The following is a 72,089-nucleotide window of genomic DNA, read 5'->3' as shown; positions in this document are numbered from 1 at the left end:
CTACTTCGAGGTCTGGGAAAGGTAGCTCTAGAAGTGTCTCTTGACACACAGTTTTTGAATGGGTATCTATAAAAGTCTCAACTTAGGTCCGCGGTCTGCAATGTTTAGTTTTAGCAACCATCTCCTTGGACCCGACTGTTGGTGTCACGGGTGAATAAGTCTTTCACCATTCTTGTTTCTAGAAGGATCATTTTATGAATCGTCTGCCTAAGTCTAGTTTAAGAAGTTGTTAGAACTAGGCTTGTATTCCTGATCTGTATGTTGTCGTACCATTTGTAGAATCTGTATAGGGGTTGGTTGTTGCAGTATTAGCTTTATGATTGTCTTCTTAGGACCAGGTCTTTCTGGATTAACTTAATGGTGTCTCCCCTGGGCCCGTTACTACAAGGGTCGGCTGTAAAGGTGTCACTCTAGGGCCGGTTCTGGAAGGAGTGTCTTCCTTGGATCAATTCTAGAAGAGGTATCTTAATAATGTTCCAGTTGTATTGCCTTGAAATTTCCTATCGGTGGCATGGATGGTGAGCGTTGTATTGACCCACCTTGAGGGAGCCTGACCATCTCAGGCACAAATAGTCACTTGCTCCTCAAACACGCAATTTTACAATATACACGATACAATAAATTATATAGTTATCAGGTTATACATTCGAGGTGGTTTAGAAAGCTGCAACAAAGAGTTTGAGGGACAAATATTTTAAAAATAAAATTTGAGGAAATAAAACTGAACCTGTGAAAACATCTCAAACTCCTTCCTACTTAGGGCCAGATCTGAAGGGCTTCAAGTCAATGTCTCTTAAGGTAAGCCTTGCGTGCCCACATGCACAATATGTATGTGAACATATGTGCATGTCTCTGACTATTTGATGTGTGTCTTTCTAAAATGTGTCAATCCAGTCGTGATCCTCTCACACACGTGCACAGATTGAAGTCTGGAGTTTTCTGCCTGTAAAACCTCCTTATCCGTGAGTACAGCTCACACAACATACAAAGATCTTTGGGAATGCCACACATGTTCCTTGTGTACCCAGCCTGCACTGCGTGTGAGTGTCTGTGTGAGTGTCTGTGGGTAAGCTTTTCGTTACACTGTCTACTACGTTTGTGTTGAAGGAATTTACCTGTTCTGGCTATGTGCACATCCGACACATGACGTGAGAATCTCTGTGGTTGCAAGTCCAATGCACGCACTGTGAGCACAACCTACACAGTTTCTGTGGGCCTATGTGTAAATCGGTGTATTACATTTTATGCACAGCCCTCTAAATTGTTGATGGTGCCCATGCCTAGCCTACTGAATAAGCAAGATTGTTCGTGCCTAGCCTACTGAATGAGTGAGAGTGAGAGTGCATAGCGCTCTGAATGAGAAAGTGTCTGTGCATAGCTCTCTAAGTGGGTTAGGTTGCAACATAGAACCCCCAACTCCGTTTGTATAACATTTCTAATATGTTAGGGCTTCACATATTTCTTCCAAACACTGTGTCCACATCCATTTTACGAGTATAGCTATGCCTCACACACTGCGTGCAGAGCTTGCTCAGTATCTGAATGTTTGTGTGTACAAGCTCTCCATAGAGCTTGTATGCAGCCTGCATAGTTGGTGAGTAAATGTAAAAACCTACTCGCTGTGTGCACCAATTCCCAGTTATGTGAGTGACTCAGGTTCAGATTTGCTAATGCTTTGCACCGGGTTTGTATCACTTTTGTGTTACGGCGGGATTTATCATGCAACACAAATCAGGATTTGTTCCGGATGGTTTCTCAAAGAAACTCAAACTTCCATTATGCGCTGCTTTGCGGTACTTTAGGATGGCGGGCGGATTGCCCCCGCCAGGCTGACGGTAGCCACCGCCAGCCTGGCGGGGGCAACCCGCCCGCCATCCTCTCCTGAATCCCCCTCCCCCGCCATATTAGTATGGCGGGGGGGACCACGGCGGAAGGAAAGACCGTCTGCCGCTTTTACGCCCCGGTCACCTTGCGGCCGGGGTGGAAAAGGTTTAATATGGTGGCGGTGTCTATTAGACACTGCCAACCATATTACGATGGGCCAGGACAGATGCCTTTCCGTGGCGGCATGCGGTCTTCACTTTGGGGGGCCCCTGCGGGCCCCCAAAGTGAAGGAGGGGTGCACTCGGGGGGTACCTGGGGTACCCCCCTGCATTTGCATATACAATGCGGTAGGCACAACGCGGTGCCTGCCGCTTTGTGTATGCAAATGCATACATGCATTTATAGCATTGTGGCGGGCGGTGCAGAGAGCACCGCCTGCCACAATGTTATTAATGCAAGATGCACCCACCACTGTGGCGGGCGCATCCTAATACCCCCCACGGGACCCCCCGCCCTTATGGCGGGCAGTCCCGAATTCCGATAGGATGGTGGGCGGACTAAGTCCGCCTGTCATCCTAATGACCCCCTTTGTGTCAAGGGGTGTTCCATGGGTGGTGCATGGGCGTTCCCATGCAAAGGCTCATTGGTTTTGATGCATATCACTATTTATAAACTTTGATCGACACAGGATTTTGCGGCAGAATCTTTTGCCTCCTCAAGGCAGACGTAACAAGGAGACATTTTTCATTTATTCCTATTTTTCTGACTTTCCATGTGTGTTGCATTGTACACCAGACATATAACGTCTAAAAAAACTTAAACATAGTTATTGCACTGGAACGGACCATTGTCAGTAGTAAACTTAAGCTACAGAGTACACTAACACCCTTGCACTGTGGCTTAAGGGTGTGTGCATTGACACATGGCTGCCAGAAGTGCACCGGCGCATGGTGAGAGAACACATGCACTATTCTTGGTAAACTTCAAGCATTTGATCTCTCTTACCCTTTGACAGAAGCACAGCAACCTTGGTGCAGCATTGCCATGCACAAACAATAGTAAATCTGAGTCTAAGGTGTTCTTATCCACCCATGCTGTGTGGGTGCATAGCATGTATATTATGGGAGTGTGTCTATCATTGTGTTCTTGTGCCCCCACGCTGTAAACATGGCCTTCATGCTGTATGTCTTTGTACATGTACCCCACACTTTGTGTGCAAAGACTGTATGTTTTGTCTAGTTCCGCTCCACATATCAGTGGTGCTTTTTGAGTTTATCTTTGGTGTTTATGCCTGCACAGCAATTTTGTGACTAGTTTAAGGCACCCTTCCCACCAACCTGCACAGTTTGTTTCTGTGTTTAAGCTTCCCCACTGTATGCACAGATAGTACAATGTAGTGTGATGTGTGATTGTCTTCATGCCCCCCCATACACACTGTAAGCACAGTCTGGAGTGTATGTGTCTGTGCGGTCGGTCCACAGCTAAACCCTCCCCCACACACAGGGCCAGATTTATCAACACTTGTGCCAGTGTAAAGTCACCAAAAGTGACACAAATCAGTGCAAAGTGTTGAATTGGAATTTTCTTTACAGCGCAATACATTCTTTCCCCCTTTTGTGTTTTTCACTCTTTCGCTCTGGATCAAAGTTGAGGAAATATAAGTACCAGTCTTCAAAAAATAAGTGCTAGTGGGCCTCACCTGCAACTACTTGCTCTGGCTTAACAGCTAGAGTGGCCGAATTTGAAGCTAAGGAACCAGGGGCCATATGTATAATTGAAATTCGCATTCGCAAAGGCCGAAATTCGCAGAATTTCGGCCTTTGCGAATGTGAATTCGCAAAATGATATGTATGAAGGAAATCCCGATGCAAAATAAGGAAGTGCAAAATTTGAGATTCCTTATTTTGCGATTGCATTTAAGGAATCGCAAATTTTGCTATTCCTTAAATGCAATGTATGAAGTTTTAAAAAAATCACAAAATTTCCCTAAGGAATCGCAAATTACCACCAACTTCAAGTTGGTGGTAATTTGCGAATTTCTTTAAAAATGCCAATTTTTGCATTTTTCTAAGTGCCATGTGACGCACATACATGCCCTTAGGGCATGTATGTGCACCACATGTGCACCTATGCTAATTTCAGGGGTGCAACAGGGTGTCCTTTGGACACCCCTGCACCCTTGAAATTATTCTCAATTTGCGATTAGCAAATTGCGAATCGCAAATTGAGAAAAAATTCCCATTTCTTGCGAATTCGCAATTTGCGAATTCGCAATTAAGGAATATCAAGAAATCGCAAAAAAATGTGTTTTTCTTGATACATACCATTTTGCGATTCTGAAATAGCGATTTCTTAAAAATCGCTATTACAGAATCGCAAAATGGTTCCTTGATACATATGGCCCCAGGTTCGAGTCTGGTGGGAGGCGCAAACATCCTGTGATTCTGGGCAAATCACTTATACCCCCGTGCATAAAAATGAACGAGTCAATCTGTAATGCAACTGGTGCACCTGTAAAACGCGCTGATACCTTCAGGTCGAGTTCGCTATATAAAACTGAAAAAGTGACCTGAAATTGTATCATAAATTCAAAGCTGTTCCGATCAGGGGCACCCAAAATATGTTTGGCCCAGGGCCCCCAAAATCCTTAAGATGTCCCTGGCCTGAAGCAGAGTTTATGGAAGGACAGGAGGCGGCTCAGATCAGGCGCATGGTTTCCCAGCACTAATAGAGGCCTTCTTAACACACCGTGCTCTTTGAAGCCTTTGGTGACATTCCTTGGCCTGAGGGGACTCAAATCACAGAGTATGCGATTACCAGCTGTGGACAGCCATGTTTAGTCAAATAAAGAGACACCATTTTTTTTTCTTTAAAGGCTGCATCATTCACTCCAATGAGCAGCATTCTTAGCAGCTGATCTAGTACGTAAGTGCACGCGCTGTCGCTGTATGTTTGTACACCCACAGTACAGTACTGTGCACGAGGGACCGTGTGTGAGCCCAGCCACTCAGCAAGCTCAGTCTGCACGTCCAGGGCGTCTCAGTCCTGTGCCCATGTGCACAACCTGCGCAGTATATGCCAATGCACCTTACTTAGTCACAGGGGCTCTTCCAGGCCTCTGTCAGGCTTTGCAAGGGTGCACTGCCTTCACCGTGTGCTTCTATGCCATGGATGCCCCTCGGTTAGCCCCTGCATTGCTGCACTGCCCGCACAACATCTTCTATGCCATGGGTGACTCTCTGACAGGCTCTGAAAAGGTGCACGGCCTGCACAATGCTTCTATGCCATGGGTGACTCTCTGACAGGCTCTGCAAAGGTGCACGGCTTGCACAGTGCTTCTATGCCCTTGGCTCCCTTCTGCCAGGCTCTGCAATGATGCACTACCTGCACAAAATGCTTCTATGCCATGGGTGACTCTCTGACAGGCTCTGCAAAGGTGCACGGCTTGCACAATGCTTCTATGCTCTTGGTTCCCTTCTGCCAGGCTCTGCAATGGCGCACTGCCTGCACAGAATGCTTCTATGCCATGGGTGATTCTCTGCTAACCTCTGCAGGGGTGCACTGCATGCACAGAATGCTTATATGCCCTTGACTCTCCTCTCTCAGCGTTTGCAAGGGTGCACTGCCTGCATAGTGTGCTTCTATGCCATTGACTCCCCTGTGCCAGGCTCTGCAAGGGTGCATTGCTTGCGCTAAGTGCTTCTATGCAATTGACGCCCCTCTTCCAGGCTCTGTAAGGGTGAACTACCTGCAAGTGTGCTTCTATGCCCCTGTCTCCCCTCTGCCAGCCTTTGCAAGGGTGCACTGCCAGCATAGTCTGCTTCTAATTAATTGACTCCCCTATGCCAGGCTCTGCAAGGGTGAACTACCTGCACAGTGTGCTTCTATGCTGCGGACACCCCTTTGCCAACCTCTGCAGGGGTGCACTGCCTGCACAGTGTTCTTCTATGCCCTTGACTCCCCTCTGCCAGCCTTTGAAATGGTGCACTGCCAGCATAGTCTGTTTCTATGTCACTGACTCCCCTGAGCCAGGCTCTGCAAGGGTGCACTGCCTGCAGAGCGTGCTTCTATGCTGCGGGCACCCTTTTGCCAACCTCTGCAGGGGTGCACTGCCAGCATAGTGTGCTTCTATGCCCTTGACTCTCTGCCAGCCTTTGCAAGGGTGCACTGCTTGCATAGTCTGCTTCTATGTAATTGACGCCCCTATGCCAGGCCCTGCAAGGGTGCACTATCTGCACAGTGTGCTCTATGCCGCAGTCACCCCTCTGCCAACCTCTGCACTGCCTTCACAGGGTGCTTCAGACAGAGACAACCACTCCGCCAATCCCTGCAAGGGTGCATTGTCTGCTCAATGTGCTTCCATGCCACTGACGCCCCTCTGCCAGGTTCTGTGCTTCTATGCCATTGACTTCCCTCTGTCTGCCTTTACAAGTGTGTATTGCCTGCTCAGTGTTCTTCTATGCACAGGCGCCCCTCCGCCAGGCTCTGTGAGAGTTAACTGCTTGCACACTGTGTTTCTATGCCACTGACTCCACTCTGCCAGGCTCTTCAAGGGTGCACTAAATGCACAGAGTGCTTCTGTGCTGCGGACGAACCTCTGCCAGGCTCTGCAAGGGTGCACTAAATGCATAGTGTGCTGCGGACGAACCTCTGCCAGGCTCTGCAAGGGTGCACTAAATACACAGTGTGCTGCGGACGAACCTCTGCCAGGCTCTGCAAGGGTGCACTAAATGCACAGTGTGCTTCTGTGCTGCGGACGAACCTCTGCTAGGCTCTGCAAGGGTGCACTAAATGCATAGTGTGCTTCTGAGCCACGTACATACATCCTGCAGGCTCTGCAAGGGTGCACTGAATGCACAGTTTGCATCTATATCACGGACGCCCCTCTGCCAGCTTCTGCAAGGATGCATTGACTGCACAATGTGCTTCTATGCACAGGCGCCCCTCCGCCAGGCTCTGTGAGAGTTAACTGCTTGCACACTGTGTTTCTATGCCACTGACTCCACTCTGCCAGGCTCTTCAAGGGTGCACTAAATGCACAGAGTGCTTCTGTGCTGCGGACGAACCTCTGCCAGGCTCTGCAAGGGTGCACTAAATGCATAGTGTGCTGCGGACGAACCTCTGCCAGGCTCTGCAAGGGTGCACTAAATACACAGTGTGCTGCGGACGAACCTCTGCCAGGCTCTGCAAGGGTGCACTAAATGCATAGTGTGCTTCTGAGCCACGTACATACATCCTGCAGGCTCTGCAAGGGTGCACTGAATGCACAGTTTGCATCTATATCACGGACGCCCCTCTGCCAGCTTCTGCAAGGATGCATTGACTGCACAATGTGCTTCTATGCACAGGCGCCACTCCACCAGGCTCTGTGAGAGTTAACTGCTTGCACACTGTGTTTCTATGCCACTGACTCCACTCTGCCAGGCTCTTCAAGGGTGCACTAAATGCACAGAGTGCTTCTGTGCTGCGGACGAACCTCTGCCAGGCTCTGCAAGGGTGCACTAAATGCACAGTGTGCTGCGGACGAACCTCTGCCAGGCTCTGCAAGGGTGCACTAAATGCACAGTGTGCTGCAGACGAACCTCTGCCAGGCTCTGCAAGGGTGCACTAAATGCACAGTGTGCTTCTGTGCTGCGGACGAACCTCTGCTAGGCTCTGCAAGGGTGCACTAAATGCATAGTGTGCTTCTGAGCCACGTACGTACATCCTCCAGGCTCTGCAAGGGTGCACTGAATGCACAGTTTGCATCTATATCACGGACGCTCCTCTGCCAGCTTCTGCAAGGATGCATTGACTGCACAATGTGCTTCTATGCACAGGCGCCACTCCACCAGGCTCTGTGAGAGTTAACTGCTTGCACACTGTGTTTCTATGCCACTGACTCCACTCTGCCAGGCTCTTCAAGGGTGCACTAAATGCACAGAGTGCTTCTGTGCTGCGGACGAACCTCTGCCAGGCTCTGCAAGGGTGCACTAAATGCACAGTGTGCTGCGGACGAACCTCTGCCAGGCTCTGCAAGGGTGCACTAAATGCACAGTGTGCTGCAGACGAACCTCTGCCAGGCTCTGCAAGGGTGCACTAAATGCACAGTGTGCTTCTGTGCTGCGGACGAACCTCTGCTAGGCTCTGCAAGGGTGCACTAAATGCATAGTGTGCTTCTGAGCCACGTACGTACATCCTCCAGGCTCTGCAAGGGTGCACTGAATGCACAGTTTGCATCTATATCACGGACGCTCCTCTGCCAGCTTCTGCAAGGATGCATTGACTGCACAATGTGCTTCTATGCACAGGCGCCCCTCCGCCAGGCTCTGTGAGAGTTAACTGCTTGCACACTGTGTTTCTATGCCACTGACTCCACTCTGCCAGGCTCTTCAAGGGTGCACTAAATGCACAGAGTGCTTCTGTGCTGCAGACGAACCTCTGCCAGGCTCTGCAAGGGTGCACTAAATGCACAGTGTGCTGCGGACGAACCTCTGCTAGGCTCTGCAAGGGTGCACTAAATGCACAGTGTGCTGCGGACGAACCTCTGCCAGGCTCTGCAAGGGTGCACTAAATGCACAGTGTGCTTCTGTGCTGCGGACGAACCTCTGCTAGGCTCTGCAAGGGTGCACTAAATGCATAGTGTGCTTCTGAGCCACGTACGTACATCCTCCAGGCTCTGCAAGAGTGCACTAAATGCACACTGTGCTATCTATGCTGAGGACGAAACTCTGTCAGGCGCTACAACGGTGCAATAAATGTAAAGTGTGCTTCTGAGCCACGGACGTATGTCCTCCAGGCTCTGCAAGGATGCACAGAATGCACAGTTTGCATCTATATCACGGACGCCCCTCTGCTAGCTTCTGCAAGGATGCATTGACTGCACAATGTGCTTCTATGCCTTAGATGTGCCACTCCCATACCCTGCAAGGGTGAACTGTCGGCACAGTGTGCTTCTGTGCCACAGACGTCCCACTCACAATCCTGTGTAATGACTGCACAGGGTGCTACTATGCCACAGAGTCCCCTCTGCCATCCTCTGCAAGGTGCACTGCTTGCACACTCGGACATAACCCAGCTCATCCTCTCGCTATCCAAAGACCCATCCTCCACCAGGGCCAACTTCTGCAGTCTTACGTCGCTGACTGGATGAAAGACAAATGCCTCAAACTCAACACAGACAAGACAGAAGGGAACAACGCCTCGTTATGGAGCGACACCTGGTGGGTTTCCGAAGGTGGACGCTTGCCGACGTCATCTGACAATGCCGGGAACACTGGCATCATCCTTGACAGCAGCTCACCATGAAAAACCAAATCAATGCAGTCTCCGTCTCCTGTTACCGCACCCTGCACATGCTAAGTTGGATCTTCAAATGGCTCCCAATCGAAACTAGAAGAACCGTCAGTCAAGCCCTAGTCACCAGCCGGCTCGAGCATGGCAATGCACTTTACGTAGGCATCACCGCACACCTCCTGAAAAGGCTGCAGACCATACGGAACTCAGTGGCCCGACTCAACCTCAACCTCCCCAGATGAACACACATCACCCCCCACCTTAGGAAACTCCACTGGCTGCCCATCCAAAAGAGATGCCAATTCAAGGGGCTAATCCACAAAGCCCTTCACAGCCAAGAATACGCGGCGAAGGCCTGGAACAACCCCCTTCACCTCCGAACATCCTCCTCTCTGCCGGCATTCAGAAAAGGACTCAAGACTTGGCTGTTCAACTAAACCCCCACCACCGCAGGGTTCATAGCAACTGGAGACCCTTACGGGTGATTAGCCCCGCTCTACAAAAACTATCTGATCTGACAGTGTGCTCCTATGGCACTGGAACACCTCTGCCAGCCCATGAGGGTGCACTGCCTGCATAGTGTGCTTCTATGGCACTGGCACACGTCGGCCAGCCCCTGCAAGAGTGCACTGCCTCCACAGTGTGCTTCTGTGCCTCGGGTGACCCGCTGCCAGGCCCGTCAAGGATGCACTGCCTGTATAGTGTTCTCCTATGCCACGGGCGCCCCTCTGGCAAGCTCTGAAAGGGTACACTGCCTGCACCGTGTGTTTCTATGACTCAGACGCCCCTCTGTCAGCCCCTGCAAAGGTGCACAGTGTGGTTCTATGCCATGGGGGCCGCTCCACCAGCCCCTGCAAGGGTGCACACTCTGCACAGTTTGCTTCTATGACTCAGATGCCCCTCTGCCAGCCTTTTCAAGGGTGTACTGCCTGCATCGTGCTTCTATGCCACGGGCGGCGCTTTGCCAGCCCCTGCAATGGTGCACAGTGTGGTTCTATGCCATGTGGGCCGCTCCACCTGTCTCTGCAAGCCTTTTCAAGGGTGCACTGCCTTCATCGTGCACTTCTATGCCACGTTGGGGGATGTATGGCGTTACAACGCATACTTTTACCACGCATGCTGTTACAACGCAGTTTTTACAACGCATACCATTACAACGCATAGCGCTTTGGGGTGCTGGATAGTGAATAGTTTCATTTACTATTCCAACTCCAGTCCCCGTGGACACTAGGGAAGGTGTTGGATAGTAAATTAAATCGATTCCCTATCCTAGAGCGCCCCCCAGCGCAATGCGTTGTAATGGTTTTTGTTGTAAAACCTGCGTTGTAATAGCACTGCGTGGTAAAAGTTGCGTTGTAAAGGATGTTTCCTCACGTTGGGTCTCTCTCAGCCCCTGCAGAGGTGCACAGCGTGGTTCTATGCCATGGGGGCCGCTCCACCAGCCCCTGCAAGGGTGCCCTCTCTGCACAGTGTGCTTCTATGCCACGTTGGGCCTCTCTCAGCCCCTGCAGAGGTGCACAGTGTGGTTCTATGCCATGGGGGCCGCTCCACCAGCCCATTCAAGGATGCACTCTCTGCACAGTGCGTTTCTGTATGCTGTTGAGGCACCCACTGACCGCCCCACCCTCAAAACGCGCAGTTGGGGCACACCCTGTACAATTGTATTGCTTCTATGCTTTGGAGCCCTACTCGCCCCCTCGGTCGCCCACAGCCAGGGTGCACCAGCCCCGCTCCTGGAGGGGTGCACACCTCTAGAGGATGCTTCTGTGCTCTGGAAAGCCCCCTGTGCACCGCGCAGCCTGCACTCCGACGTGCACACCGCAGGCAGCTGCTTCGAGCTCAGACTTGCCGCCAGGCCCCGGCTGCAGATGTCATGTCTCACCTGAGCCTGGCTGAGGCAACAAAGGGCCCTGGAGAAAAAAAGCCTCGTTATCCAACCTGGCCCCGCCCTCAGCCCGGCTTCTCACATCCGACACCTGCCCCGGCCCCGACATTCCTGGCAGAGCAGTCTCACCTTCCCTGCCCCCAGCCTCACCTCGCCGGGTCCCTGAATCCCACCGAGGGGCTGACAGCACAGGTGACCGATCACCCGTACTATGCTCATGCTCCCCTGTCCCTGCTAGTCACCGCGAGCGCCACTGCTGAAGGCCTAAAATGCAGCCCCCCCTGGGGAGGAAAGGTCGACAGTGATTATTACCCAATTTAGGATTCACAATAGAGGAGACATGCTCTCGATTCAAATTTAGGAACAGATGTGAAAGGTCTGGGTTCGAATCCTGGCTTCCCCGCTTGACCCAACATTGTGATCTTGGTTGAATAATTTGCTTCACCTATTGGTACAACTAGTACCCCCTTGACTTTATTCGTTTGTTTCTTTCCTTTCCTTCTGACTCTTTTTTGTGCTTAACCTACTATTCTTTTGTATAATTCTACGAAGGTAGGAGTTATTTGGTATAACCAATTGTAACTTGCATAAAAGAATTCGAGGTATCAATATTGCTTGGTCTATCGACTATTTCACATAACTCTATCTTACATGTTAACAAGGATCTTGAGAAAAACATTGTAAGGTTAAATCACTCCTGTCCTATCAATGTATGTCATGTGTAAGACCTGACTACCATGTATCATCCTTCTACCTGTACTGATGAACACACAACGTTACTGTGTCTTTTCTTTCCTCCTGTACTTTCTTGTTAAAATCCAATAAAATGATTTGAAATTAATATATATATATATGTATATCTTGGTGTGCATCGGTTCAATCCGTGTTTGCACATAGGGAGGTGATTCAGTCTGCAGAATGTACCGGATAAAACAAACACCGGGAAAGGCAGTAGGTCTCCCACTATACCTGCAAATGTAGACCCATTGACTGTGTTTATACTTTTTGTAGATTATCAGATTCTGGAAAGAATGGGCAGAAAAAGAAAAAAACTCCATCAATGACGTGTACACACTGTGTCATGACGATGCTACGGTGGCCATGTGTGATTACACAGATGCCATATTTTTATTTACCATCCCAAGATGGTGGAGCCGTTCTTTGAGTCATAACAAATAAATAAATTGATTAATGTTCAACAAAGTGCCTTTTGTAAACGGAGTTGTACGTAATAATCTGCAACTTTCTTGCCCTCCAGAAAAGTATATATATATTTTAAAGAATGGTATTGGGCAAGGGGAGCAACAGATTAACGGTGGAGTGGGTGGGGGGGGGGGGATCAAAGAGGGGGTGCAACCGAGGAGCCTGAGTGGGGGAATTAAATAACAAAATATAAGCAGAGTGATAAAGCAATGGACGAGTTAAGGAGAGGAAGGAGCAACATGGATCATGTGAGGGTGGATATTTTAGAAAGGGATACAACATGACCAAAGGCAAAAGAAAAATGCAGCTCCTTGAATGTAAGCAGTGGAAGGATACAAGTCATCCAATCAAAAGGGTCAAAAAAAGCTATGCCCCAAGGGAAGGACAAACACAAGAGGAAGGAAAGGCATTGAATATGACGCGAGCAAATGAGAGTGACAAAAAGCTAGGGTACGGAAGTATTTGTATTGTCCACAATAGTTCATTTACAACAGACAGCAAAGCGTGCAAAAGTAGAATAAATTTTTTTCACATAACTTGATTTTATGAGAAGACAAACTTTCAAGATTCTGGAGATGGCTCTTCTACCCTTCACCTGCTACACGAGAGGTTGTGGGAGAGGCTGAGAAAAGGTCTTCTTTTTAGGGTCTGGCCTTTAAGGCAGCTTTAGTAGTGTCTGCAATCTATGGCTCTCCAAAAAGTCATACACAATATACATACATATCAGGGCCTTTGGTCAGCGGCTTCAGCCATTGGTCTACTAATTCTCATTTGCATGTTGCTTTCACCCCCCAGAGCAAATCTCATGGGGTAGTGGTAATGGAAGTAGGGCTGCTGGGAGTACTGCAGCACCCCCCATAAATCCTTGGATTTCTGATGTAAAACTAACACGAAGAGACCTTTATTTATTAGACCTGAATAATTTATTGTGCATTCAAATACAAACAGTATCTTGACAGGCAAGTTAGTTTTGTTAACTATTTGAAAATGGAGATCTGTGTTTACTATTCCTTTCTCTGACATGTTTAAGATATTTTGTAATTGTAGGTAGTGGCACACTTGGTGGGCTACAGCGGAAAGGAAAATGCCACAGTATCCCAAAAGTCTTCTAACACATACATCAAGACGTGTACTTGCTTAACAAAGTACACATATTTTAAGGAACTAAAGCAAGGTGATGTCGATGGCCTGCACACCCAATGCTGCATTTTGATTTGCTATGGGGAGCCCGGGCTCTTCCTGTTTCTACAGAAGAAGCCAGGAAGAGGATGGAGGAGAAGCTGCGGCGGCTGGCCAGCCTGCAGGTAAGTGATTTTTTTTCTTCATTTGAACCCTCCTCCCCCTCTTCCCCCTCCCTGCCCCCACTGCCCCACTGCTGCTTCCCTGGAGCGGTCCCAACTGCACACCAGTGTTTATAAAAATACTGTAGTATTTATTTACGCAGCAATAATAACTAACTTGGTATATCTCCTATCAGGAGATATCAAATACATACAGGAAATACTTTAAAAATGGGTAAGTAGCCTAGAAAAACACCTGGGGCCCTATAGGGGGACCAAACCATACACTAAGAAAGTGATATAGGAGGTAAGTACGAAAACAAGACTGTTACCCAAGGATGGAGAAGCAAGGAATCACCAAAGTTGAAGTAGCTAGGGAACCCAAGGCGGCCGGGTGCAGAGTGGCTGCACCGGGTCAAACGTCCATAGGATAACACGGGGTAAGTCGCAGTTGGTATTTTCTGGTTTTAGGACCCTTCCAAAGGACTCCGAAGACACCAATCGGATCAAGGGACGTTGGAGAGTCACCCCATCCATGGATACCCAGGGAACGAGGATACCTACACCAGGGAACCAGGGTGCATGGTACACAGACAAAATATCGAAAATAAAATATCGGAAAGACAAAATATCGAAGTTTAAATATCGAGATACAAAAATATCGAAGGTAAGTAATATCGACAGTCTAAATATCGATATTGGCATGATATCAGTAATATCGAAGTTGTAAATATCGATGTTAATAATATCGAAATTAATAACTTTGATGTTACTAATATCAAGTTTTAAATAAATTTAGTGTATATTATATTGTATTTATTATGTTTTATTATTTATTTTTAATGTTATTTTATTAAATATTGTCTTTTACTACTGTAGCGGGTTGTGGGTTTATAGGGGAATAGGGTGGGAAGTAATTTAATTATGTTAAATTAATTATTAATTAGTAGGAATTATTAATTAATTAATTGAGAATTAATTTTTAATTATTTTTAATTAATTTATTAATAGATAAATATGTTCTGTAGCGGGTTATGGGTTTATAGGGGAATAGGGTGGGAAGTAATTTAATAATAATTAATTAATTGATATATGTTTGTACATATTTTAATTAATAATTAATTGGTCATTATTTCTATTAATTAGTTAATTAATTATTATAATTTTTACATATTTATAATTATTAATTAGTTGGTAATTAATTATTATTAATTATTTAATTACATTAATTATAGTAATTTTTTTATATATAATTTATTGTTATTCTTAATTAATTAATTGTGCAAAATAATATTAATTATTAAATTAAATTAATTACAGCAAATGTGCTAATATATTTACTTTATTGTTATTGTTAATTAATAATTAATTGGTAATTAAATAATATTAATTAATTTTGGGTACAGGGGTATTTTTAGGGTTCAGGGTCAGTTTTCAGTTCATGGGTACAGGGGTATTTTTAGGGTTCAGGGTCAGTTTTCAGTTCATGGGTAAAGGGGTATTTTTAGGGTTCAGGGTCAGTTTTCAGTTCATGGGTAAAGGGGTATTTTTAGGGTTCAGGGTCAGTTTTCAGTTTTTGGGTAAAGGGGTATTTTTAGGGTTCAGGGTCAGTTTTCAGTTTTTGGGTAAAGGGGTATTTTTAGGGTTCTGGGTCAGTTTTCAGTTCATGGGTAAAGGGGTATTTTTAGGGTTCAGGGTCAGTTTTCAGTTTTCGGGTAAAGGTGTATTTTTAGGGTTTAGGGTCAGTTTTCAGTTTTTGGGTAAAGGGGTATTTTTAGGGTTCAGGGTCAGTTTTCAGTTCATGGGTAAAGGGGTATTTTTAGGGTTCAGGGTCAGTTTTCAGTTTTTGGGTAAAGGTGTATTTTTAGGGTTTAGGGTCAGTTTTCAGTTTTTGGGTAAAGGGGTATTTTTAGGGTTCAGGGTCAGTTTTCAGTTTTTGGGTAAAGGGGTATTTTTAGGGTTATGGGTCAGTTTTCAGTTCATGGGTAAAGGGGTATTTTTAGGGTTCAGGGTCAGTTTTCAGTTTTTGGGTAAAGGGGTATTTTTAGGGTTCTGGGTCAGTTTTCAGTTCATGGGTAAAGGGGTATTTTTAGGGTTCAGGGTCAGTTTTCAGTTCATGGGTGAAGGGGTATTTTTAGGGTTCAGGGTCAGTTTTGGGTTTTTGGGTAAAGGGGTATTTTTAGGGTTCAGGGTCAGTTTTGGGTTTTTGGGGTACAGTCGTACAGGGTAAAAATAAAATTAATTTAAATTAAATCAATTAAATGAAATTAAAAAATATAAAATTACATTACATTATTAAGTTTTTAATTTATTTTAAATGTATATGTATTAGTTTTAAATTTTTAATTATGTTTTAATATTTTTATTTAATATTTGTAACATTATATGTATTTTATAATTATTTTTACATTATTATTAATACATTTAAAAAAACGATATTTTTAAATACGATATTTTTGTACTACGATATTATTTTTTCGATATTTTTGTACTTACCTTGTTAGGGATAGGATTCCTATATTTTTGACTTCGATATTTTTGTCCCGATATTTTTGTATTTCGATATTTTTGATTTCGATATTTTGTCAGACATTCAGGGTGCATAGGTGTGAAGTGGTGTCAGCGCCACCCTTTGGAGGCAATGGAGGATCTTGGAGGCTACAGTGACTTATGGACCAGGACGGTGGAACCCAAACATGGATTCTGGACAAGAGGCACCTGAAAGCAGAGGAGACACATTCCAAACCACCCAAAGGTAACCGGGAGGAGCACAATGCAACTCCTTGTCAGAGGTACTTGCTGAAGCAGGACAGCCTTGTTGAATCAGCTGTGGAGCTTAAGCTATGATGTAGGATCACAGGAGCCGTCCATAAGCTTCCCCTCGAAAGATGAAGAGTGCAAGAAGGACAGTGGCTGGCAGGACCAACCCTCAGCACGCAGGAGAGCCTGCAGGAAATTTGGAGCCCCTTCAAGGAGCCTCTGGCAGCAGGCACAGGGAGTCACAGGTAAGCCTCAGCAGCCCACAGAAGATGGACAGGATGAAGGCAGGATGTTGTTCTAGGAGCTTGTCGATGCTAGAGGCTGGAGCAACTTGGTGCTTGAAGATCTTCCATGAAGAGAGTCAACAAGCCTTGGCAATGACAGACAGATGCGTTGCACAGGGAGGCAGTTCAAGTTGGCTAGAGAGGGTTTACAGTTGCTCAAATTGCAGGGAAGACTGGTCAGTCCTCATCTGGGAAGCCAACAAACCACCACCTGTGTTGCAGAGCTGGGAGATGTCCGTGGGACAGCAGGATCAGTAAACCGTTTGTCGATGTTGAGGTGCCTGCGGATGCAGGGAGGTGACTCGTTTACTCCAAGGGAGATTCCTTCTTGCTTAGATGCATGCAGAGCCCTTTCTGACTTGGAGGATTCATGGCAACAGAATTGCAGAAACCTGAAGAGCATTGAGACAAAGTTGCAGCAGGAGTCTTCCCGCCAAGAGCAGACTTGTCTTTGGTCCTGGCTTGAAGAAGCAGCAGAATTCAAGTGTCCACCAGAAGACGGAAGTCCTCATCCTGGGACCATCACCCTCCGCCTGGGACGAATCCTGGTGGCCCCCAGCCCTGGGCACCGCCCCCAAGCCTACAGACCACGCACGCAACCTGGGCTTCATCCTGGACTCCTCCCTCTCGATGACCAGACAAGTCAACGCCGTCTCCTCTTCATGCTTTCACACCCTCCGCATGCTCCGCAAGATCTTCGATGGATCCCGACCGAAACCAGGAAGACAGTCACCCAGGCCCTCGTCACCAGCCGCCTGGCCTACGGAAACACCCTCTACGCCGGAACCACAGCCAAGCTACAGAAAAGACTCCAACGCATCCAGAACGCCTCCGCCCAACTCATCCTGGACATCCCCCGACGCAACCACATCTCCGGCCACCTGAGGGACCTGCACTGGCTCCCCGTCAGCAAGAGGATCACGTTCAGGCTCCTCACCCACGCACACAAGTCTCTCCACGACCAGGGCCCCAAGTACCTCAACGACCGCCTGACCTTCTACGCTCCCACCCGCCAGCTACGATCGACCAACCACGCCCTCGCCGCCTTTCCACGCATCCGAAGAGCCACCGCCGGAGGCAGATCCTTCTCCTACCTGGCGGCCAAGACATGGAACTCCCTCCCCATCCACCTTCGACTGACCCAGGACCACCTCTCCTTCAGGAAGCAACTGAAGACCTGGCTGTTCGAGCAGTAGCGGACCCCCCCCCCCCCCAAGCGCCTTGAGACCCTCCCGGGTGAGTAGCGCGCTATATAAATGTCATGATTGATTGATTGAGAAGAAGAGTCTTTAGATGACCATGGGAAGACAGGCAGTCTGTCCTTGAAGATGTTGTACTCACAAATCTAAGGACCCACCCTCAGGGGAGCCCTTACGCAGCCCTAAAAGGGGAAGGACCTCTTCTGCAGTGACCCACCTATCGAGGGCGTCAGGGACACTACTCAGCTGACTAGCCCATCAGATGCTCCCAGGGGCCAAGATTCAACATGGCAGAATAAAGTGGCCACCTAGAGGAGCTCTGGGCACCTCCCTAGGGAGGAGCTGGCAGTGGGTGGGCACTCCCTTGTCCTTTGTGTAGTTTTGCACCAGTCCAAGGGCTCTTGAACTGAGCCAAACAGGTTTATGCAAGGAAGGCACCAAATGTGCCCTTCAATACAGTCTGGTGGTGCTCGGAAGCACCCCACCCTACCTAATTCTAAAGGAAAGATGGTCACACCTTTTCTTCGCAGGAAATCCTTCGTACAGCTTCCCCGCCTGAGTTAGGCTCATCAGTAGGTGGCAGAGCAGTGTCTGAGGCCGGCAGCAGCGCGGGCTGGAAGGGAAACATTGTAAGGCTACACATGTTGGCATTGGGGGTTCTCTAAGGAGCTCCCCAATACTTGGCATCATGCAACTATCACTGGTATCTGTGTAGTTGCATGATTGTAACATGCTTGATACCAAACATGACCATGTTCGGGGCAGCCATTATGTATTGGGACACCTCGCCTTTTCATTGTCCACTACTTAACTTAAAATGGCTGCCCCATGCTTAGAAAGCCCATAGAATGGAGTTTGGGGTTTGTAGGGGTATCTCTGCTCATGCGGGGGTACCCACTGTGAGAAGTTGGCCTGATGTATGATGCTCACTAGTTCTAGTGATCACCTTGTATCAGTCCAAACAACCCTTATGGTGATTGGTTGTAAGTCAACCTTATAGACCAGCTATCCTAATGGTAGCATGGACAAAGCAGTCTTTAGGCTAAACTCTTTTGGCATGTGAAGCCAGCTGTTTTACCACAATATAACCCCTTGAATACCAGATGAAAGGACACCACACAGGTTGTTATTAAAATAAACAGTATATTTATTAATAACAACACCTCTGAACTCTTTATGAGGTCAGAGGGCTAAGCACATGACAAACTCTTAGGAAAAATACGTTTAAGTTGCACGAATTACAATGGTGCCCTAGGGGCACGACAAACCATATACTAAGTAAGTGGAATGTGAAAGTCAATAGAAGGAATGGAGCTGTCCAGAGGCTGTAGGATCGATGGGACCACGCTACCCTAACACTAGGTAAGTAATAGGAGGCCCACGGAACGCGTGTGCAGAGTGTGAACTCACACGCGAGATGCGTAACAACGTCTATGGACAGTACAGTTCAAGTTAAAGGTGAGTACGGACAATCCTGACTAGATAGGACTAAAACGACTGTGGAACTAGACCCTAGGACAGTTAAACTACCCTGGTGCACCGAAGTGCCCTTGTTATCTCACCCACGGGCCGCGGGTGCATAGGTGTTAAAGTGCGTCGGGTTCTCGCGTTGAAGTCAATGGAGCCTGAAAGAAAAGATGCTGCAGGCGACCAGGAGGAAGATGTCCGGTGCAATCCAAGGGTGGATTGGTGAAGAAGAGGACCTGAAAGCAGAGGGGACAATGTTCACAGTCACTAGCCAGTGACTGGAGTGGAACCAGGAAGGAACCAGATGTCGTCGTCGCGATCAGGTGAAGAGTGGACGCTTGACTCTGCAGCCACGTGGACCAGATGGTGTCTTCGACGACCAGGATGGAGGCACGAGCTGTCCCACGCAGGCTCTCGCTGTCGGTGGTGTTGGATCCGGAATCGGCGTCAACAGGCCTTGGCAAAGGCAACCCACGCGGTGAGTGGAGAAAGCGTCTGGTGCGGACTAGGAGAGTCCGGGGTGCCCCTCTTTTGGAAGGGAGCAAGGGCCAGTCTGGAGCAACCAGACCAGCAGCAAAGATTCAAAGGTTCGTCCTCGGGGAGGCTGTGGAAAATGACAATGTATATGTACATAAGCGGCGTTCATTTGTGTTCACCATACCCCTCGCTGTAAGCAGAACGAATACCGCGAAGCATTGACCGCATCATCCCACCAGCATAGGCCCATGCACGCACGTACACGACAACCATTTTAGGCACTAAGGCCTCTCTGCCCGTTTGTTAAATCCCCAGCACGTCCCCTGGTGTTGAAAATCTAGTTTGTGAACTGAACATCATCTGCGCCATCTTGTCCATTTCCTCAGACTCACTCACAAATATGCACGGCAGCCATTTTAGGTGCCATGGCCTCTCTGCCCACTGCCGATAGCCAGCGCGTCTCTCCCCCTCACTCCCCGGCCTCGCAAGCATTCCCCCCGCGCCCTGACAGCCCCCGGTCTCTCCTGCTTGGGCCCTAAACGCACCTCCAGCGCGACCCTGCCTCCGAGCCACATCCCGTGCTGAACCCCCACACTCTTTCATCTCATTCATAAAACAGGCCCTTTTGATAACCTCTTCCTCCTTGCCCGATTGTCCGGCCTGACCCCAGGCCATCACCTAGCCCAACAGATGCAGTTTATTGCCCCTACAGTAGGACCTCGCCTCACATCAAAGGAGCGGGGATTAATCAAATGCCCTCACACCCCTAGATCCGACCGATCGCCCGCATTTCTGTTCCCAGCGGAATGTCCAGCTGCGCGATAGCCATCATGCTGAGATTGGGGTGGGGACTCCTACTGTAGATATGTTGGGAACGGGCCTGAACCGGGGATTCCAAAGATGCCTTTTCCGTACTTCAAAGCAATACCACGGATGTCATAAATGTAATAAAGCCATAAAACTGTGTATAAGAGGCCAGGCCTCAGAGATGCGGTTAGAGCACCTCTTGAAGACATTGTGCGCGTGTCCGAAATGACAGGCTCTCCTCATGAGAAATAAAAATCTGTTCTTGCATTCCCGCTTCCAGCGCCCGTCTCTTTATTTGGTAACTGACCAAAATGGGAACTAAGAGGCGTCTTGTGCCAGCAGCCTGGGCATCGGTTGTAATTTGGGCTGTTTTTCCTCAATTGGCGTCCCAACGCGGGGCCCATCAGCGACATAAGGTCCGGTAAGAGAGGTCCAGACAATGGGGTGAACATCTGAACGATTGGAGTATACCTGCCTTGAGAGGGCCCTCGTCCGGCTGCCGATTGAATGAACTTCACCGATTCCGAACGGACCTCTCTCAAGCGACCTACTGCCCTGACTGGAATCCCACAGGAATGCTGCGGTAAAAACATGGAGTAAGAGAACGATCGGGCGCTGGAAAGGGAAGGCGAAGAACTGTCCACACAGTCCGGTCCGGGTAAGGTTAAGTAGGACGTCTTTACGTCTGATTGATAGGATGGCTTTATCCATCTGATTGATTGATTGATTGTTTATAATGGAATCGGTATTTAAATACTGGTATTGTTCATTGATTGGTTCATTTAGCCTTGGTTGCTACTTGAAGTATTGGTTCTCTTTGAGACATTCTCTGTTTGCAAACAGCGACGAATAGGAACGTTCCTCTCTCTTTGCAAATAGTGAAGGATAGGTAATGCGGACTTTTGTCCCCCGTTGTAATCCGTCATGCCTATTTTTCTCCCCACTGATTGATTGGTTGCTCTGTTGCTCTGTTGCTCTTAGAGACATTCGCTGTCTACAAACGGGGAAGAATAGGAATATTCTGTCTCCCTTTGCAGATAGTGAAGGGTAGGTAATGCAGACTTTTGTCCCCCATTGTAATCCGTCATGCCTATCTTTCTCCCCACTGATTGTTTGTTATCGATTTTTATCGATTATCGCTCTTTTGAGATATTCCCTGTCTACAAACAGAGAAGAATAGGAATATTCTGTCTCCCTTTGCAGATAGCGAAGGATAGGTAATGCAGACTTTTGTCCCCCGTTGTAATCCGTCATGCCTGTTTTTCTCCCCACTGATTGATTGATTGTCTGGACATTTATTGTTCAAGGAATAGTTCTTTTGAGGTATTCTCTGTTTGCAAATAACGTGGAATCGAAATATTCTGTCTAGTCTTTGCAAGTAGTGAAGGGTAGGTAATGCGGACCTTTGTCCCCCGTTGTAATCTGTCATGCCTATCTACTCCCCACTGATTGGTAAACTAGTTCCACCCGGACCATTTATTAGAGGTAGATCATCTGGCTCAACCAGAGGGCGCCCCTAATAAAAAGGACATATGTAAAATACGAAGTAATCACCGTATCCTGTTAACAGAAACTTTAGCACGAAACACACTAGAAAAGGAAGGAAAAAGAAATCGAGCAAAATCAGTAGGCCACTGATGAGTTTTTTTTTACTTCGCTAGAAATAAGAAACGTTAGAAATAGCCCGCAATAAGAAACATGAAAGTGGTGAGAGAAGCCAAGCTTGACATCACGGCAGCCACGAGGTAGCTAGGCTCCGCCGCCCCTCACTGCTCCAAACATGTCTGTCCCACTGCCCGCCACGCCCAATAACGGTAACATAAGATAGATAGAAGTCAGCAGATACCTACCCCCATTCCGGAAGCTCCCGAAGTGCAACAGGTCCACGGTTACGCCCATCCGGAAGACGAGGCCTCGACACGTGCAGGGCGGGGCCCGGCTGGCCGCCATCGGCCGGAGAGGTCGTGGGGTGGATGGCCCGGAATGTACTGGTCCTCCCATCCTCTTCTTCTGGCGCCTTGCAGGCCACGGGGGGGGGATGTCTTGCTTATGCCTCCGACCCCCCCTCTCTCATCGCCTGGTCCGGCCATCACGAATGTCAGCGCCAGGAGACGGCGTGGGGTGCACCGGGAGGGAGAGGCGGCGCGGACGAGCCTCTCCCACCTCCCCAGGTGGAGGCCCCTCAGCTGCACCCCCAACGCTCCACTCACCCGACAAGGGTTCGTCCACTCTTGCGGTGCAGCGACGCTCCACTCACCCGACAAGGGTTCGTCCACTCTTGCGGTGCAGCGACGCTCCACTCACCCAGCGGGGTCTCGTCCACTGTTGCGATACAACGGCGCTTCGCCCGAACCAGCTGAGTTTCTCCCACTCTTGGGACACAGCGCTGCACCCCTGCGCCTCACTCACCAAGATGAAGTTGCGTCCGCTCCTGCGGTACAGTCACCCAGCTGAGTACCGCCCACCCCTCTTGCGGTGCAACGCCACGCCCGACAGGCTGGAGTCCGTCTGCTCTTGCGATCCAGCGACTGCCGGTTGCCGCGGAACTCATAAAATGGCGGTCGACTCTGCAGGATTGGGCCTGGCGTGCAAAGATGGCCTGGTCGCTTGTCAGCTAGAAAATGAGTCCCCCGTCCAGAAGCGTTCTCCTCAGCTTTGAAGATTCTACGAGAACTGCAGGGGCCCCCGACCCCCGCCGACCCCCCCCGATGGGGAATGACTGCCATGATTGCCCACGGAACGACCAAGACGTAGCCACGAGACGTTGGCGCTCTCATGCTGGCGCCAGCCTCAGTTTGAATGACCAAAATCCTGCAGACTACCAATTTGATCCGTTCCGGTGGAACACCAGTATGACCTGGTAGGAAAGATTGTTGCCTCCCTTCCCCCCTTTGACTGATGGTTCATATTGCCGGTCCGTTCTGTTGCCCTTTAACGAAACTTTTGGACTGCCGAAAGAGGCTCTGGTCCAACCACGAGTTGGTGGAGACATTTTGACTATACTTGGACCTGCCTGACCTCACCCAAAATGGCGCCGGTACAAACGAAACTCGTAACTCCCTGTTGTGTTCCGGTTGCTCAGCCTTGATATCATGAGATATGTATGCAGTTTTTGAAGCGCATGGCGGGAGGGGATGGGTACTGATTGAACATTCGGACAATGAATTGATATTAAGTTCTGACGCGTCATTGATTACCGTATTATTGAAAGTTCGAATTTTCGACACTTATGGTACTTGCCCACAATGAATTTTCGATATGATTTTATTGCACTTGTCGCACCTTTATGAAATCAACGACCACCGACTCCGTTACGTTTTCCTCAAATAAATATCCCCTCATGTACAGTTCCAGTCTGCTCCGTTGCCGGCCCACGTGGTTGTAGGCCCGTATTTGTGCGCCAACATTTTTAAATAAAGGTTTTTTTGAAAAGCAAACATAGTTGTAGCGCTTAGATTGGTAAGTTTCGAATAAATGGCCACTGTTTCCGATATAAGTAAAATACAGGTGAAATTAAGCAACTCGATTACTTAAAGGTTAAAAAGCAAAGTACACAGAAATATTGCAAATGTGAATGGTCCAGGTTTGTTGTGTGTGTTTTTTATTTTTATTTTTGTGCAACATAAAGCAATCGATAAAGGTCCCGGTATTTAGCCTTTACTTTATATGCCACATGTATCAGGGAAGTTGTTTCAGATGCCCCTAAGCCACTCCGAAGGAATGTCACCTAGCCCCTCTAGTTTCCGTGCCTGATGAACAAAAACGACCCTGTACCACTGTAAACCATCCCTCCTCCTCGAAGGAGAGCACGAGTTCACCCCCCACTTTACACTGACTGCCCTTTGTTTTGACCCTTCCCTACACACGATCCGTAATACCACACTTGGGCGATCTATGCAATACACAGTCCATCAATGATTATCTCTCCCGCACTACCGGTCCCTGTGGGCTTAAACGCAGAGATGAAAGGGACTGCATCCCGCGGAGATAGGTCGAGTATGTGGTAAGTAAAAGCATTTTCGGGTTTATGCGCGCTGATGTGTTTTAAAACACTGCCCCCACCCCTTCTTTTATGTATGCCCTGATGTGTATAGCTCGACTGAATACACGTTGCACACGTTTGGATGGATAAGAGAAATGTTTTATGTATGACTTAAGTGATGATCGAACGGCCGATGGAATGGGGAAAAGGGGTCTGAACATGGTGCCTATACACGACGAACAAACAAAGATATAGCACTCCCTTACTTAGAAACGACTGTCTCTCTCTCTGAACCCAGCGACTGGAAGGGTGGCCTGAAGCAGAAACTCGGCGGGTTATTGCAGTATGACAAAATATGACTCCAACCGGCACCCCAAATAATGCAACCAAGAATGACGTGCACCCATGAGTAAATTCATACGGTAACTAAATAGGGAAATGTTCAGGAATATTCCGGGGTGAGGTTTACCCAAGTACCCTCCTCCTGGAAGACTAGGAATATTGTCAATGTTTAAGATTTACCACCTCCTTCTTGCACCCTCATAGACATGAAACTCAAAGCTGCCCCATTGTTCTCCCGACTGACACCCTCCGTTGCCTCAGCCTGGATACCCATTCGCTAAAAATGATTCGAAGATCCCACCGTGAGTATTAGCCCGACCAGGTTAGTTCCCGAACAATTGACAAAGGTGTAAGTATTTGCAACCGAGGTCACCAGCAAAGGCAGCCAGATGAATTAAGTAGGATACTAAGGATGCGCAGCATGCAGGAAGAAATCTTTTTGGCCAAGTACTGTTCTATGTTTTGTCTTGGATTTTTGTATATAATACATGTACTATTCCCCCCCGCCTGAATTCATGTGTACGTAATGTATGGATCTACGTCGTCCCTCAGCCTGTGTTTCTATATAACTTGATCCCTGCTGTTCTGTGTTGTGTGCGCACTAAATGGCCTATTATTGTACACGTTTCTCTCTCTCTTTCTCTCTCTCTCCATGTCGTACGTGTACCGAATAGTTCATTTAAAATGCGGATGACTCTCTCTCTGAGGGTCCCCCTGTTCCCTCTTCCTTTGTGTGGTAACGTTGTGCCCCGCCGGCACAAGCCTAATTGGTTTTTGAACACAAAGGTGTTCAGCAAAATTGACAGAAACTAAAACAATTGTAATTTGCCATATTACTACCTCTCTTTCTGTAAAATGATGGAACTTGAATTGGCTAAGAAGGAAAGGACAGGTAAGACGACTGATGTCCCCAAATCTGGCCTTTTAATAGGGGGACTATATGTCAGTGGCCTTCTGTTCTCAGTTTGTTAGAAACACAATCCCCAATGCCCAGATTGCCCCACCTCTCTGCACCCAAGTACGGATGTCCAAAGCGTCCTCGTTTCTCCCGATTGACCCCAGCTCCATATCCCGAAGTATAACTGATGACCCTGATTAACCGTTGCTCCCCGAGAAAAAAGGTGTTTAGCCTCTGTCCCTCTCTCATGATGATAGAAGACTGCCAGGGCTCGGGTTAGAAAGACGAGTCTCTACCGAAGGATCCGATTTCGAGTTCGATGGAATACGCAGTTGATAGGAGTCTGACTTCTCTCCATATACGTCATGAATGAACGCCAAATAGACTTAGTACAAACTCAGTAGAAATGCCCGCATACATACTCCGTAGTGATAACTTCTGACCGTGACCGATGAACGTATCCCCAACTACTTAAGATTGGGGGCGGAATTGAAATGTATAAATGTCTTCTCCTGCCAGTTCTCTAAAGCTTGTTTTGTACCCATTCAAAGATACACAATCACCGGAGGAGAGGGGCCAGACGTGACGCACAGCCTGGCCGCAGATCATGAAGCACATGTGACCTCGACCAAAGGTGGAGCCGCAGAGCAACGAGACGCGGGACGAGGCACCACTCTCAAACGCGGAAAATGAAAGGATGGAGGGGTGCCTTGAAGCCCTCTGCTTGCTGACCCACCCGTTCCAGAAGTCCCCGCCCCTTTGAGCCCGATTGATGGGCCTGCCTGCTCGTTATCCTTTGCTCCCTTGGTTTGTCTCAAAGATCTGATCCCACTCCGCCCTCTCTTCCCTCGATTATCCGACAACCCCCCCCCCCTTTTTTTTTCACATGGATTTTGACTCAGAGAAGAAGAACAGCATTTAGGTAGAATAGGGTTTGCCACGGAAGGAGAAAGAAATGCAGGTGCCCAGCATTAGGCACCCTTAAAAAGATTAGTTAGGAAACAGGACTGTGGTCTAACAGCAGAGGACAGATCGCACCCTGCGACGTGTAAGGATGGATCCGAGCTGGACCTATAGCTCCACCGCCGGTGCTCAACAGCGCCAACGGAAGAAAACGAACTACTAGAGCCTACCAGTGATGGCTCGCTGCTAAAAAGACACTGTGGCGAAGACCCCCCCCCCCTTTTTCTGAACTTTCTACCCCCCCCTGACTAATTGCTTGTATTGAACTGAATTCCTCCCTCAACCACTTTGTATTGCTTTCAAAATGTTTCATCGGTCACTTTTAACTGTACATTGATACCGCCGGAGAGAGAGTCAGAACATGGTTCCATAATGTGTCGGGACATTTCCTTGATTGACCCCGACTGAGTAGTATACCGATCTCTAGACTCGTATATATAACACGACAACTGTAAATTCATATGTATTGCACCTCGTCTATCGCATCGACTGCACATGGTTATATGCAATCCGCCAGTATTGACAAACGCTATTTTCATTGACCACACATGGCTATATGTACACCCCGTCAGTTATGATAAACACGGAAATGAACTAACTTATGTTAAAAAGCGGCGACTGTGGAAAATGACAATGTATATGTACATAAGCGGCGTTCATTTGTGTTCACCATACCCCTCGCTGTAAGCAGAACGAATACCGCGAAGCATTGACCGCATCATCCCGCCAGCATAGGCCCATGCACGCACGTACACGACAACCATTTTAGGCACTAAGGCCTCTCTGCCCGTTTGTTAAATCCCCAGCACGTCCCCTGGTGTTGAAAATCTAGTTTGTGAACTGAACATCATCTGCGCCATCTTGTCCATTTCCTCAGACTCATGCACAAATATGCACGGCAGCCATTTTAGGTGCCATGGCCTCTCTGCCCACTGCCGATAGCCAGCGCGTCTCTCCCCCTCACTCCCCGGCCTCGCAAGCATTCCCCCCGCGCCCTGACAGCCCCCGGTCTCTCCTGCTTGGGCCCTAAACGCACCTCCAGCGCGACCCTGCCTCCGAGCCACATCCCGTGCTGAACCCCCACACTCTTTCATCTCATTCATAAAACAGGCCCTTTTGATAACCTCTTCCTCCTTGCCCGATTGTCCGGCCTGATCCCAGGCCATCACCTAGCCCAACAGATGCAGTTTATTGCCCCTACAGTAGGACCTCGCCTCACATTTAAGGAGCGGGGATTAATCAAATGCCCTCACACCCCTAGATCCGACCGATCGCCCGCATTTCTGTTCCCAGCGGAATGTCCAGCTGCGCGATAGCCATCATGCTGAGATTGGGGTGGGGACTCCTACTGTAGATATGTGTGGGAACGGGCCTGAACCGGGGATTCCAAAGATGCCTTTTCCGTACTTCAAAGCAATACCACGGATGTCATAAATGTAATAAAGCCATAAAACTGTGTATAAGAGGCCAGGCCTCAGAGATGCGGTTAGAGCACCTCTTGAAGACATTGTGCGCGTGTCCGAAATGACAGGCTCTCCTCATGAGAAATAAAAATCTGTTCTTGCATTCCCGCTTCCAGCGCCCGTCTCTTTATTTGGTAACTGACCAAAATGGGAACTAAGAGGCGTCTTGTGCCAGCAGCCTGGGCATCGGTTGTAATTTGGGCTGTTTTTCCTCAAGGCGACTAGCCAGCCGGCAAGTGACCAGACAACGCGTCGAGCAGCAACAAAGCAGAAGGGCCCCACGCAGATCTCGTGGATGCTGGAGGGCTGATCTTCGGTGCAGGAGCTGCTCGGGGTTGGGGCTTCTCAGTCCCCAGAGCACTTGGTCGAGTTTACCTCGGGAGTCGTGCTGGAAGCGAAGTGCAGTTTCTTCCGAGATGGCCGGTCCCACGTGTCTCGTCGCACCCACGGGTCTCAGCTTTCATGCAGATGTGGGTTGAGGTCAGAGAGGTCTGGGAATCCGGGTCTCGTCGGGCTCTGAAGTCTGGATCCTGGAAGGAAGACGACAAAGGGAAGCCGCTGGACGCTTGATGGTGCCTGCTTGTGCAGGGTGGACACTCCTTGCCCACAAGGGAGATTTCTTCAGTCTTCTGTGGAGCAGAACGTCGAAGTCCAGAGTTTCTTCTTGTAGAGTAGTTCAGGATTAATCTAATTTGGAATGGGACCAGCTCCTACCTTTATCCTGCTAAAGGGGGCTGCACTACTGACTAGGTCCCTCCCCTGGGTGGGACCAGGAAGGGGGGTGCTAACACCCCTTATCCTTTGTCCGGTTTCCCGCCAGAGCTGGGGCTGGAGTGCCCCAGCAACTGGTTTGAACCGGTGTATGCACAGGGCACCTTGTGTGCCCCAGGCATGTCTCATTCCTTTCAAGCCTATCCTACCCAATACACAAAATCCTGTCTGGGGTGGTGCTAGCACCTCCCAAGGCAGGAAACCCTTTGTACAAGCCGCCCTCGCTGGAAGGACTCCCAGCAGCAGGAGGTCAGACTTGTGTCTGTGGTGGCAGCATCCATTTTGTGATGCCAAGGCTCGAGTTAACTTGAACCGGGGTTCTCAGTTACATACATGTCGTGTCCCTCTAGAAGGGTGGAATGCTACACCCGTCGCCAGAATTGGCGTGGGGGTAGTATTCCAATTCGTATGACACCTTACTAGAAATGTTTTGATAATGTTATACCAGAGTTAGCATTTAACCGCGAGGTTGATAATGCACTTAAGAATATATGGTATAACGTTATCATGGAACAGCTATTAGGACTTGGTTCCGCAAGCTGCAGACGGGCTCAGCTCATGCCAGAGCACCATCTCACATAATTCCAAGCACTCTGCCTTCAGGATTGTTACCGCCTGCCATAGGAGTGACTGATAGGAGGATATGTGTCCATTTTAGGGTTAGATATAGGTATACTATATCTATAGCAAAGGGTGATTACACCACCTTGCCCCAGCTGTCGTGCAGCCAGTTGTGTCAGTTTTAGATGGCCAGCCAGGGGTGGCATAATACATGCTTCAGCCCCTGGTAGGCCCTGGGTACACCTATGCCCTTGGCACCTAAGGTACACTGTACAGGGACTGCTAAGGTGGCCCAGTACCAATTGGTAAATGCACCTAAAGTACATGGTTGTTAATTTAGAGAGAGAACAGCTAGGCTGTGGGTCTGATTAGCAGGCCCACAGCCAGGGATAGTCGTAAACCAGTGAAGCAAAAAGCAAAAATCTGGGGTGACCATAGGATTGCAGACCCCACTCTCCTACATAACCCCCCCCCCCAAACTTAGGGACATTAAACTAACCTTGACCAGGTGAGTCTTCCTGTTCCAAGTGGAAATACTTGGAGAGACCATCTGCATTGCCATGGTCAGTCCCCGGTCTGTGCTCCACTGTAAAGTCCATCCCCTGTAGGGAAATGGACCACCTAAGAAGTTTGGGGTTTTCACCTTTCATCTGATTTAGCCATAAGAGGGGCTTATGGTCGGTCTGAATCTTGAAGTGAGTTCCAAACAAGTATGGCCTCAACTTCTTCAGGGCCCAAACCACAGCGAAGGCCTCCCTCTCAATAGCTGACCAACGTTTCTCTCTAGGGGTCAGCCTTCTGCTTATAAAAGCAATGAGCTGGTCATGACCATCAATATTCAGTTGAGATAGAACAGCTCCCACACCCAACTCAGATGCATCTGTTTGGACAATGAAGGTTTTGGAGTAGTCAGGACTCTTGAGAATAGGTGCAGTACACATGGCCTGCTTTAGGTCATCGAATGCATTCTGACAGCTAACTGTCCACTGAACTTTATTTGGCATTTTCTTGCTTGTCAAGTCATTAAGTGGTGTCACAATGAACCCATAATTTTTGACAAACTTCCTATAGTAACCAGACAGGCCCAAGAAAGTTCTGACCTGTGTCTGGGTGGTTGGAGGAGCCCTGTCCTTTATGGCCTGTATTTTGCTCTCCAATGGTTGAACCTGGCCTCCACCCACAAGGTGGCCCAGGTACACAACCTGACTCTGCCCTATCTGGCACTTAGTAGCCTTGATAGTGAGGCCTGCCTTTTGCAGGGCCTCCAAAACGTTCCTCAGGTGGATCAGGTGATCCTCCCAGGTGGAGCTAAAGACAGCAATATCATCTAGATATGCTGCACAAAAGTCATCCAACCCAGTGAGGACTTGGTTCACCAACCTTTGAAAAGTGGCAGGTGCATTTTTCAAACCAAAGGGCATTACCACAAATTGGTAATGACCTCCTGGGGTAGAAAATGCTGTTTTGGCCTTGGCATCCTCAGCTAACCTGATCTTCCAATAACCAGCTGTTAGGTCAAATGTACTTAAGAAAGTTGCAGAAGCCAACTTGTCTATCAGTTCATCTGTCTTAGTGACAGCATTGAGACCCCTGTAGTCTACACAAAACCTCATCTCTCTCTTACCATCCTTGGTGTGAGGTTTAGGCACTAGAACTACAGGACTAGCCCAAGGGCTCTCTGAGGGTTCAATGACTCCCAATTCCAACATCTTTTGAACTTCTTTCTTAATGCAGTCCCTGACGTGGTCAGGTTGCCTGTAGATTTTACTCTTGACAGGCAGACTGTCACCAGTGTCCACCTCATGGGTGCACCAGTTTGTCTGACTGGGGGTCAGTGAGAACATTTGTCTAAAGGATTGAAGAACCTGTTTACAATCCCTTTGTTGATGCTCAGAGAGGCTGTCAGAAAAGACTACACCATCTACTGACCCATCATCAGGGTTCTGAGTGAGCAGGTCTGGGAGAGGGTCACTCTCTTCCTCCTGCCCCTCATCTGTGGCCATGAGCAAGCCCATGTCCTCCCTGTTGACAAATGCCTTGAGCCTGTTTACATGAAGCACCCTGTGGGGGCTCCTAGTAGTTCCCATGTCTACCAAGTAGGTGACCTCTCCCTTTTGCTCAATGATGGTATGGGGTCCAGACCATTTGTCTTGGAGAGCTGCTGGGGCCACTGGCTCCAACACCCACACCTTCTGTCCTGCATGATACACAGTTAGGACAGCCTTTTGGTCATGCCAAGCTTTTTGAAGTTCTTGACTGGACTCAAGGTTTTTAGATGCCTTCTCCATGTACTCTGCCATCCTGGAGCGGAGACCAAGTACATAGTCCACTATGTCAAGTTTAGGCTTTTTGAGAGGTAACTCCCATCCTTCCTTCACAAGACATAGGGGTCCTCTTACAGGATGCCCAAACAGAAGCTCAAAAGGGCTGTAGCCAACCCCCTTCTGTGGGACCTCTCTGTAAGGAAACAGGAGGCAGGGTAAAAGGATGTCCCATCTTTGCCTAAGCTTTTCAGGTAACCCTTTTATCATCCCTTTGAGGGTCTTGTTGAATCTTTCAACAAGCCCATTGCACTGTGGGTGATAGGGTGTGGAAATTTATAATTTACACCACACTCCTTCCACATTGCAGTCAAGTATCCTGACATGAAGTTTGCACCTCTGTCAGAGACAACCTCCTTAGGAAACCCCACTCTGGAGAAAACTCCAAGCAGGGCCCTGGCCACAACAGGAGCTGTAGTGGTCCTAAGGGGAATAGCTTCTGGATACCTGGTGGCATGATCCACTACCACCAGTATAAATCTGTGCCCAGATGCTGTTGGGGGGTCCATTGGTCCAACAATGTCAATCCTCACTCTTTCAAAGGGAACCCCCACCACAGGTAGTGGTATAAGGGGGGCCTTTGTTGTGCCACCTGATTTGCCACTGGCTTGACAGGTGACACATGAGCGACAAAACTCTTTTGTGTCTTCAGACATATGAGGCCAGTGAAAGTGTGGGGGAAACCTGTCCCAAGTCTTGTTCTGGCCTAAGTGACCTGCAAGGGGAATCTCATGGGCTAAGGTGAGAAGGAAACCTCTAAGAGACAAGGGGATGACCAGCCTCCTGGTAGCACCAGGTTTGGGGTCTCTTGCCTCAGAGTATAGGAGTCCATCTTCCCAATATACCTTATGGGCACCTGTAGCATTCCCTGCAGCCTCCACAGCAGCCTGCTGTCTGAGGGGTTCAAGAGAGGAACAGTCTAATTGGGCCTGCCTCAAGTCTGCTCTGGAAGGCCCCCCTGTCCCAAGAAACTCAACCTGTTCAGGTTCAAGCTCTTCTAGGACAGTTCCTTCTGGGGTCTCTGGGTCAGCCTCCTGAGAGGGCTGATCCTCAACCTGAGGCAGGGGGGAAGGCTCTGCCTTAACCCTACCATTCTTTCTCTTGGGTAGTGTCTGGTCCATTCTTCCAGGATCCAGCACTTGTTCAGCTGGGCATTTCTTGGCCTGTGACCTAGCCGCTGCAAGGACATGTGAAGAGAGACCTAGCATTTCTACATGAGTCCTGTACTCCACATCTGACCACAGTGAGGATTCCAAATCATTGCCCAAAAGACAATCTACTGGGAGGTCTGAACTAACTACAACCCTTTGAGGCCAGTTACCCCTCCCCAGGAGAAATTAACAACTGCCATACTGTGATTGGTAGTGACATTGCTAGCATTGGTCACTAGGTAATCTGAACCTAGCATGATCTGGTCAGGGTCCACAAATGTTGGTGTTACCATAGTGACACTGGCACATGTGTCCCTGTAGGCCTGAGCCATCTTTCCATTGATTAAAGGCGTTTGCCTGTATTTGCCCAGAGTACTAGGACTTACAGTAGGGGTCATATCCATGTCCCCAGTACAAACAAGAACTGCTTGAGTAGGTATTCTAACTAAGTCAGAACCCACCTCAGTTCCCAGGGTTAACCCAACTATAGCCTTGGGAGGTACACTACCACTACTAACTGTACTAGGGGGTGCAGGTGTCTTAGGGACAGTAGTGGTAGGAGTTTGGCCTTTCTTGGTGCACTCACTAAACCAGTGAGTTTTACTTTTACAGTATTGGCACCATGGTTTCTTGGGACCATCATTCTTCTTCTTTTGGGAATTTTGGGACCCACCCTCCTTAGGTTGTTGGGGCCCTGTTGAAGACTTCTGGTAATTTTGCTTATTCTCATTACCCTTCTGGTCTGCTTTCTTCTGGCCACCACCCTGGTTCTGGTTCTGCTGCTTGACCCTTGTCCTGACCCACGTGTCTGCCTTCTTTCCCAATTCTTGGGGAGAGGTCAGATCTGAGTCAATCAAGTGCTGATGCAACAACTGGTTCTGACAATTATTTAAGATTTGCTCTCTCATAATTAGATTATACAATCCTGTGTAATCAGTAACTTGACTACCCAGTAACCAGCCTTCCAAAGCCTTAGTGGCACAATCAACAAAGTCAGTCCAATCTTGAGCCTGAGTTTTCTGGGTGTCTCTGAACATCAACCTGTACTGTTCAGTTGTTAAGCCAAACCCATCAATCAGTGCAGTTTTCAAGACTTGGTAATCATTAGCATCCTCATCTCTAACAGTGAGGAGCTTGTCTCTACCTTTACCTTCAAAGGAGAGCCACAATATAGCTGCCCACTGACTCTGGGGTACCTGTTGTACTTTCCAGGCTCTCTCCAAAGCAGTTACCCACTTGTGGATATCATCTCCTGTCTTATAGGAGGGCACTATTTTACTCAGGTGTCTATTATCAAAACTCCTGTCTCTATCCCTAGGGATATTGCTGCCACTAGTGGGGACTACCCCACTCAACTGTTGCTCTCTAGCAAAGGCAAGCTTCTCTTTGGCAAGGGCAAGTTCTTCCCTCTGGATCCTCAGATTAGCCTGCTTCATCCTTGCTTCATGCTCTCTCCTCTGAGGGGAAGTCATTCTCCTCTGGGGAGAAGTCATTCTCCTCTGAGCAGAGGCATGAGAGTGCACAGATCTATTGGAGTCCCTAGAAGGAGATCTATTTCTCCTAACCCCATAGTTAGGCCTGATTAGGGTTAGTACTGGGGGTCCCCCAGTCCCTTCCCTATGCAGGTCTAGGTTGGCCCTTGTAAGTCTGCTGACCAACTCAGGACCTTTGTCTGCCTCATCCCCAGAGGTGTCCTCTTCTTCCTCCTCCTCATCTACATTCTCTGTTTCAGGGAGGTCTGGATCACCAAGTGTACCTTCTAAGGGGGGCATACTCCTATCTGGATTAGAGGGGTCTGTGTTGGCAGCCCTTCTGGCATCATATGTCTCTAAGAGACCTAACAGAAAAGGAGTGGTAGGGTTAGAACCCTGTTTCAATTTCCTGGAGGTACACAATTGTCTCATCTCCTGGAAACGGAGTGCTGCATATCTGGAAAGGACCTGTGGAGGGTCACTAACCACTAGGGGAGTCTCTGAAGTCTCTCCATGGGTAGACATGCTTTCTAGTGAGGTGTAAGTGATGCACCTACCTACACTATGGGTTTTCATACTGATCCCTTGCTAAGAGTTGTAGTCAGGGTGTGCTAGGCCCTTTCTACTACAACAGCTGGTTCAGTAGAACTCAGAGTATTTCTAAGCTTGTTATATGTACCTAGAGTACCTTATGTGATCTTTCAAATGATATTTCAAGATTATATTTGGTAAAAACAACAGCAAGCTCAAATCCCACCGCTGCCACCAATGTGAGAAGTTGGCCTGATATATGATGCTCACTAGTTCTAGTGATCACCTTGTATCAGTCCAAACAACCCTTATGGTGATTGGTTGTAAGTCAACCTTATAGACCAGCTATCCTAATGGTAGCATGGACAAAGCAGTCTTTAGGCTAAACTCTTTTGGCATGTGAAGCCAGCTGTTTTACCACAATATAACCCCTTGAATACCAGATGAAAGGACACCACACAGGTTGTTATGAAAATAAACAGTATATTTATTAATAACAACACCTCTGAACTCTTTATGAGGTCAGAGGGCTAAGCACATGACAAACTCTTAGGAAAAATACGTTTACGTTGCACAAATTACAATGGTGCCCTAGGGGCACGACAAACCATATACTAAGTAAGTGGAATGTGAAAGTCAATAGAAGGAATGGAGCTGTCCAGAGGCTGTAGGATCAATGGGACCACGCTACCCTAACACTAGGTAAGTAATGGGAGGCCCACGGAACGCGTGTGTAGAGTGTGAACTCACACGCAAGATGCGTAACAACGTCTATGGACAGTACAGTTCAAGTTAAAGGTGAGTACGGACAATCCTGACTAGATAGGACTAAAACGACTGTGGAACTAGACCCTAGGACAGTTAAACTACCCTGGAGCACCGAAGTGCCCTTGTTACCTCACCCACGGGCCGCGGGTCCATAGGTGTCAAAGTGCGTCGGGTTCTCGCGTTGAAGTCAATGGAGTCTGAAAGAAAATATGCTGCAGGCGACCAGGAGGAAGGGCGGGTGGATTGGTGAAGAAGAGGACCTGAAAGCAGAGGGGACAATGTTCACAGTCAATAGCCAGTGACTGGAGTGGAACCAGGAAGGAACCAGATGTCGTCGTCGCGATCAGGTGAAGAGTGGACGCTTGACTCTGCAGCCACGAGGACCAGGTGGTGTCTTCGACAACCAGGATGGAGGCACGAGCTGTCCCACGCAGGCTCTCGCTGTCGGCGTTGTTGGATCCGGAATCGGCGTCAACAGGCCTTGGCAAAGGCAACCCACGCGGTGAGTGGAGAAAGCATCTGGTGCGGACTAGGAGAGTCCGGGGTGCCCCTCTTTTGGAAGGGAGCAAGGGCCAGTCTGGGCTAACCAGACTAGCAGCACAGATTCAAAGGTTCGTCGTCGGGGAGGCCACTAGCCAGCCGGCAAGTGACCAGACAACGCGTCGAGCAGCAACAAAGCAGAAGGGCCCCACGCAGATCTCGTGGATGCTGGAGGGCTGATCTTCGGTGCAGGAGCTGCTCGGGGTTGGGGCTCCTCAGTCCCCAGAGCACTTGGTCGAGTTTACCTCGGGAGTCGTGCTGGAAGCGAAGTACAGTTTCTTCCAAGATTGCCGGTCCCACGTGTCTCGTCGCACCCACGGGTCTCAGCTTTGCTGCAGATGTGGTTTGAGGTCGGAGAGGTCTGGGAATCCGGGTCTCGTCGGGCTCTGAAGTCTGGATCCTGGAAGGAAGATGACAAAGGGAAGCCGCTGGACGCTTGATGGTGCCTGCTTGTGCAGGGTGGACACTCCTTGCCCACAAGGGAGATTTCTTCAGTCTTCTGTGGAGCAGAACGTCGAAGTCCAGAGTTTCTTCTTGTAGAGTAGTTCAGGATTAATCTAATTTGGAATGGAACCAGCTCCTACCTTTATCCTGCTAAAGGGGGCTGTACTACTGACTAGGTCCCTCCCCTGGGTGGGACCAGGAAGGGGGGTGTTTACACCCCCTATCCTTTGTCCGGTTTCCCGCCAGAGCTGGGGCTGGAGTGCCCCAGCAACTGGTTTGAACCGGTGTATGCACAGGGCACCTTGTGGGCCCCAGGCATGTCCCATTCCTTTCAAGCCTATCCTACCCAATACACAAAATCCTGTCTGGGGTGGTGCTAGCACCTCCCAAGGCAGGAAATCCTTTGTCCAAGCTGCCCTCGCTGGAAGGACTCCCAGCAGCAGGAGGTCAGACTTGTGTCTGTGGTGGCAGCATCCATTTTGTGATGCCAAGGCTCGAGTTAACTTTAACCGGGGTTCTCAGTTACATACATGTCGTGTCCCTCTAGAAGGGTGGAATGCTAACCCCGTCGCCAGAATTGGCGAGGGGATAGTATTCCAATTCGTATGACACCTTACTCGACATGTTTTGATAATGTTATACCAGAGTTAGCATTTAACCGCGAGGTTGATAATTCACTTAAGAGTATATGGTATAGCGTTATCATGGAACAGCTATTAGGACTTGGTTCCGCAAGCTGCAGACGGGCTCAGCTCATGCCAGAGCACCATCTCACATAATTCCAAGCACTCTGCCTTCAGGATTGTCAAGGCCTGCCATAGGAGTAACTGATAGGAGGATATGTGTCCATTTTAGGGTTAGATATAGGTATACTATATCTATAGCAAAGGGTGATTACACCACCTTGCCCCAGCTGTCGTGCAGCCAGTTGTGTCAGTTTTAGATGGCCAGCCAGGGGTGGCATAATACATGCTTCAGCCCCTGGTAGGCTCTGGGTACACCTATGCCCTTGGCACCTAAGGTACACTGTACAGGGACTGCTAAGGTGGCCCAGTACCAATTGGTAAATGCACCTAAAGTACATGGTTGTTAATTTAGAGAGAGAACAGCTAGGTTGTGGGTCTGATTAGCAGGCCCACAGCCAGGGAAAGTCGTAAACCAGTGAAGCAAAAAGCAAAAATCTGGGGTGACCATAGGATTGCAGACCCCACTCTCCTACACCCACACACTTAGAGCCATGTACCCTGCCCTTGGACTAAAGGGCTTACCTTAGGGGTGAAGTATAGGTTAAAAGTGCAGTGACCAGGATATAAGGAAAGCCTTATATCTATAGTGAAAGGTGCCTGCACCATTTCACGCAGACTGTGATAGCAGCTCTGCAGACATAGTTTGCATGGACTTCAATGGGTGGCAGAATACATGATGCAGCCTATGGGAGACCCCTGGTGTGCCACTGCCCTGGGTACCTTAGTACTAAGCACTAGGGACTTACAGTGGTACCCCAGTATGCCAATTGTAAGGTGTACAAAGTACTTACCTTCAAATTTAGAGGAGACGGTGAGGAACTGGGACTTCAAGTACCCAGCGGCACCAGGGACACGCCCAAAGTCCTCTGGGTTCCCTTGCCTTGGTACACAGAGACACGGAATACTTCTAGGTGGCGTCAGAGATCAAATTTATTAGCTGCAGCTAGTAGCAGAAATCCCAGCAATACAACACGGTGTACAACTCAAGAAACTGCTCAATTTTCATAGAGCAAGACATCACCTTTTATATACAATATTCTCATTATAAATGTACACCCACTGCACCAAATTCTGACCAATAGGACACATTTTCTAACTGAGTATCACATTAACAAAAACCCAATTTACAGTTACCCAACCCAAAAGTTAATTATTAGGACTGTCCCAAATTCAATTTCCACAAGCCGGACAAACCCATAATTGAAAGCACTACCCATGTAATGAAAAGTCGTACGGAAAGAAACAATTTAGATGTTGATTAGGATAAGATATGTGCAAGGAAACTAAAGGTTAACGAGGTCCTGAACAGTGATTGCCAATTTCAGACAACGATCAGCTAGTGAAACTGGTTCTGCAAAATGTCGGTTTCAGGTGAAAAGGGTCACTCTCTCTCCAGTTCATTCAGAGTCAGAAAAACCCAAGTTAATATATGCACGAACTCAGTAGGCCAGGCCACTTGTTCGTTGGGCCTACTTCACAGGCCTACGTGAGGGCAAGACTAAAATGGAGTCACGAACAAAATGGAGTCAGGTTTGAGAATTACAGAACCACAACGGCACTGCCACTGGGGTCCTGGTTAGCAGGATCCCAGTGAAATGAACTACAGTCAAAGCACACTGACACCAGGCAAAAAGTGGGGCTATCTCTGCCAGAAATATTCTTATTTTCCTACATACCCCCTCCAAAACAAAAGAAGATAAGACTAACCTTGCCAAGTTGCATCTTTATTTTCTAAGTGGAAATATCTGGAAAGTCCATCTGCGTTGGTATGGTGACTCCCATGTTCATGTTCCACTGGAAAGTTCTTCACCTGTAGGAAATTGGACCCTCTCAAAAGATTTGGGTTTCTACCTGTCAAACGTTTAAGCCATAAGAGGTGCCTGTGTTCTGTCTGAACATGGAAGTGAGTGCCAAGCAGGTATAACCTCAACGTCTTCAGGGTACAGACCGCAGCAGAGGCCTTCCTCTTTATGACTGACCTATACTTCTCTATAGGGGTCAACCTACTGCTGATCACAGCTCCTGGTTGACCATGTCTGTCTTCAAACATGTGGGGCCAGTGAACGTGTGGAACAGCTCTGTCCCTGATCTTGCTCTGCCCAACGTGGCTTACAAGGGGGATGTCATTTGCCAGGGACAAGAAGTATCTCATAGATTGCTGTGGGCCATCCAACTTCCTAGTACTACCAGAATCTGTCTCCTCCATCAATACCCGCTACATCCTTGAGGGCATCGTGTGCCTCCGATATTGTGGAGAAGTGTGGCTCAAATGGTTAGAGCGGCAGACCCTGATGCAGAGGTCTGGTCCGGGACCAGGGTTCAATACCCGCCTCGGCGGGTCTTGGGCTCAATTTACTCGGACCTGATAATTCTCGCCTCTGTGCCTATTCTAATCATGGGTCCCACTCTGCAACTCTGGGCAATAGCTTGCTTAATCTCCACAATGGCCCCAAGAGCGCTGGGATGCCTGGCTTCACCATGGGGTGCCCAGGAGTGGACATTCCACAGGGAAAAACCAGGAAGTGTTCCTAAGCGGTATACGGACAGCGCCGGGACACCTTCGTTGGTGGTAGCTGTGCGCTTTACAAATGGCATTTACATTTACATATTGGCCTCAGCATCCACCGCCCTCTTACGATCCCATTGGGATTCTTCTCTTGTGGGCAGAGTTTTGCTCATTGTTCTGGCGAGGGTGGATGATTACCTTTATCTCAGCCTATTCCGTGGGGCTTGGTGCGGGTCTCAGCTCCCAGCAATGAGTCCATTCAGTCCCAGACATCCTGAGACTCTGTGAAAAACTTGGTACCACCATCAGTAATAACCTTCTGTTTTGCAGGGAATCACATGGCATATTTTATCTCCAATTGATGGAGGCGTTTTTTGGCATCAAGAAAGAAATCCCTCTGCCTCTGGACCAGCAGGTTAAGTTAGGACTATCTTTACTTTCTGATTTTCAAACATGAGCATCTCGAGAGGTGTGGCGCCGCGGCCAGGGCAACTGACGCTGGAATCTGGGGACCACGGTTCGATCCCCGGCTCCGCCGGCAGGTTAGCCCAGCACCATGTGACTCTGGGCAATAGCTCGCTTAATCTTCCCGACGGCCCCCCAGCGCCTAGAGACCCTTACGGGTGATTGTGTGCTTTACAAATGTGGACTTTACTTTACTTTACTTTAGTTGCAAGCTTCCCTCAGGATATGATCTCTGTCCCTAAAATGCAACAATCTCACAACCACTGGGCGTGGTGGTGCACCCGGGGAAGGGGGCCTCACCGGCACCCTATGGGCACACTCCAGTGCAAAGAAGGGGGACAGCCAACTGAGGCAACAGGAGACCATGCTCATCCCATCACTCCTTTCAGGTAGGTACACCACTCAAATGTTATTTTGTCTAGCTCTACCCTCCACATCCTCTGCGTGGTGTTGCAGGATCCAAAGCCACTTGGTTGCATCCGAAATGCATTTTTGGGAGGGATCCCACTGTCAATTGTGTCACTTCAATCATGCGTTCTGCAGTTTTAAGTCTTTCCGTCAGTTTGCGTCTATCATCTCGGCGGATGATCAAGCCGGTCACCACAGTGTCCATTTTCAGTTCTAACACCTCCCTTGTTTCTATGATGGCAAGTAGGATAGAATCACCGGTTGGGTGCAGGAGCATGGGGGCCCATCTCCCTGGTCACCAGTGGGGCGAGTCTCTGACAGCGAGCCACGATCTGCGCCATAACGCTTTAAAAGACGACCCATGACAGCCAGTTGGCCAGCAGCTACAACCAGCCCAGAGCCGGAGCAATCAAGTAGGTCATAAGTTATCCCTGAGCAAGGTTCCAGGGTAGGTAAAGTGAAGAGAGATCACACGGTCCCCCCTGGGGGTGACAGGGATGCAGGGGGAGGTAATCAGGCCACCAGTCACACCCTAATAGTGTGACCCCGAGATGTATTATATTGTGGTCGGTTTCCTTAATTTCCTATGTAGGACTAGGAGGGATAGAGGTGGGAGGTTGTGCCCACAAGTCCACGTAGTAATCCGGACTCAGTGCCTTCCTCCCTAAAGTAGTGGCTGTGCGTGGTTCTGTTCCATCATCTTTCTTCTTCAGTCTTTGCAGCTGTGTGGCTCTGTTCCATCATCTTTCTTCTTCAGTCTTTGCAGCTGTGTGGCTCTGTTCCATCATCTTTCTTCTTCAGCTGGTGCTTCTGCTTAGTTGCATTTCTCATTTCCATTACTCAGTGTCACCAACCTGGTGACGGCAACACAGCAGCCAGTCCATTCTTCCTTGCCTGGCTCGAAAGTCAGGCACCTGGGAGACTCGGAACTACAAGAAGACGGGATGTCGTGCTGGCGTGGAGAGAGAAAAAAAGTCAGAGATGAGAGGAGGGAGGAAGCCAAGCGGAAGAAGATCCCCGGGTGGGTACGCGGGAAGGAGCAGGGCAGAGCGAGTCCGTGCCATCCATGGGAAAGCAAGAAGCCCAAGCCAGGAAGGATCAACCTCACCGCCAGTTGGCAAGGGATACCCGCCGCGTCTCAGGAGGGGCGTGGCTTCACCAGGTGCGTGCCGGTTTCTTTAAATAAAATTGCTAGAACGGCCAAATTAAGAAGGGGACTTGGAGGAGAAGGGAGGAGGAAAAGAAAATGGAAAGACAGACGAGATAAGGAGAAAGGATAACTCTAAGAAAGGGGGCTTAAAAAGAAAAGAGTCTGAACAATGGAAGGAGGAGAATACTGAGTTTAGGTTGAAGGAAGAAAGAACGGTGAAGAGGACAGTCCTCTAATAAAAGGAAAATAAAAGTGATACAAAGCATTGCACTAGTTATTTGGGGCTACCAAATATTGCTGTTGTTTAACGACCACATTGGTAAACGTGCACCCTCCCTCCCATAACAGCACAAGCAACCACTATTCCTATAAAACAAGGGCAGAAACTTACCTGCTTCTTTGTTTTTGTTGAGGGTGCTGGCGGAGAGGGCCTCTGAAGGACCTGGTAGAGAAGAAGACGAGTGAAGCACCTGAACAAGGACTTTATTCCATTAACACTAAGATAATTGTACAAGTTTGAATAAAGAAAGAAAAAAAACGAGCTGGAGACCACTTTGAGTAGTCTTTAAGCGCCAATTTCAAACAAGTGGTCACATTTGGTGGAGAATGTGGGCATAAGCCCTACCATTGAACAAAATGGAAGCTCTAATAGAACATCTTGTGCAAGGACAACGAAAGCTTGAGTGGGCTTAGGAACGCCAGATTACTTCTGTCCAGGCTGATCGGTAGTTGCTTCGGGACACACTAAAAACCCAGACAGATCATCTGGCTAAGTTAGCTCAAAAACAGGTACAGGCGACCTCAGGACTAACGACTTACAAAACAATCCCACCCAATGCCCCAATGGTGACCCTGCAAAAACTGTTACCCAGTGACGACCTTGATGCCTTTTTGACAAACTTCGAATGTACAACAAGGGCATGTGCATGGCCCCTAGAAAGATGGCCTTTTTATCTGGCTACCTTGTTGTCCGGAGACGCCCAGGCAGCAAATCAAACTGCCAATCCTCAAGGGATTGCTACCTATGAGGAAGTAAAGAAAGTACTGTTAGACAGGGCGGGTCTAGACGAAGAAGCATATGGATTGCGATTCAGGCAAGAGAGAGAGGTAAGTCAGGTGACACCCCAAAGGAATTATATTTCAAATTGAGAACGGCTGTTGACAAATGGCTAAAACCCCATGGCCACACCAAAGAAGAAATTGTGGATAAAATTTGTCTTGAACAGTTTATAGAAGTTCTTCCTCACCAGACTCAACGGTGGCTATGACAGCATTCAGGACTCAATAGTGAGCAAGCTGTTGAAATGGCCACCTCGTTCTCACTGGTCCAGCATTGATTATCCTCCCACGAGGTGGAAAGACCCCACAGAAATAACCCCAGAGTCACTAATCCGTCATCAGAACAAAAACAAAACAGAACGATCAACGAGGGTAGGAGAGCCAGCCAGAGTGAACCAGATCTTCAGCTTCCATCTGGTCCCCAAAGTTTTGAATGCAGCGAATGGGGCCATATTACCTGTTTTTGTAAAAATGAAAAAGTGTCAGAGGAACCGATGGAGAACAATTACACTCCAAGCCCCATTTACTATACCCAGGAGATGGCTCCGTATTTCTTGTAAGTGTACGGGTTAACAAAAAGTCAACAATTGCCTTATTAGACTCCGGTTGCAAACAATCGTTATAAAGGCCGAACTTGTATTACCTTGCCAGATCCTACCCGAGAGAAACGTACATATTAGAAGTGTACATGGAGATGTTAAACAGTATCCCGTTGCTAGACTGGAACTTGCCACGCCCTGTCAATCCACCACCGTAGAAGTAGGGGTTCTACCTAATTTGCCCGAAGATCTCATCATAGGAACCGATAACCCACAATTCATAGAAATGTTTTATACTATGTTGACCCAACAAAAAAAAAACAAGATGCTATCCCCAAAGACGTCGTTCTAGCTCCTGAACCATCGGTGACTGATCGTAACTTTCGTTTCACTCAAGTGAACGAGCTGCTCTTACAACTTATCTGGGACAAAGCCTGTCACAACAATACCCAGGTGTTTCCCCCTTTCCAAATACGGAACAGACTTTTGTATCAGATACCGGGACCCACTTATCCCCCCCAGTTGTTAGTACCAAACGAATTTCAAGACCAGATAATGTGTTATGCCCATTTACTAGCTGGACATCTGGGCTTGGAGAAAACAACCAAAGAAATCCTTGCAAATTTCTACTGGCCTGGCATTTTCGCTCATATAAAAAAATATTGCTAAGAATGTGAGGTGTGTCAAAAGAAAAACGCCTACTTACCTCCTAAGGCACCCCTTCAGCACCTACCAATAATAGGTACACCATTTGAGAGAATCGGGATGGACCTAATTGGCCCCTACGAAAAGCCAACAAAGGATGCCAATATGCTCTTGTCGTAGTCGATTATGCCACCCATTATCCAGAAGCCTTCCCTCTTTGTACTCCTGATAGCGAGACCACTGCGAAACACCTGATAGAGTTGGTTTCCCGTGTTGGGTTTCCAAAGGAAATCCTCACCGATCGAGGCACCCCTTTTGTATCACGACTTATGAGCCAAATATTTAAACAGTTGAGCATCAAACATCTAAAAACCTCCGTATGCCATCCCCAGACAGATGGGCTAGTTGAAAGATAAAATGGTTCCCTTAAGTTACTTCTAAAAAAGATGTTGTCAGGGGAAGGAAGACAGTGGGACCAAATGCTTCCACTAGCTCTCTTTGTGCTAAGAAGCCAAATTCAGAGCAGCTTAGGCTGTTCCTCCTTTGAATTGCTCTATGGCCGAAAACCCCACACCCTTCTAGAAATCACTAGAGAGGCATGGGAGAACGACATAAAACCCGAAGCAGACAACTTATTAGAATACACCCAGCAACTGAAATCCCGTATTGGGAAACTCCGAGAATTTGCAACAAAGAACCTAGAGAAGAGCCAAAATAAACAAAAACGACTCTATGACAGGAAAGAGAATACGAATATACCAACCAGGCGACTGGGTTTTGGTACTATTACCTACCTCTTCTCATAAAATAAAGTTCGAATGGAGGGGCCCTCATAGAATTATAGGCAAGGTCGGTAACCTCTCCTATAAGTTAAAAATGGGAAAGCATAGGGAACAGACTTTCCATATAAACCTCTTAAAAAGTGGCTTGGTCCCTTACCCCGAAGTGTACACCTAGCGTGCCTAGAACCTGGCTTTCCATCCACCCTAGAACAGCTAAGTATCAATGAAGACCTATCTGAAGAACAAAAGGAAGAATTAAACAGAGTATTACAACCATTCGCCTCGGTCGTTTCCGATGTCCCAGGAAAAACACATCTAGCTCAACACTCTATCCACACTCCTGAAGGAAGTGTGGTAAAACAAAGGCCCTATCGAATCCCCCCAGCCAGGAGAAAAGCAGTACTGGCGGAACTAGAACAGATGCTAAAGACGAAGGTGCTAGAACCCTCCCAGAGCAACTGGTCCTCTCCCATTGTGTTGATTCCCAAACCGGATGGGAGTATAAGATTTTGCATAGATTTTCGGGCAGTCAACAAAATCTCCAAACTAGATGCCTATCCCCTCCCCAGGGTCGACAAATTCATTGGGGGAATAAGAGATGCAAAATATATCACCATGATCAACCTTACGAAAGGGTACTGGCAGGTCCCCTTGAGGAGCGAGGACAAGGAGAGGTCAGCTTTCTTCTCACCGTTTGGTCTATTTCATTTTACAGTGCTCCCTTCTGGGCTCCATGGGGCTCCCGCCACTTTTCAACGGCTAATGAACATCATCCTTAAAACCCATCTTGAATACTCCTCTGCCTATTTAGATGACATCATTATATTCAGCTGCCCCTGGGACGTCCATTTAAAACATTTACGCTCAATCCTAACTGACTTAGAAAACGCCAACTTTCACATAAACGCAAAGAATTCAAGAGTAGGATTTAACAAAGTTAAATATTTGGGTTACCTGCTGGGCAATGGGCTAATTGAACCCCAAACCGAGAAGATCAAGGCCATCACTGAACTACCCTTTCCAAACAATAAAAGGGCGCTCCGATCCTTCTTAGGGTTAGTAGGATATTATCGTAAGTTCATGCCTAAATACTCCACCATAGCGGCGCGTTTGACCGATATTTTAAAGAAAGGGACATCTATGACCAGATTCCAAAAACCTACCAATGGAGCACTAGAAGATTTCCGTTCCCTGAAAGAAAGCATCACCTCTGCCCCGGTTCTCGTTGTACCGGATTTCAATAAGGTCTTTATTTTACAAACGGATGCCTCCAATGTAAGTATAGGGGCTGTGCTCGCACAAAAGGATAATGAAGGAGTAGAAAAAACGATCTTATTTATTAGCAGAAAGTTATTTCCCCATGAGACTGTCTACTCTACAATAGAAAAGGAGAGCTTGGCCTTTAAGTGGGCAGTCGAAAAACTCCGATATTATATCAAGGGTAAACCTTTTGTGTTCTATACAGACCACGCACCTCTCACTTGGCTGAGCAAAAACAAAGAGAATAAACCCAGGGTGCTTAGGTGGTTTCTCTCATTACAACCTTTTTCAGTTTGATGTGGTCCATAAATCAGGGAGAGACCTTATAGGGCCAGATACCCTATCACGTTTTCCCCTTTTTCCCAACCAGGAAAATCCAGGGATGGGGACCTGTCACCAACCTGGTGATGGCAACACAGCAGCCAGCCCATTCTTCCTTGCCTGGCTCGGAAGTCAGGCACCTGGGAGGTGTCACGTTGTCGCGCCAGACCCGGAACTACAAGAAGACAGGAGATTGCTCTGGCGTGGAGAGAGAAAAGAAGACGGAGACCAGAGACGAGAAGAGGGAGGAGGGAGGAAGCCAAGCAGAAGACCCCCGGGTGGGAACGCGGGAAGGAGCAATGCAGAGCGAGTCCGTTCCATCCATGGGAGAGAAAGAAGCCCAAGTCGGGAAGGAGCCACCTCATCGCCAGTTGGCAAGGGATACCCGCCGCGTCCCAGGAGGGGCGTAGCTTCACCAGGTGCGTGCCTTTTTCTTTAAATAAAATTGCTTGAAGGGACAAATTAGGAAGGGGACATGGAGGAGAAGGGAGGAGGAAAAGAAAAGGGGAAGACAGAACGAGAAAGGGAGAAAGGATAACTCTGAGAAAGGGGGCTAAAAAGAAAAGAGTCTGAACAATGAAAGGAGGAGAATACAGAGTTTAGGTTGAAGGAAGAAAGAACGGTGAAGAGGACAGTAATATCCCTCTAATGAAAGGAAAAGAAAAGGGATACAAAGCATTGCACTAATTATTTGGGGCTACCAAATATTGCTGTTGTTTAATGACCATGTTGATTTAGAGTTGTAAACGTGCACCCAGACGAGTGAAACACCTGAACAAGGACTTTATTCAAATAACACTAAGATAATTGTACACATTTGAATAAAGAAAGAACAAGCATTTGCAATGCAATAGGTCTCACATTAGGAAAGTTTGAGCTATTGGTATTGTAAATGACACATTTTTTATTTATGTGTTGGTTTTGAAAATAGCGAAATTAATAGCTTTGTCATTTACAATGCCAATAGTTTTAACTTTCGCAAATATGACACCTATAGCATTTGTAATGCAACATGTGTTGTATTTACATGACTTAGATGTATTGATATTACAAATAACAATGGCTTTTAATTTTGATGGCAATGGGCAAGTGGGTACTGGCAGTAATGGCGCTGCCACCTGGTACACTGGTGCTACCAAAGGGATTGTTGGTAGCTTCACACAGAAGTATATTAGGGCCAGGGTGGTGGTTTGGTATCGGCTCGGGGGGGGGGGAGAGGGGGAGGGTTACACACAGCTCGAAATGGACACAGAGGTGCTACAAGAACATATTAATACCGGCCTTGCTCCAATGATTGTCTCCAGTGAGTGTTAATTTGCGGAATATTCAAAGTTATCATAACTCGCTCCTGCACTATGCGCTCTGATTATCTGTTCTTTTTTATGGCAGCTTTGGCAAATTCTTAACGGCACTGGTATTAAATGGCTAGTTAGTCCGTAGATGTGATATGATAGGTACTGATTTGACTGTACATAGACGTTTAAGCCAAAAATTAAAAGTACTAAAATACATGAAAAACATTTTACAACAAATACATTGATACTGGGATTAAGAGTGCCCAGTGAGTTGGTACTGTGCTCATAACTTCTGGCATTAACATGCTGGCACAAGTCAAACATACACAAACAGGGGGCACGGGATACTGTCACACCGAGAATCTTCCTTGGCATTAAGGGTGAGCTGGGTGTTGGCAAGAGTGGCACGGCGCCGGGCAGGGATTCTGTTATTACCAATTAAATTGTTACTGTAATTACGGATGCGGGTACAACATGCATGCTTACTGGCATTAAGGGGGGCAGGGTGCTGGCATCAATCACAGAGGTATCGGCAACAGGGTCCCTGGCATGAGTTACGCGCTCGGGCGTAACTCAAAACGACAGCAAAAGTACCCTTAAAACCTAAAGGTGGCAAAGCCCACACGTCAAAGGCCACATGAGTGTAAACAGAGCGTGCGCTGAGAAGTGAACATCAGGAAAAGGATCCACTCGCAGCCGCGAGATTTCCTCACACAACCAACCACACCACACAACTAAAGGCATCAAAAAAGGCCGCCTGTTCCGCAACTTTTCGAGAACAAGGATTTGCTATTCTTGTAAAATGTTGTAGCCACCATCAAATGCAGGCTGCGGCAAAACTATCATTGCGCGATTAAAAAAATAAAAAAGTGGCAGAAAGTACGGGCGTTAGTCTATAAAATAGCTACAAGGGGCTGCATGTAACATCTCTATGTCCTCGTGTATCATGCGGTTAAACAAAACAACAAAAACCTTACAAATAAGATAGCGTATTTATCTGATGAACAGTGGCGCTGTCTGGCCGGAGCCACAACTGTATGAACATGACGTTTGTGAGTGCTTCAGGGATTGCGTGTGCCATCTATTGCTGGCAACCAGACGTACCCGTCTTTTCGGGACCTTAATAAGTCGGAATTAGCCCGAATTATATCTAACTCCTTTTTCCAGGGCATCGACCCCAGCGAAAATTGGACTCCCATTGTGGATCCCTCTGGCAACGGTTACCGGGTAAGCGTAACAACCATAGCGCCTAAACTCGCTGTCTTACGATATAAGATACAGGTCACTTACTACCCCTGGTTTCTTGTCCGTTATTAGGATTCCGGACCTCATTCAGGACCGCGGCATTCTTAAACTGTGATGGTGTGCCGACCGTCTAATTCCATCCCCGGTAAGCCCATGCAATTTAACCAACGCGCAGTAGCCTGAACCACACAAAAATAACCCCATAACTATTCTATACCCCCAGGCATTGTAACGGTGGAATCCAACTCGGCATTAATTTTGTAGCCGAGTCGCTTCTCTCACCATTCCGACGAGGCCGGTAAGCGCCAGCTAGTTAAATACTCGCTATTTCGTGTTAAAGCAGCATGTGTGATAGAGCTGGGGTCTATGCATGCGAACCAGCCCCTTATCCGGACCTACACAGGTTCATGTTTCCTTCACAAACACAGCACCTCGGCAAGGTTAATTCAACTGCTACCGTATACTGTTCATTTCCAGTATTCACAATCAGCTGTCAGTAAATTCTCACCTTGGTGTACACGGGTATTTTTATGGCAACTTTGCATCATACACTGTGGTCATCGGTATTACCCACAAAATGGTTATAGACAATTCTCACCTCAGTTTGTATTAAGTCACATGGGTTGTAAGGTCCCAATCATCATTGGTATTTTTGTCACTGCAATAGCTGGAGAGAATAACAGTTGCAATTCTTTCTATAAAAATGTGATAAATAGTGTGGATAATCTGATATGCCAATTTCTAATGTACTGTTTTTATTTCCCCTTTTCTTATCCTTGTTTTTTGTTGGTTATTTGTTGGCAAATTGAATAATGTGTTATTGGTATGCGAATTTAGCTCAGCCATTCAGACTAGGCAAAGGATCAATAGTCCTGAAGATGAACTCTAAATAAGTTGTAGTTCGAAACGTCGTCGACAGCATACACAAATGTCACTAATGTATTGAGATTTTGGATGTGCATATGTGTAGTTTATGATTAGTCTGTGTATAATTTATGCCAATCAGACTACCCTTTTGTTTTGCCTACAATTTATGTTGTATGTTTTTTCTTGTGGAGTGTGTTTAGTCGGGCACCGGCTGGTGTCCCACTTACAATTTTAAAAGATTTTGATACAATCAACTATTTAATCAAATAAAACGGTCCGGCTGGACGTTAATATAGAACTATCTAGTCTATATTCATTGAACCAATTTTGTTTGTTTAGGGACCACTGTCTCTGTTAAAAAGTACTACCCATAGGTCCCTAGCGATTGCACCGTGGGTTCCCTTGTTTTGTAAAATATATCTATTGCTGGCAGCGCTGCCAGTACCCACTTGCCGATACCACCATTATTAATGCATGTACTCATGTACCCCATGTCGCCATCGATCATACTTACATTTGCAGTTTGAGAGGGAGAAGTATGAGACAAAAACATTATTTGCGGTCTCTGGTGATGGCAGTAAAATTAGCAAAACAAACAAGAGCAGTTAATGTTTCACCACCGCCGGCCAAAAACCGGAAGTTCTGGAACGTCACGCCTCGTGGGTCGGGAATTCTGCCTTCTGCGGGAAGCCCGCGCCACGGAGTGGCTGGCCCAGAGTAGCAGTGGTGATGCGGGGCTCCCATGCCTGAGGGAGAGCCCCACGTGTGCCAGGAGACGATCAGAAGCAGAAGGAGCAGAAGTGGCGGCTGAGGCCACCAATGCAAGTGCGGGGCTCCCATGCGTGAGGGAAGCCCCGTGTGTGCCAGGTGATACGGCGGAGTGACGTAGTCTGAAGCAGCGCAGCGACGAAAGAGCCCGGTGAGTGGGGAGGGGTGGGGGAGCGGGGGTGTGGGTGTGCGTGTGTGTGTGCGCGCGCGTGTGTCTGTGTGTGTGCATGCGTGTGTGTCTGTCTGTGATTGATTGCAGGAGGCTGACTTACTCTGGAAGTGGGACAGGAGATGTGCACGGCACGTGGGTGAACGTGCGCGCACACATGCTGAAATCGCCGACGGCCCTGCGCGTGCCCATCCCTTGTCCCACTTTCGCAGCAAGTGGATAACAATAGAGGCTTTGCTGGACGCAGCTCTTCGCGCTGCTTACACCAGCTCGACCTAAAAAGGGACAAAAACAGTAGTAAAGTACTCATGCTCAGAACTGAAATAAGCCTAGCACGAAACATTACCAATCACTAGCATTACAGCCCTCTTCCATAGAAAATAATAGAGGTAAAAACGTGAAATAAAATCCCATGGGAAACAATGTTAAATTAATTTACATTATTTAAAATATATAAATAAATATATTTCAGTGTTAAAAATCATTTATAAAAATCATAAAATGTTTACTTTAATTATAGAACATTTTAATAACCATTTCGGAATTGTATAATTGATGGAATCATGCATTTTATTAAAATATAACTACATTACTTTTAATAAATTCTATACATCGTTTTAAATATTTCTTAGGCATAATAAAAAATGTAATGTTTTTCCTTTAGGTGGAAATGTATTTCCTAATTTAAACTTCAGAAATATGTTAACTAAATGTATTATAATTACAATTATTAAATATATATTCAAAATTAAGTTAATAGTGCTGTAGCATTATTTTTATTAGGCTGTATATTTAAAAAAATATATATAAAATTAATTTACCTTATTATTTATTATAAAAATTATAAAAACTTATTTTAGCTTAATAATCTTGTCTAATTTCCTCTAGACTATAGTACAGAGGACTCTGCAGTCTGGCTGGAGATTTCCAAATGCCAAAGTATATGGAAAATGTAAAAAATGTAATAAACTCTAACAATATATTGAATATTTTTTATGACAGATATTACAGTACATTAATTTCATTGCCACGACGGCCAGCCAAGCAGTCATGCGCACTTGGAGTGTGCAAACCACTCCTCCCCCTGTTACTCCAGCCCCGCTTCCCCTAACCTAGCCCCGAACTTGCCAAAAATAACTATGTGATTATCATTTTATTTTTCCTGCCCAAAGAGCAGTGAGACGACGTTCCTCCGCCTTATCAGAGGAGCCGCTCCTGTGTGTAGTTCATTTATTAAAACAAAGTTTGCAGGATGACATGCTTGTGAAGGGAACACAGTGCAAGATCATTGGCAGGATGTAAAAGTATGATGGCAAAAACTTCAGCATCTTGGTTGGCAGGGTAAATAATTATCCTGTTCCAGGCCGGTATGATGGCATGTCAACTCTCTTTGTGTGCATTCCAGGAGGCTGTGTTCATGTCACGATGATGTGCGCATGCACGTGTGCAAACTGTTGTAGTGTGTGCCCGTTGCAGTGTGTTTGCGTGTGCACATTGCTGTGCTGGGTGTGTGTACAGGTTGTGGTGCTCAGCGCATGCTCTGCTGCTGTCTTCATGCGATGGTGGTCTTTGTGTGTATTGTGGCGTGTGCACTTTGCTGTGCTGGGTGTGTGTACAGGTTTATTTATTTATTTTTATTTATTTATATGCTTCTATAGCGCCTGAATAGACCCCCGAAGGGGTATCTCCGCGCTTTGCCATACAGAGGAACCAGCTATTGTGCCCGAGCAGTACTAGTGGGTGGTGGGCGGCGGGAAATGAATTAAATGCTGGAAAAAAGATGAGTTTTCAAGATTTTTCGAAAAGACAGGTGATCAGTAATGAGCTTTAATGAGAGGGGGAGGGTGTTCCAAAGAACAGGTCCTGTGTATGCCAGAGCCTTGCCTCCTTGGCGGGTTTTTTTAATTTTAGGAACCTTAAGGAGCTGAAGATTGCTGGAACGTAGTGAGCGGCCGGGAACATAGGGAAGAAAGGCTGTGGTGAGAAATTTAGGGCCCTTCCCATGCAATGGTGCTCTTTGTGTGTATTGTGGCGTGTGCATGCCGCGGTGCTTTGTTCACGGGTTGTTGATTTGTGCGGTTACACTCGTATGAGCATAGAATGGCGTGCGCATGTTTTGCTACCGTGTGCAAGTTGCGGTGGTGTACCCACGTGATGGTTATGTGCGCGTGTTATGACGTTGCTCGTATTATATGCCAGGCCCTCATTTCACAACGTGTTTATATTATGGTGTATACATAATAGGGTAATCGGCGTGTTTTTGGGGTGATGTGTGCATGCTAGAACGCTGGGTGTGCATGCTACAGTTGGGTGTGCATGTTACGGTGTGGTGTGCACTGAGCGTGTCACGTCGTGTATACTCAGTGCTGGGAGATTGCTCCGTATATGGGATGTCCAGGTCTGGGTGCAGAGACGCATTAACGCACGCACCCCCTGACCACAAACACACACAGGCGCTGCCGGGCAGTTATTTCTGGTAAACACCACTTTAGCACCATGAATTGGATTAAATTGATCCGGAGCAGGAGGTGTGTTATTGAGACATCACTGTCTCGGCTGATGGATGGGCGCAGCAGCCGTCCCATGAGCCGTCTCTTACCTTCAGTTATTCCTTCTCTCCCTTTCTCTCCTCTCTGAACTTTCACTTTTCTCGACGAACGCTTGTCTCGGATTGCTAACCTCTACCATCTGCCTCGACCTTTATTATGTCTCTCCTTTACCTCCAAATACTTGATTTTTTTTCTTTATAAATCGGTTACCATTTCCGCGTTGGTTAGACTCGTGTGCGTCAGTCAGTGAATGAATGTGTTAGGTTAGTCTGGAAGGTGGTGGGGGGGGGGGGGAGAAATGTACTATGTTTTGAGTTGAATTGACCTAGAGACATAAGGGCCGAGTTAAAGGTGGGCGGCTCTGCCAAAAACTGGCACGTGACCTCTGTGCACCCGGCCCCCCAGGAGTGCAAGCCCCCTATCTAGTGCCTCATTGGGTGTGAGGCGCAAACTCCTGTTCCGTGGTAGATTGGAATCCCGGGGGTAATTGCCAGCTGCAGTCAGTATCGCACGCCTCCCACTTTCATCAGGGTCAGCTGCGGTCAGTGACGTCAGGTCAAAGCTGCCACAACATGTACCAGGGGAACCTTCAGGGTAATTACTGAGAGGTGTGTAACTTGGTACGGTTGCCACTGATTACTGCATGTTGTGCTGCATTTTAAGAGAAAACACTGAATAGAAGGTATTTACTGCACCCAATACCTCTCCCGCTGTGTCGGTCCTTGCCATATCTGTTAAATACCTCATTCCCACCTGGGGCATTTGTAATTGGGGCATTAGTGTGACAGGGGTAACATGTGCCACCTGGGGAGACCCCTCTGTTTGAGTTCACTCCATGAAAAGTCCACGTGGGAGGGGGCACCTGTCCGTGGGCAAGCACAGGGCAGCGCTCTTCAGAGGATAGATTTTTGGTGCCCACGTTTGGACGTCTGTATTCTGCAAGCAGTGACGGGCACGGGTGGGTTTTCTACCAAAGGCTTGTCCCAGAAGTGGCTCGCATTCCGTGGATGCAGCCCCGGTGGTGCAGGAAGCTGTCTTGCAGCACTGGAGGTGGGTCGGATTTGCCCCTGCAGCCTGGGCAGAGATGGCAATACACCCATGCTGAGGGGGGCAAAGTCTGCCAGCCAGCCTCTAAACCAAGCCCACTGTATGTTAGCACAGTTCAAATGCATGTTTAAATGCGTGTTTAGTTATCTATAGCACCAAGAAGCTGGTGTAGCTGCAACAACGAAAACATAAAATGCTGGGGCAAATGTGTTAATGGCAATTAAAATCCCCGCTGCTGCTATATTTGGAGGTTTTGGACGAGAGGGCCTTTCTTAAAGCCCCCCCAAACAGACACACAAACAAAGAGGGGCTGCAGGCACTGACTTGTCTATCTTGCCCCTTCTCCCGCTCTCTCTCTACCTCTGACTGCCCCTTCCTTGTCTCACTGCCCTTCACACGTCATCCCTGCCCGCCCTTTGCTCCTGGAAACACGTTGTTAATCGCTGACCGGAGCCTCGCGTTCAGAGGGTGAGGACCCAGATAAACAGGGCACGATGGCCCCGCCCCCGGAGCACAGACTGCACAGGGATTAACACGACGGATTTTAAGGACAATACTACAAATGTTACTTTGTTTCGGGGGAAGGAGGTCGACATCCGGGTATTGAAAACCAGCACCAGGAAAAAGATGCGGCTTACCTAGAGCTCGTGCACACAGGAGCAGTGTTCAGGCCTAGTCCTCAGACTAGTATCCCAGACTATTCTCCAGTCTAAGGGCCTGATGTGGAGATTGGAGAGCCGGTTACTGCATCACGAACGTTACGGACATCCGGCCTGTTCTATTTCAGATCCATCATATCCAGGGCGCAAGTCCTAAAAACAAGTGACGTCAGGCGGGCGCACGCACTTCCGCGCAGGCGCAGAGTGTTCTTGGCCGTGTCTCCGGCTCCGCTTGCTGATGGCGTACAAGAGGCAATGGACGGCACTGGAGTCCCTGGCCGTCCCTTGCCGCGTCGCCCCCGCCCGCCGTAGCAGCACTGGAGCCCCTGGCCGCATCGCACCCGCCCGCCCATCCATTGGGAGCCGGGCAGAAGGAGCCCACAAGAAAACAGGGCAAGAAAAGAGCCTGGTGAGGTAAGGGGGGGGAGCGTGTGTGTATGCAGTGTGTGTATGCAGTGTGTGTGTGTGCGCGTGTGTGTGTATGCGACGGCGGGGGTGAGTTCTCTGTATGTATGGGTGCGTGCATGGGTGCTCGTGTGTGTGTGTCTCTGGGTATGCGCATGCGTGTTGGAGCTTCCGAGGCAGGAGATGGGCACGGCGCTGTGCGCGCCCACGAGGTGCAATCTGCGCTCGTCCCCCTCTAGTGTCCACATTCCCAAATACGGCTGACAATAGGTCTAGAAGCAGACAACAGCAAACCAATGCTTCGCATTGAATGCAGGTCTGCTCGACCTAAAAAACGAGCTTTAGACCACTCTGAGTAGTCTTTAAGCGCCAATTTCAAACAAGTGGTCACACTCAGTTCAATGTCTTCTTCAGTTTTTGCTGCAGCTTGGTTCTGTTTCATAATTTTTTTGCTCCTCAGTTCTCTTTCATCATTTTTGTTTACAAACTTTGCTACTGCTCAGTTATTTTTCTTGATCGGTATTCATTCAGTCTCTGCAGCTGCTTGGTTCTGTTTCACCATCTTTCTTATTAAACCACCCTATTCAGTTCTTTCCTCATCTTTCTTCTTCAACCTCCCTAGTCAGTTTTGTTTCACCATCTTTCTTCTTCAACCATCCTAGTCAGTTCTTTCATCATCTTTCTTCTTCAACCTCCCTAGTCAGTTCTGTTTCATCATCTTTCTTCTTCAACCTCCCTCGCCAGTTTTGTTTCACCATCTTTCTTCTTCAACCTCCCTAGTCAGTTTTGTTTCATCATCTTTCTTCTTCAACCATCCTAGTCAGTTCTTTCATCATCTTTCTTCTTCAACCTCCCTAGTCAGTTCTGTTTCATCATCTTTCTTCTTCAACCTCCCTAGTCGTTCTGTTTCGTCATCTTTCTTCTTCAACATCCCTAGTCAGTCTGTTTCATCATCTTTGTTCTTCAATCTCCCTAGTCAGTTCTATTTCGTCATCTTGCTTCCTTCTGTCTTTGCTGTTGCCCTGTTTATCACCGCCCTCTTCTTTTTCCTCGCTGTTTGTCCTTGCCCTTTTTTTTCCCTTACTCTGGATTGGTGGCATCTTTGCCCTGGTGCACTGAGTCTATCTTCCAATGATATACATCTTTTTTTATTTGTCATCATATCACCAGTGTTGCAAAGCTGTGCCAATAAGTACGACCTGTACTGCCCTCAGGCCACTAGCAAATTAACAACTAGCCCTGCCGTACCAGTCCTACCAGTTCCCTGGCTACTGGTTTCATGCAGGGATAATCATTGGACATCATCTTAAGCCATCGTTGTTTTTTGCCAGTTCAGATAGTCTTTCAAGATCACACCACAAGAGCCCCCTTCAAGTCCTGTATCCATTCTACATGTAGTACTAAGTACCCAGAGCCAATTACATCCCTGGGGTGGAAGGGGGTCTCTTACAGATCTCTCTCCTGGCTAAAAGGATCATATAAAAGAGGAGATCTCTCCTATTTGCAGAGAGAAGGTGACTGGAATCTTCATCCAGTCCCATCAGTACCAATGTTGGGTTCATTGTTATATTGGTCTGAAACATATCATTGACAGCGTTCTCAACAGTATTCCAGTAGACCTGTAATTTAGAGCATTCACAGAACATATGGATATTGTCAGCACTTAACAAATCACATCAACTGCATCTTGGGGTAGGTGCTGTTACAAACTTGGCAAGTTTCTTTGGGGTCCAATACAGCCTCTTTATTGTATAGAAATGGGTTATTTTCAAATTTGCAGGTTTAACCACCTTATACAGAGTCTTTAAGGATTGTTGCCAGACTGATTGTGGCTCCATCATCTGGATATCGTCTGCCCAGATCTCGTGCGGCGCTTTTAGTTTTTTATCCAGCAGAGTCGAATACCAGTCAGCTACTTCCTTTTTTCTGGGAGCCTCGTTCTGTATTTTTAATTCGAACTCCCACACTCCACCTATCTCTTGCTCGTTAGTCTCCACCCAAGAGGAGAGCTGAAGATACTTAAATCACGAGAGGGAATCAACCGTTTTCGCCACCAGCACTTCCCAAGCCACCAAAGCCTGCATTGTCAGAAGATCCGCCCACACTTCAATTCCAGTGGAAGACTTAACCGGTCTTGAAGACACTCAGGCATACCTGGTGAATCCCAGATTGGTGAAAAATCTGAGAAATAACCCATATTGAGTGTCTTCCTTACATTCAGCCAAAGGGTAAGTGCTGCCTTTAAGATCTTTAGCCTTACCTTTTTGAAAAATGTCCTTGCCCCAAATTTGAAAGGAAGCCTTTAGTGCCCCATTCCCTCACCATTTCTTCCACCTGTCCACCCAATGTCAAGTATCCTAGTTTACCTAAAAGGATTCTACAGTTCTTAAACTGGATTACCATACAGTAAATCCTCAGGTCTGGGAAAGTCAGTCCGCCCTTAGCCAGATTACGCCGCAGTTTCTTCCCGGCAAGCCTCACTCCCTTAGATGCCCAAATTAAACTCACTAATTTCCCTTGTATCTTATAAATCATTAATTTGGGAAACTCGAGAGGGATACAATTAAAAAGATGTCAGTTTAGGGAGTACAATCATTTTAAATATATTCACTCTCCTGTATATAATCATGGGTAAATGTCTCCACCTACCAAGTATTATATCCACCGCCTTTGCTGTCTTCTCCAAATTAAACTGGGGAATGTTCACCAATGGTTTAACTATACTAATGAACAGGTATCTAAGCTCAGTTTGTATGCTTCCCTTCCAATCTGATATATTCCAGCACATTATTCCGTGGTATACACCTGTTACAACGCATTTTTTACTCCGCACTACCATTACAACGCGACTTTTACTCCGCATACCATTACAACGCATTGCGCTGGGGGGCGCTCTAGGATAGGGAATAAGTATAATTTACTATCCAACACCTTCCCTAGGGTCCACGGGGACTGGAGTTAGAATAGTAAATTATACTTACCACTATCCAGCGCCCCAAGGCGCTATGCGTTGTAACGGTATGCGGTGTAAAAGTCGCGTTGTAATGGTCTGCGGAGTAAAAGTATGCGTTATAACGTCATACATCCTATTCCGTTGTTTGCATTATTGTCAAGGTACCCAGATAGTGCCCCGAAATCTTTCACCAATGTTTCTACCCGGGGTATGGTTCGGACAGGATCCACAGTAAAAATTACCAGGTCGTCCGCGTACAGTGCTACTCTATTTTTATATGTGCCCGTGCTGAAGGGGACAACCTGATCATCTTGTCTCAATTTCTGGGCCAATGGTTCAATGTAAATGTCAAATAATGACAGGGAAATATGACAGCCCTGCCGTGTACCTTTAGTTATCGGGAGACTGTGTGTAAGAGAACTATTGAGGAGGATTCTAGCTGTAGAAGTATTGATACCTGGGCTTCAGGTAAAGCCAGGCACTGGAGGAGTATAGATACCTGGGCTTCAGGTAAAGCCAGGCACTGGAGGAGTATAGATACCTGGGCTTCAGGTTAAGCCAGGGACTGGAGGAGTATAGATACCTGGGCTTCAGGTAAAGCCAGGCACTGGAGGAGTATAGATACCTGGGCTTCAGGTAAAGCCAGGCACTGGAGGAGTATAGATACCTGGGCTTCAGGTAAAGCCAGGCACTGGAGGAGTATAGATACCTGGGCTTCAGGTAAAGCCAGGCACTGGAGGAGAAGGATAGATACCTGGGCTTTAGGTAAAGCCAGGCACTGGAGAAGTATTGATACCTGGGCTTCAGGTAAAGCCAGGCACTGGAGGAGGGCAATTGACCTCCCAATGTTGACTAGTGAAGGGAAGGGTAGTCTGGAAGCACATATCACTCAGGAAGAGATACTGGAAGCCTTGACCAGAGCCAGGAATGGGAAAGCTGATGGCTTTGATGCCATCCCTGCGGAGGTTTATAAATCTCTAAGCGATGAGGTTCTCCCAGTTTGGGAGAATTTGTTCAATCTGGTATATTCAGGGAAGGTGAATGCCCCAGCATCCTGGAGAGAGGCCATGATGGTCCTGATTCTTAAACCTATGATATACATCATCATATCAATGTCCCAATACATCAACAAATTTCTCTTACTGTTTTGGAACAAATAAAAAACCTGCTTTTGGAACCCTTCCTCAGCCTACGGAAGGGTTTTAATAAACTGGTGGTAAGTTGTGCTGTGACCTGAATAAGGCCAGGAAGTAAAGTTGAATAGCACTTCCGGGTCAGCCCACAAAGAGAAGGCTGTCGGGTAGCAAGGGTACAATGGGCTACAATACATGCAAGGGAGATGGGCCCCCTTTGAGCTCAGACGGTCATAATTGTGGTGCAGTGTTCCCTCAAACCACCTCTCACCGGTACCATTGCACCTGCTGCAGTAGTGGAAGCTCTGTTCAGAATTAGAATTGCAAATTGAATTCAAAAGGTCTAACTTCAGTCAGGAGAAGTAAACTGGACCTCAGGGTGAGATTAGTGCAGGACAAGACTGTTTTGACACAGTTTTGGCCACTTGTGAAGCTTATAATGATATGGTTGTGAAGTTGGATACCTTTTTGGGGTGTTAAGTTAAATAAGTTTGGTTTGTTTCATCGTTTGGTGTCTAGTTTTTCATAAGGTGTTGTGTGAAGATACAATCACTAGTTAGAACGTTGACTGTACCTGTGTGCGTCACAATAATGAACAGCCGTCAGCGACAGACCTCATGTCACTCGTTTGCATTAGAAGAGGAGGACTTGGCTTGTGAAGCATCGATGGAAGATACAAGGTTCATTGAACGCCATGGGAAATGTGAATTGATTTCAAATATAGTTTATTGGATTCAAGGATTGTATTGTATTGTAATTGCATTTATATTGCACTTACTACCCCTGACGAAGCGTTGACGCGCTTTTTCAGCGAGAAGCATGCTACTCCGGAACCCATGAAGGATTAGTGGTGAATTAGTATAAATAAAAACTAAAGTAATTTAAGTGGCGGATGCTTTAGTCAGTTATTTGGATTGAGAAGTACAGTGGAGGGATAGAAGATGGAACAGGTTTGCATTTATGTAGCGCTTGATATTCCTGATGAGGTGTTGAAGCGCTTTTTCGGCGAGTAGCGCACTACTTCAGAACCCATAATGGATTAGTGGTGAATTAGTTTAGTGAAAATAATGAAAGTAATTTGAGTGGTGGGTACGTTAGTCAGTTATTTGGATTGAGAAGAAGGATTGAAAGTGCTGTCAACTATGGGTAATGTGTTTTATATGTGTCAGCGGTATTTAGACGTGCTTGAAAGCATTTGGTGTAAATTGTTGGGGTGTTGCTCTACTGAATGAGGATATTAAAAACCTGTTAATGTTTTATTCATTCCTGTATTTATATTACAAAGTGTTTTAATGTTATCATTTTATTCTGGAATAACCCGATGTTTTGATGAATTTATGATTTTTGCACATTCTCCTGCAAGAATAGATTAACATGTTTACATAATCATGTTTTAATTAATATTTAAAATATTATATAGTTCTAACCTAAACTGTACATTTGTTTGATCTCGAGATACCTCCTTGCTCTGTGAACAACATCAATCAAAAATAATAATACCGGATGGTGTAAAACCCACAGCTCTTTCATATGGACACCGTGGGGCATATTTAGAAGGGCAGTGCGCCACTGAAGCGTCACGTTTTGCGCGCTCCAGTGGCGTTGTGCCCTGCTCCATATTTACAAGGCCCCACTAAGCCACTTTGTGTGGCCTAATGCCGCCTTGTAAATATGGTCCTCCTCAACGCAGTTTTCTGTAGCACAGGGTCGTGCAATGGGCATTACTGTGGGTGTTCCCTTGCAACACCCATTACTTTTTGACATTGCCTCAGATTTACAAGGAGGTGGAAATCTGAGGCAGGGCCAAAAATGTACGCCTCCCCAGGGGAGGTGTAAGAGTGGTGCAACAAGGATAATTACTTTTATTTCTCCTCATTTTTTGCTCTTTCTATGTGTGCTAAGGAGCAGAACGCCCCTGATGATTGTTTTGTGCAGGATGGTGTCCCTTCCTGCACAAAAACAATCATCCCTGCAAAGCAGGCACCCATGCACCTTGGTGCAAGGGTGCCTGCGCTAGGCTGCTTTTTTGCGCCTGCATAGGGGTGAGTACAGGAATGCGCTGTATTGTTGTAAATGTGGCACATTCCGCTACTTAGAAAATGATGCAGCTCCGTGCCGCAAAATTACTTGCTTCACAACGCGCCACCATTTTCTTGTAAGTATAACCCCATGTTCTAAGGGTTCTCCTTGCAAAATATGTTACATTAACTATGTAAAGGTAGTCGGAGTGAGTCTAGAAGGGTCCGTGGGATTGGAGCAATATATCTGCTATCTAAGTTCTAATATACTAACTTCTGGCTAAATAGTTTAGTTTCCAAATGTGTGATGTTTTTAGAGGTGAGTGACAGCTGTCAATCAAGGAGTGAGGTGCGATACGTAGAGGTGCAGATTTGAATGTCCTTCTGTGGTCCTCACGTAAAGGCTCACCGTTGGAGCAATGAGACTGCAGAGATGCCTCCTCCAGGGTCTAGGTCATGCATTGCTAAGGTAACAGCATCTGAAGGTGACGTCACAGCAGATTGTCTGGAAAGTAGTCTTAAGCCAGCTCCCTGCTTAATTTTCTCCTTACATCCTATTTGCACTATTCCATGCCCCTAATGTTCCATGAGGCCGTCCCCTTTTGCCTTTGCCCTTAATGGTTGCATTGATGTGTTTGCAGCATGTACAATGTCTTTAAATCTACCAAACATCTGAATTCAATTTCCACCTTCAGTTTATTACATAGAAAAATACACACAACATTTACATACATTGATAGTGCTTTGTATCCAAGAAACACGAGAGACCCTCCACTCCCAACCCAGCAACCACAGGAAGTGAGAGAAAATGCTAAAAAAATATTTTCAATATTATTATCAATTTACACAAATGAAAAAATAATAAATAGGCTATTTACAAAGGTAGGCAGTGATTGATCTCGTACAAGTTGTCGATATAAACAAGCGTTGAATGTGGCTGGGAAAATTAGCTTTTCTGTCTCTAGACACTTTCCCAAGTTTTCAAGAAGGATTTCCTTTCTTACAAGAGTCAATCATGTTCTTATAAGTAAAAAGAATGCTGTTACTTTGCAATTTGCTACATTTAGTTGAATGTGGCGGTCGATCCCTTACCTAATGGGTCTTACTCAGGTCTGCTTGTTGCTACTTCGACATGCCTAGGATGACAACTTCTCTTTCACTATGGGTGTTTGATATGCATAAGTATGCCATATTACAGACCTTTGTAGATCCTGGCACATTCAGTTTATAATAATTCATCACTATATTGACCACTGAAATATGAAAAGGTGACTTGTTGGCTGAGATGCAACTAGTGCAACGCATAAAAGTTTGAAGCTAAGTTGTCCTTGACAGGTTCATTTTGAAGGACAGGAGATAAACAGCGTTTCAGATTCCAGGCACACATTTAGAATTGTATTCGTGTTTTTTTTTCAAGAAATGGGCATTTAAATGCCTGGATTTCCAAAATACACAAGTACATGGTTTCAAATCCAAATCATCTGAGTTATCAACTCCTTTCAAATCACCCTCCCCCCCCCCCCCCCCACATCATATCTCTCTTCAAGGCAATTATCAACCCTGGATTGAAAAAGTAGAACTGACCAGGCAAAGCTAATGGGCTGAATGTTATTGGAACTCAGAATCTTACAGAATTAGGGCTTCACATTCCAGAAAATCTAAATTATGAATTTAGAAAGGGAGTGTAATCTAATTTGTGTCCAGAATCTGACACACTTATTGCAAAAATGTTTGGAAGTTTGTTAGGAATGTATCCATCCTTTGAACCTTAGTTAAAGAAAGCTCACAACATCAGACAACTATCGTTGAGGTGGGCCAACTCACACCTTGTTTCCATTATCTTCTGAAAAACTATTTAAAAAAATCTCTTTTACAGTATTTGTTTCCTAACAAACCAGATGATCTTAACATTGAAAGTGTCATTTGTCATCAGAGAGGGAGAGATACATAAGAGCACTAGAGGGAAAACAAACACAAGCCAGTCTTCAGCAAGTCTCCTGATCCCCCCATTTCATTATTAGGAAAAATAACATATCATTAGAAGGCCCTCTCTTCCCTAATTGCTTGTCAACCTTCACGTTCGACCTGGTTGTCTTTCACCTATTGGCAGTGAATGTTTGCGGCAATTCTATCACCAACATCGGCCACCATGGTCATATTTGACCGTGTTTGACCAGTAGCGAGACATTGAGTCTAGGACCTCCCCATAGTTCCATAAAGAGGACATAGTTGGGGCATGCCGTTCCCATCTCAGGTCTGCTGGCTTCAGCAGACTGCTATGGAAGAAATACAATCATAGTCCCACAGTGCTGCTATGATGGTGTTTACGATGTGCTCCCCGGCCTGCTGACGGGAGATGACGGCGACGAGCTCCCACTCGATGACGCCCCAACGGAATCGGTGGACGGCTGACGGATAAGCAGCCACTTTGAGCCTAGGGCCTTTGAAAAATGGTCATCGACACTGCCCGCAACTGAAAGGGCAGTGGCGGAGTCCGCAGGGCAGTACTGCATCCCCAAGCTACGACGGAAGTGCTCCTCGACAACGGGGTCACAAGTGTGTGGCGAGCAGGCAGCATCTGAGAAAAAAAATCACAAGGGGAGATATTTACAATCATGCTTTCAGGGGGTTAGGCAATTGACAATTCATTACAAATAGCAAGTCTCTGTTCTTTCCACCCACAATCCATCTACACTTTGGCATATTCAGAGGACTTCACTAATAATGGTTGCCATTTAGCACACTTTGGTTGCGGACACAGTTCTGCATGTTAAGCACGCTGGTCCTACCCTTACCATGTAGGTTTACAATGATCCTCAGAGTCTAGCGTGGTGGACCACACCTGTCATGGGAGTATACAGAGAGCTTTGGTGCTTTGCTTGGCTGTATCTCCCTTACCCTCTACATTTACAAAAATGTAGATTCTTTGCACTCAACTAATAAGTAGATAGGTCTGCAGGGTTCCTGGACTCTTACCTGGGCTTCGGGTTTCTAGGCGGGCGCAGTTGTTTGTGGGACTGGTTGATGGTTTGTTCCAGTTGGAGACGCAGGTGATGACTGATGGACGCATCTGGAACAGAGTAAAGTTGCTGTTAGATCAACCCAACAAGGACACCAAAGTGTAGAGAGCCAGAGTGGTGATTTAGGAGGAAACCAACAAAGTAAGTGAACATATAAGCGAGGAAACTTGAGGCAGACAAAAGGTCAAAAACTAAACATAGACAGGGGACACATGGAGGGGGTCAGAGTGAGATGAGGGCAGAAAGTGACAGAGAACCAAAAGAGAGGGAAAAGTCTTAACTATGATGGTGCTGTCAATTAAGTGCTGCTTACCTGCTGCAGCATGGAGGCAGGCACCGGGCTGGGTGTTTTGCTGACAGTCGGCACAGGGCTGGGGGTCTTTCTGATAGCGGGCCCTGGGCTAGGGGTCTGTCTGCCAGCGGGCACTGGACTGGGCGTCTGGCTGTCGGCTGGCATGCAGCTACTCCGTGGCTTCTTGATCAACGCCAAAGGCTCGTCCAAGGGCGGGCTGGGCAGCGAGGACGTGCAGTGGTACCTCTGCTGGGCTAGCGCCCTCTCTACGGCCTGGTCGCGTGGGCAGCGGGGCTGCAGTGGTGCCGACTGACTTGCTGCCAGGCGGAGGGAAGCGGGGAAGAGTCGCTGCAGGGCCCGTGCCAGGGCAATGCGTTCAGATGGGGAGCTCGCCAGTTCTAGGCGCTCTGGCAACTTGGCTATTCTCTCCCGGTCACACACCTTTGGTCTTTCCAGGACCTGAGACGTTTTTTCACTGCAAATGAGAATAAAACACATCATTCGTTATTCAGCATAGGGACAGCTGCAATTGGACAATGGAGAAACACGATTCAGTGACGCCAATCAATAATTAACACCTTCTCATTGGGCCCGATTCACAGAACTAACTTAAGACAAAATCCTAAACTTACTACTTTTGGTATTTACAGAAGTTAGGATTTTGTCTTAAGACAGACTTAAGACAAAATCCTAACTTAAATCTGTTTTAAGTCTGTCTTAAGACAAATTTAAGACAAAATCCTAACTTCTGTGAATACCAAAAGTAGTAAGTTTAGGATTTTGTCTTAAGTTAGTACTGTGAATCAGGCCCACTGACTCTCAGCTCCCCTTGAATGCTCCTCATTGATCCTGCCCCTCTAGTGACTTTCAGTCCCACTCAATGGTTCACCTTAGTGGCTTTGAATCCTTAACTCAATAGCTCTCAGCCCCCAGTGCCTCTCAGTGCTGCTCAATGACTCTCAGCTTCCCTCCAATGACTCTTGGTACTACTCAATGACTCTCAGTTCTGCTCAATTACTCCTAATACCGCTCAATAACTCCCAATATCGATCAATGGCTCTCAATACCGCTCAGTGACTCCCAATACCGCTCAATGACTCCCAATAACACTCAATGACTCCCAATACCGCTCAATGACTCCCAATACCGCTCAATGACTCCCAATACCGCTCAATGACTCCCAATTCCGCTCAATGACTCTCAATTCCGCTCAATGGCTCTCAATACCGCTCAATGGCTCTCAATACCGCTCAATGACTCCCAATACCAATCAATGACTCCCAATACCGCTCAATGACTCCCAATACCACTCAATTACTCCCAGTATCGCTCAATGACTCCCAATACCGCTCAATGACTCCCAATACCAATCAATGACTCCCAATACCGATCAATGACTCCCAATACCGCTCAATGACTCCCAATACCGCTCAATTACTCCCAGTATCGCTCAATGACTCCCAATACCGCTCAATGACTCCCATCAGTACCTCTCAGTCCCGCCCCCCTTCCCCCCAGTGACTCTCAATCCCTCCAATGACTATTCCACTCACTGGTTCTCAGTCCCCCCCCCCCCCTCCCTCTCAGCTGCCCCTGGACCTGAAAGCCCCCAAGGCAGCACTCAAAGTTTACTTACATGCTGATTGGCAGCGGGGTCCTCTTCCTCTTAGGCCCCGCCTCCTCCGGGCGGAGGGTGGGCGCGCTGTACCGCTCAGGGCTCAGCTTCCTTTTGATTGGATAGACCGGGATCCTGTGGCTCGAGACTGGGCGGAGTCTGTCTTCTGCCCTCATGCTCGGCTGCCCTGTTGATGCAAAACCGCACAAGGGGTGAGTAACACTGGCGCAGCCCCCCAGTTTCAGCCACAGAAGAACATAACCCTCAGAGAACCCACACATGCATCTAACAACAACACATCCTGAAAAGATTAACTCCTTAATGCGCCTCTGCATATTGGATGACCTCAGAGCTCACCCATACTACTAGACGTGTCTTCAATGCTGCTATATCCCGGATGCATTCTCAGTGTTCCTATGTACTACAGGTTTCCTCCATGTTCCTATGTACTACAGGTTTCCTAAATATGCCTATGTACTGGAGATTTTCTCAGTGGATTCCTCAATGTTCTTGTATGTACTGGAGGTTTTCTAAGCGCTACTATGTACTGGAGGTTTCCTCCATGCTCCTGTGTTCTGGAAGTTTTCCCAGGGTTCCTGTTTACTAGAGGTGTCCTCGGGGGTTCTACAATCTTTAGTAGCTCCCTATGCGTTTCATTGAACATAAGTAGCTCTCAGTACAGAGAAGGTTGGAGACCGATCTATAAGTTTCTTCAGTATTACTATATACTGCAGATCTTCTAGGCGCTATGACTTTACCTAGGGGTTCATATACTCGACATCGGGTGGATTGATGTCCCGACAGGCACAGCCCCGGGTCGGTGCACTTGTAAACTCACCTCGCACGTGGGCACATTATTAAACCTCGACAGTGAGTGACCTTATAGTTTCTATAGGCTGAATTTTCCTCGGTGCACACGAGGTCTGCTCCCAGTACTTGGGGGCGGGCCTCGGTGTCTGTGCACACCCGGGCATCTCGATACGCACCAAGCAAGCACTTACAGACTCTCAAATTCTTTCTGTGCACGGCCCCCTTCCAAGCTCAAATATCTGGGCACTCGTGTGTGCACACAGAACAAATCTCGCGGTACTCGCCTACCGTATCTCAGTGCACTGAAACAACCAATGCCAGTGTACACACACACGTGCACCGTGTGTCAGTGCACTGATATACCACACCGCGCCGAAAGCGGAGGTCACAATACATGCACACATCCCATGCAGGAGATGTCAGTGCACATACGTCCAATAGCATATCCCACTTCACAAGCACGCCCTGTCACGGTGCACACACGCACAGGTGCGTGCACACATCTCAGGGCTTCCATAGGGCAGATCGTTGCGAACCATATACCGCATTTCAATGAAAACGTATGCCCAAGATCACTGCATGCGAACAGCCGCTCTCGGTGCAAACACGCCCCACGTCAGTACTCACAGTTACCATTTCACAATGCACACATAGATAGGATACCGTAGGCAACATATACATGTCTCACTGCATATCGCATAATAATATAACATGTTGTAACGTGGTGTATTTGTAAAGCGCGCGTTCACCAAAGGGTATCTTGGCGCTGAATAATAGATGTTTATTGTTCATAACAAGGCTGCTGTGCGCTATACTTCATATATAAAAAAGCATCGGAAACATAAGTCATTTCTCATATGAAGCAGATCACAGAGAATGCGCCAGCCGTACTTTAGCGCTCACATATAGCTAATCTATCTGTAAATATACCTCAACATTCTGTGCACACAAAATGCAGACCTCAGTTCACATATATAGCTAATTGTGAGGAATATATACTTCATTTTTAGTGCACACGCATAAGTTAGTGTCGCGTATAGCAATTATTTAGCTTTGATCGTAAAATGAGACTGTTCCTCCGATAAATACGTCTAAAGAGAGACAGCTCTCTCCAGAGAGACGGCCCGCACCTCACGAGTAACCGAGTCTACCAGATATGAACATTTGCACCCAGCTTACTCAGCTATTGGAAAAGGCCTGCTATGAGGCGCAAGGTATTATTATTAAATCGGCGCTTTGTTATTGTGCCCTGCTGGGAGACATTTTCGGGTTCACTGCTCACGATTAAATGGCTTCAGGGCCGCATGCACTAGTGTACAGAAGCACAGGCGGTGGCGGTCGGTAAAGGACCCCAGGCAGGCCCATTCAAGCTGATCACTTGTTAGCCAAACTGGAACACAGCTGACTGAATTTATTCCCGGCTCTGCCTTTACTGTGGCCCTCTGTACACCCATCTTTTACTACCCCAGGGGCGTCATACGATTACTGTGGTCACTGAAACAACATATTCATAAATTCCCATCTTACCTTCCAGGATGTACACTTTGAAACCTCTGCTGATGCCCGTGGTGTAGTGGAAATTGGCCACCGCCATCTTGGTGATACCCCTGCGCCTCTTCTGGGGGGTGTGGATGAGGGAGAGTAATAGGACCCCCAAAAAGGTTCTGGGAGGTGGGGATGGCAGGCAGAGAACTGAAGAGGTGGCTGGCAGGAACTTGGGACGATGCAGGCAGTCTGGCCTAAGAACTGTGAGGGAAGTGCCAAAGATCACAGGAGCGGTACTGAGTGGCCGTGAATCCGCGCCCTGGGGCTCCCTTTAGCACTGTTGGCGCTCTGTGTGGCCTGCAGCCGCTCTCTGTGGGTCAGGTGCTGAAGTCTAAGGTAACCTGCCTGCTCCCTGGAGGATATACCACAGGGAGGGAGCGAGAGGGCGACGCCCCTGACGCAGGGAGCCAATCCAATTCCCGGGCCCTGTTTTGGAGGTGGTGGCGCAGAGCGCAGCCCCCTCCCCCCTTCTGTACCTGCTCCCGGCTGAGAGGGGAGGAGGGAGGGGGGCGGCCTGGCCTGCCACGGAATTGTGTAGCTCGAGGGCTCAGGTGCCTGACATTCCAGACCTCAGAAAGGATATGTGTGTGCGGTGGGGGTCAAAGGTTAGAGGGGAATGTACTAAACCAAATCATTGAGGCGTGGGCTGCTGAAGAGTCACTCCCTGGATAAAAGAGCCTGTTCTACTCCATGCGCTCAGCACAAATGAAAATTGAATAAAACAGCATATTCTTGAATCAGCTCAGGAATGTTCTTTTAGCTGTGGTGACCATAGCAATGTGAATGTTGACGACTGCAGCTTTCCCTGGTGTGTCACGGGGCTCGATCCTCGCTGCACAAGAGCAGCCAGGGTTCTTGACTGCATGCACCCACCAAAGCCTGGCACGTTCTGGGTTGCATTCACCATAGCTCTTAAATGTGTCAAATTACTGCAGTGTCTCGACGGCCAGGGTTCTTGACTGCAGGCACCACACAGCCTAACAACGTTCTGAGCTGCAGTTATTCCAGCCCTGTTAAAGTTCTCGACTCCAAACGACTGCGAAGATGAATGCCCAAAACATATTTAGTACAATTGGACAGGTGAAGAATGTATTATGGAATGTATTAACATTATTGACTGTGGGCGGGGCATGACTCAAAAGCGGTGAAGATTCGAGTCAGCACCGATGCTCCTCCTCCTTCCCCAACAAAGCTAATTTAGAGCATGATATGGTTTATGCCATGGCATTATTTTCACGTGTATTTGTTTTAACTGAAGGTTCATGAAAGAAAACTAGATGCAATCGCCAAAGCCTGGGCATCAAGGAAAATACCACTGAAGAGATATCAGGGCACTTGGGAGAGTTCCCTGTGTAACTTATTTGTTACATGACATCTGAGAGGCAATAAAAAGTGCTTTGTTTAATTGTGCAATATTGTGTTAATAAACACATTTGAGCTTTATTAATAAATGTGTGATGCTATCTATTTATCGATCTATCGATCGATCTATCTATCTATCTATCTATCTATCTATCTATCTATCTATCTATCTATCTATCTATCTATCTATCTATCTATCTATCTATCTATCTATCTATCTATCTATCTATCTATCTATCTATCTATCTATCTATCTCTCTCTCTCTCTCTCTATCTATCTATCTATCTATCTATCTATCTATCTATCTATCTCCCAGTGGTGATTGCCACTGGGTAGCTTTAGTCAGGATCATGTTTCCCTAAGAAATAGATTTTTTCTTTTGCTAATATGTATGGCATCGTTTGCCGAATTATAAAACTATCTGAAAAAAATTCGCATCCACCTCAGCTCCTTCCTGGAAAATTTTGGGGTGATCATCAAGTGGGGCTGAGAAAAGGGCGGGGTCACTAAACGCACTTTCCCCAAGCAGTTTTTCGTGGGAAAATTAGACACGGATGCACAGTGGCGGCTGGTATTTGAAGGTGTTGGGGGAGGTCGTGGAGGCTGAGGGGAGGGAATGAAATAAAAAAACACACTTACCTTTTTGCCGCCCACCGTCGCCTCCGTCTTCTCTCGGTCCTCTTCCCTGCTTCCAGAGCAGGAAGCAGGATGCTCCCGGCTCCCTGCCTCCCGATCATCAATCACAATGCTACAATGTAGCGTTGTGATTGGTCTGAGCGCCGTGGATTGACGCTCAGCCAGAGAATGGGAGGCTGGGCATGTTCTCCATGCAGGCTGTAATGCAGTCTGCATGGAGAAAATACAAAGTGTGGATGAATGTTTGGTCGGCCACAGAGGGCGGCCAAACATTCATGCGCACTTTAGGGAGTGCAAACCACTCCTCCCCTCCCCTGCTCTGTCAGCAGAGCAGCCCCGTCTCATCCCGCTCGCAAAGTTGTCTCAACAAGGAAAATTATTTCCTGTAGTGACGCTGATTATAAGCAGTGCGGCGATGCTGAGCCACCACTGCAGATACTTTTTAAGGAAACAAGGGAACCCAAAGGCAATTTACTAGGGACCTTGGGTGGGTAATTGTTACTAAAGACAGTGGTCCCTAGACAACAAGTAAAGAGCAACTAATCAACATATGCTAAATAGACACTATGTTCTTTGTCCAGCCGGCCAGAATTTATTTAAAGAATATGTTTTTCATATACAATTAGTGACAACATTCGAGTGGAGCACAACCTGCGACTCACACATACAAGACAAACAAGCATTTACAATGCAATGGTCTCGGCATTATTAAAGGTAGAGCTATTGGCATTGCTCATGACATTTTTTTTTAAAAAATCATAAATAAATGGCATTGTCATTTACATTGCCAATAGCTTAATCGTTAAATAAATGGCATTGTCATTTACAATGCCAATAGCTTAATCGCTCGCAAATGCATGACCTATTGCATTTACACCCACACAGAGCCACACACTCAAAGCCACCCACACACACATACAGAGCCACAGACACACACACACAGCCACATACACACAGAGCCACACACACACAGAGCCACACACACACACACACACACAGCCCCACACACACACAGAGCCCCACACACACATAGCCCCCCAAACAGACAGACCCCCCACACACAGAGCCCCCCACACACACACAGAGCCCCCCCACACACACAGAGCCCCCCACACACACAGAGCCCCCCACACACACAGAGCCCCACACGC

The 72,089-nt window shown here is 47.4% G+C and overlaps 1 protein-coding gene across 1 annotated transcript; it reads right to left on the bottom strand.

The window, feature by feature from the left end:
• Positions 1-62,334: 62,334 nt before the first annotated feature.
• Positions 62,335-69,272, bottom strand: LOC144785907 (transcription cofactor vestigial-like protein 4). The gene is made up of 6 exons (XM_078664777.1): positions 68,922-69,272; positions 66,606-66,771; positions 64,991-65,444; positions 64,634-64,727; positions 63,187-64,235; positions 62,335-62,898 (listed from the first exon to the last, which is right to left on the bottom strand). The coding sequence occupies exons 1-5, from the start codon at positions 68,986-68,988 to the stop codon at positions 63,982-63,984; spliced, it is 1,035 nt and encodes a 344-aa protein (XP_078520903.1). The 5' UTR covers positions 68,989-69,272; the 3' UTR covers positions 62,335-62,898; positions 63,187-63,981.
• Between the last annotated feature and the right edge of the window lie 2,817 nt (positions 69,273-72,089).

The sequence above is a fragment of the Lissotriton helveticus genome, chromosome 10 (assembly GCF_964261635.1).
Source record: "Lissotriton helveticus chromosome 10, aLisHel1.1, whole genome shotgun sequence".
Taxonomy (NCBI): domain Eukaryota; kingdom Metazoa; phylum Chordata; class Amphibia; order Caudata; family Salamandridae; genus Lissotriton; species Lissotriton helveticus.
This window is presented reverse-complemented; position numbering and strand designations above follow the sequence as displayed.

Excerpts from the sequence above, each read along its gene's own strand:
- LOC144785907 (XM_078664777.1), bottom strand. The coding sequence starts at position 68,988 with ATGGCGGTGGCCAATTTCCACTACACCACGGGCATCAGCAGAGGTTTC. Across the intron at positions 64,728-64,990 it reads CTGCCTCCATGCTGCAGCAG|ATGCGTCCATCAGTCATCAC; the intron begins GTAAGCAGCACT and ends ACTCTGTTCCAG. Across the intron at positions 64,236-64,633 it reads CCTAGAAACCCGAAGCCCAG|ATGCTGCCTGCTCGCCACAC; the intron begins GTAAGAGTCCAG and ends TTTTTTTCTCAG.